We start from the raw sequence: 72,089 nt of genomic DNA, 5'->3' as shown, positions 1-72,089 counted from the left end.
AATAATATGATCATGAAATCTGTAAGTCATGTAGCATACCAATACCTGCTCAGAATTGCCTTGTCATCTACTAATCTGTTTTAAATAGACACTAAGTTTTCTACTGTTCATGTAGACTTTATTACTTTTTGTGTATACCTACATACCTTTAATGTTAGGTATACCTCAATGTGTGTATTATGCATTTGGTTGAGTTGATAGAATTATTCCAGAAGAATGACATCAACGAGTTTTCTTCCCTTTTGTAAACCACTGCCCCCCCTACACCTACGTCATTTAATAGCAATGAAACTCAACAAGCAAGGTCTGTGAGACCACTGCTTTGCATTCTTCATTAACAATGTATACTGCATGCTCACAACATCAAAATAGCTCAAAAGAGCACAAATAAACTAAAAGTTCAATTAGCGATATTATAACCAGTTTCAATTTCAAGAAATAAGAAGAAGCATACAGTGTGCAACAATTGGCGGTTGAAAGCATTTTGAATGTGGAGGCTTTCAGCATTGGAATTCACAACAAGAAAAGCAGACAAACAGCTAAAGCACACTCTTCCTGACTCTTGGAACATATTCTACCTTTCCAGATAATTCAGTTCATGGCACATTGATATTTTTCACAGGTTTGTTGGTGAGACTCCATAGAAACAAATCCCATTTGCCAAAAAGGGCTCACCATTCCAGATTAATGAAACTGAAAATCAATGGTTATTAAACCATCAAAAACTAGGGGCCACTGCCTTTGGTTCAGGATTTCTATGTAAGGAAAGCATCTTATCTAGATAAACGTATAAATCTCAGCAATTTTTTATTAATATGAAATAGAGAGTCCTACAGATAAATTAAATATCCAGTATATTTCTGCTTGTTATACAATGCAAATAACTTAGCTTCTTAAAAGCTTTGTTATTCAAATGGTGTTTTTAAATTAGTAGATGGAGAAACGCTGTACCTATTAGTCATCAGCAATCAAAGAATGTATAGGCTGTCGTCCAGCTGAGCATTCTTCATGTTGTAACTCATCTATTTTTCCATTTTTCTTAGGGAAGGAAAAATGTAGACTCTCAGCTTGGTGTTAATATTCAGATTGAATCTTGGTGATACTTTAAAAAGAAAATCATGACATCCTCTGGTGAGGACCAGTTTCTATTATTATTGAAGATGACAATACCTTCTTGGATAACTAAGAATACAGTGGAAATTACCAGACTCCTAATTTTATGTCAGAAGACGATACTGACAGCTGTCATCCTAATACAGTCATCTATAAGGTGATAAATGTGGCCAACGTTTTAAGATAATCATTTATGTGCTTCACATACTAATGACATTTTAAATGCAAAAAAAGTATGTATTTGGAGTATTTTAACCGTACAATCAAATAAAATTATTTAGATTTTCTTTTATTATCCTCCAGAATATACTAAACCTCTGCAGAGATATTTCTAGCTTTTAGCTGTCAAGGAATTATATATTTTTCTTGAATGGTAGCTGTTAAGATAAAATATGCCAGAGTCTGAGGGTTTTGTATATGTATGAAAGAATAATCTTAGCACTCAAAGATTTTCCAAGAAAAGCTACAACATGAATAAATCTCAGCATATTTTTATTAATATGAATTAGAGAATCTTACAGATGAATTAAATATCCAATACATTTCTGCTTGTTATACAATGCATATAACTTAGGAATAAAAGAAAAGCTAGCATTTTTCTACATGATTCAAAATATTTAAGTTACGCTTTCTGTAATCTTTTGAACCTTTGAAAGTGCTATTTTTAAATTTAAATAAATGAAAAATTGGAAATAACCATAAGAAAATTAACCCCTCTAAATTCACTTTTTAGGCCTTTTAGTGGGAAGTCTCTAAAACTGAAGCTAAACCCAGATTTTTCTCAGAAACCTCAAGCCCGCTGGTTAAGCATTTGCCTTCAGCTCAGGTCATGATCCTGCGGTCCTGGGACCAAGCCCAGAGTCAGGTTCCCTGCTCACTAGGGAGCCTGCTCTTCCCTCTCCCTCTGCTGCTTTCCCTGCCTGTGCTCTTTCTCTCTCTCGCTCTCGCTCTCTGTCTGTCAAATAAATAAATAAAATCTTTGAAAGAAAAAGAAACTTCAAGGCCTTTATACACTTAGGGAAGATAAGAAAAACCTAAGAACTCCTATACAGACACTGGCAAGCTCTAAGGCAAGAGCATTACCTATACAATCAATTAGTTTTACTTCCATAAATTCAGTTGAGTTCTACTACAATTTAGTAAGCACCTACAGCATGCTGACACTAAGATAAATATGAAATTAAAAAAAAAAAAGAAAAGGAAGAAAGGGAAAAAAATTATATTTTCTCCTGATTACCAGTCAGGGTAAATCAGGGGCAGACTCATCATTTCTGAAATTAAGTTTTTAAGTCATGACAGAATCAGAAATCATTAATTAAATGATGAATTAAAACTCTATAAACAAAAATGAAAAAACTTTTCTTTCATACATGGGTTAACCAATTATTCATTCATCTGTTCAACAAATATGCATTAAGTATATCTCTATGTCAGAAACTCTTCCAAACCGTTTATATAATGTTTTTAAAAATCTTACAAGAGCGGCACCTTGTAAGTCAGTTAAGCGGCTGCCTTCAGCTCAGGTCATGATCTCAGCGTCCTCAAATAGGGCCCTGTGTTGGGCTCCCTGCTCAGCGGGGAGTCTGCTTTTCCCTCTCCATCTGCCCACCCCCACAGCCTGTGCTTCTCTCTCTGTGTCTCAAATAAATAAATAAATAAAATCTTTTAAAAAACACTTATGAGAAAGATATTATGATATATACTTTCTGTTTAAGGAACTAGACTCTCCAGTTAAAATTTTGCCATGGATCAACTAATCTTTCATGTTTTGGGCAATCAAGTTCCAATTTACTCATCCTTCAGTAATGTATTAAGGGTTTGGTACTGGGAAAACCATGAGGAAAACAGACCCATTTCTGTCCTCTTGGAGCTCAGAATGAAGACCAATAACTCCCTTAGATCCAGGCTCTGCTCTTCAAGAGGCACTAGACATTCAAGGGCCTTCCTCAAAATTGTTGAAGTTCCCCTACTGTGCCCAGGGCTAATAGAGGCTAGTAGTTACGTCCCAGCAGAGAGTCTCCGGCTCAAACTAGGATCTATGTTGGGTCTACCTGGCTTTTGCATTTCTCTTTCAGACACTTTCCAAATTTCAATCTTATGCATGAGATAAACCAGTGGCGCCAAGGTACTGACTGCAGTATTTGAAGATGGCAACAGGTATATTTTCTTTCTTGTTGCAGGGTTTTGTTTTTGGGGGGCGGGCATTGACAAGTATATTTTCCCCTGTGCACTCACCACTACTGACACCCAGCACATCACTATCCCTCAATAGGCTCTGTGCTTTATGTAAGGGAGTCCTCTGGGGTTGCTGCACCTAATTCAACTGTATATTAAATATACAGATATCATTAGATATATAATGAGGGTCACGACTGTATTCATTGATCTTTTGAGGGTGACACTAGTTTTAGGGGTATAGTTTTAGGGGTATTTGGCTTTTCTTCACATGGAAACAGTATGATCGTTCATCCAGATGTTAATACATTCTTATCAGATACTCAAGAAATTCTAAAATAACTACACAGGTTAACCCTGGATTCCTTATAGTGAGCAGTATCTGAGCTGTAAACTGTTCTCCATAAGCCCCAATTCAATAGAGGCTCGTTGCTGACATTTTTAAACTCCCAATATCAGTATAAGCTTGGTGTATCCAATAGCTTTCAAAAGTTTTGGAAATTTCTTCAAAGTGTAGTTCTCTGAGAAATGGCAGTAGTATTGGGGGGTTAATAACTCAGGGAACCACCACTATGTATCTCTGGGTCATTGTGGGATTCTTCAGGAGAACATGGCTGGTGCTTCAACTGATGGGCTCTGTGTCTGAGAAATGGCTCACATCTAGACAATGAACAATGATATTTTTCCTTTGCAGTAGGTGACATCAGCCACTTGCTTATCCACTTCTAATTTACCTAGTCCCCAAGAACACCCAATTGATATCTCCTTGGGGCAATTTGGTTTACTGCCAATGATGTTAATATTACCTACTTTGTCTCTAATGTTGAGGTGCTATACCAGGTTCCTCTTCTGGAAAGCTACAATTTTAATGACACTAGAGAACCTGATTGTCAACAGTATTTCCTACAACCAATGCTGCTCAACCACTGAACTTCTCAATGTTGGGGATATCGCGCTTTATAATATACTCCTTGATCTCCCACATACCCCAAACCCTGTTTCTTCTATTGTGAGCAGTAGTATGGTTGGTTCATTTGTTACAATTAATTAACCAATACTGAAACATTATTATTAACTAAAGTCTATACTTTATAGTTATATTTCCTTAGCTATTATCTGGTGCCCTCTTTCTGCTTCAAAGTCTTAACCAGTCAATATACTAAAATTTCCTTGGTCATCTTGTCTCCTTATGTTCCTCTTGACTTTGACAGTTTCTCAGACCTTCTTTGTTTTAATGACCATGACAAGTTTGAAGATTGCTGGTCTTCAATGCAGTTTGCAGTTTCTTCTTTATGACACAGTAAGATGCTACAGGCTCATCTTACATATTTCCTGCCCCAGTCCGAGAATCAGCCAGTTTCTCTAGAACTCCTGGTTTCTTTTACTGGTAAATGTCATTAGAACACAAGATCTGGTTTCAAGTGTGTTCATTGCTACTAAATACCACTGATTCTAATCTCTGTAGCTCACAAAGGAAGGAAATATATATGTATATACTAATCCCCACACATGTATACACACACATTATATACACTCACACATGGGCACATGCACTTCTCTATGTGACCATACTTTTGTGTGTGTCTATATTAAGATAAAATGAGTTCATAGTGGTATCTCCAACTCTAATCCATGCCACCTGCAATATTCTGGTCACTTTCCCGTGCTTATCTGTCAACTCACATTCCCAACAGTGAGAAACCTGGTTCCCAGAGATGGTGCTTTTCACTTAATCTCTGTGAAGGCAAATAACCTACATAGCTACAAACTCTGCATTCGGAACTATGCACACTACACTCTGTACAATATCATAAACCTACACAGTTCTCAGCTCTAAGTTCTTAATCCCATAAATTTTTCTGTGATGCTGGTGTGGAGACTGTGCAAAGTACATATTCCAGACTCTCTTGTCTGCTGGATTACTGGATTACATTATGCCTTGAGGAGCAATAAAAAGAAACTGAAAAGTATGCAGAGGGAAGGGCCTTTAAATAGCATTTTACTTACTTTCCATCAGCATCATTCCAACAGCTGCAAATTGTTGGCTCTAGCCTGTACTTTCTTCTTTTACTTACAGCATTAGCTTCACCACACCCACTCAGGTTTGGATATAAACATGAACCTGTTCCTTTTACGTAGTGGGAATAATAGTTTTGCCTCCCTTACTTATTCTTTGAGTTACACGCTCCTTAGGCTGCCCAAGTATCCAGCTGTAGGTACCCTTGGTTGTCTGAGCTCCTGCCAGGTTATGACAGTTCCACAGTGATCTAACAGTAGCTGAGCAGAACGTCCCCAAAGAAGTCCAAGCTTGAGCCCTGGTGAGCAGAGCTTCCCCAAAGAAATAGAAACTTGAGCCCTGCAGGGCGCCTCCTCTAATTTCCTATAATCTGATAATACCATCTCTTTTCCTTGTCTAGGAATGATAGCTGCTACCAACCATTATTAATTTTTGGATGTTGTCCACATCCTCTTTTTGCTCTCATCCATCATTATGTTACTTGCCTTTCATCATTATTTTATCCAAACTCCACATTAAATGTGCTCCATCCAAAATACTTGGTATTTTGTTTCCTCGGTGAATTCTAACATTCTTTCACCCTCATTTATCTGCAAATATCTGCTGGGTGTGGAGCCTACTTAAGAAAGGAAAGAAAGGAAGAGAGAAAGAGAAAGAGAGAGAGAGAAATAAAGAGAGAAAGAATGAAAGGAAGGAGAGAGAAAGAGAAAAACAGAAAAGGGGAAAGGAAAGGAGAGGGAGGGGTGGGGGAGGGAGGAAAGGAAGGAAGGAAAATTAAAAAAGAACACCCAGGCATTACTGGAAAATAGCCCTAGTACTTTATCTCTTGAATACCTTCTCACCATCCCAGCTAATTTTGCCTTTTTCCAGGACCATGGGACCTCCCCACTATATAGCAATAAAAAAGCTAAATGCCTCCAGATCCTGCTCCAATGCTAGGGCCAGTATCTGTTCTAACTGGCTTTCATGTAAGCCAAACATAAATATTCTGTATATCACCTCTGCCTATGTGTATTGTCCCTCCCATAATCAAGAATATTACTAAAGTTCACATTTAAGGAGGGCACAAGATGTGATGAGCACTTGGTATTATATGCAACTAATGAATCATTGAACATTATATCAAAAACTAATGATGTACTATATGTTGCTAATTAAATTTACATTTTAAAAAGTTAACATTTTGGAAGTGCTTACTATGTGCCATGTGGAGGTATTCACTGTTATTATTTTCCCTTTTGTTTTTAGCTAAGTAGTTTAGACACAGATTTCATAACTTGCCTGAGGTCACACAGCTTTTAAGTGGTGGAGTCAGGATTCATATCAGGCAGTTTAACTCCAGAGCCTGGGCTCTTAATTGAGATTTTATACCTATCTGGGAACATATGGTGAGCTTAATTGGGGCAGGGCAGAGAGGGACATAAGAAATTAAAGTTTTACTAGATGTGCATTCAGGAGAAGAGACTACATGAAGAATAAAAATTCATCATGGTAGATGAGGGATTGAAACCAAGATTAAGAGATGGATTTAACAACAGAAGTGGGTTATTTAAAATAAACTTGTTTCATTCATTGAAGACATTTAAATTCTTTATTTCATTCTAAACCTACTTTGTGACTCCTTGTCAAAATTTCCTGAGAGAAGAAGTTGGCTTCTTCAAGCCTATGTGAGGCCCATGATTCTGTGCTCTCCCCTCATGATATAGCTTTGCAATAAACCAGTATACTCTTAGGATAACCTCTGGAGTCAGAGTTGGATTCAAATGCCACTTCTACTTTCTATGGACTGCATGATGTTGGCTCAACCTAAACATCAAGGTCTTCATTTTCTAAACCAATAAAGCATTGACTACGTCTCCCTTACAACTACTTGTAGGATTAAATTATATCATTCATTTATAATACCTAGACTTTATGATCGTAAATTCTTCATGCTTCTCTACATTTCATATTTCTTTTCTTCTCTTAGATTTCATCATCTAAATTTTCATGATGTTTCTGCTCCAACTTCCATGTTCACTGTATAGGTCTGTTTATGTGCTGACAACATCAGTTACCATATGACTTTCTAAATAAGCTTAGCAATTATTTGAATCCTGTTAGCTTAAATGACACCAAAAATAGTTCAAAGTCTCTCAAAACTATAATTATCCCTTCCTTAATTTTCTATCTATCCAAAAAGGAAGTCCTCTGGATTCCATTTTTCATAATATGATAGTTTCCAGATCATATGAATTGATACCATATGCCCTTTTCCAACAATTTGCAAAGAGGGAGGGATGGAGAGAGGGAGGATGGAAGAGAGGTAGGAAAGGAGGGAAGGAGGGAGGGAAGTAGAAAGATGGGCTGGGTATAATCCATCTGCTAGTATCTGATTGTGCTTTCCATAACTCATCTGTCTGGTTTTCAATGAAACAACACTGCAATCTTTTACTATACCCCACTCTTCTGTGTAAGCTACCTTGGGTTCTTACATTCACAACCAAAAGACTACTAAATTCCCAACAAATGAAAATTTGATAGAAATAATAATAGAAGTCTCCTCCTAAAAATCCACAAAGTCCTGCCATCATATGTTTAAGGTGTGAATTTCCACTTCATATATATATATGTATATATATATATATATACATATATATATGTATATTTAATTTACATATGTATGTGTATATATGCATATATACTATATATGTGTATATGTGTGTGTATATAGCACATAGGTACCTGACTGGAGGATAAATCTTCCATGAGAAAGTATAGGTATAATATACAAAATTCCATATTATGGGAAGAAAACAATGTGAGAGTCAATAAAAGCAATACATATGGTAATTAGACTTTTGAGAATTATAGTAAAGAACGATCAAATGGATATTCAAAATAATTATCCAGACAAAAACTGAAGATACTAGAAAGCAATCTATAAAAAAACAAGACCAGGCAACGTGGGAAAAGGAAGTCAAAGAAGTTATAGAAATTGAAAATGTGGGCACCTGGGTGGCTCAGTTGGTTAAGCAACCGCCTTTGGCTCGTGTCACGGTCCCGGAGTCCCGGGATCGAGTCCCGCATCAGGCTCCCAGCTCCATGGGGAGTCTGCTTCTCCCTCTGACCTTCTCGCCTCTCATGCTCTCTCTCACTGTCTCTCAAATAAATAAATAAAAATCTTAAAAAAAAAAAAGAAATTGAAAGTGTAGTCATTGAAATAAAAATAAACCTCAATAGCTTGGTCCAGAACAGACATTGTTCAAGGGATAATTGTGGGAGGCCACAATAAGGCTTGAGACGAGGACCAAACCAGGCCCTGACTTGTGCCTCCTTTAAAGTCTGAATAACCTAACAAAAGGTTTAGGACGGGAAAAGTTGAGTAGCACTGAGAAAGGGTCTGTGCTATGTGTTGTGCGCTCACCTACGTGACTTCCCACATGCTTGCTAAACAAATGAGAACAATTTGATTGTGGTCAAAAGTTCATTGCTGGTCCTTGCTGCCCTAGTACTGCTCATAAATTACTTTCAGGCTTGCTGTATCAATACAGAACAATTGTACTAGCATCAGCCACTTGACGTCATGAGATCTGCTTATAGTTAAATGTGAAACTTATTATGGGAACTCGTGGTTGTTTAACTTGACACAGGTGTATTGCTTCTCCTATCACTATATATATGGCCTTAATGCTTTGAATAAACTTAGCACTGTTGGACATCCTCCTCAGTGCTCCTCCTGCCCCCACCTCTTTGTCTCTTAAGTTCTTTTCACCATCCTCTTACCCTCACATTCCTGGTTGATTTGTCATGCCGGCCGTGACAGATAATTAATAAAAATGCAGGTTAGAACTGAAGAAAATATCTGAAATGTAGCAGGCAGAGATAAAGAGAGAAAAATTTTGTGAATGGAGATTAAGGACTCCAGAAGAATTAAAGGTATAAATTTTAACAAGTAGAAAGGATGGGGGAGGCAACTTTTCAAGGAAAAAAGTGGCTAACAACTTTATAGACTTACAATACAGTATTAGCAATTGTATAAAGTATTGTACTTTATACAATAAAGTATTAGCAATCAAGAAGTATAAAAACAATTCAGAGAAAATTAAACAAAGCCAAATTTACACTCTGACACATCAAAATGAAACTGCAGAATGCTAAAGATAAGAAGTAACCAATTAGAAAAAAGAGATAATCAACAAAAGAATAGCAATTAGTAAGTAATAGAACTCAAAAGCAACAAAAAAATTGTGAAACAAATGAATTATACTTTTCAATACCTAAAATAAAATAACAGTTGACCCAAATTTCATACCTACCAAAACTATCAACTAACAGTGAATGTGAAATAGAAACATTTCTAGAAACAAAAGAACTGAGGAAGTTCACCTTCAAAAGATCCTCAATGAAGGAAATTATGAAGAATACATTTCAGGAAGAAGAAATGTCTGGGAGACAGGTTCTCAGGGTGGGCTGGAGTTATGGTTTCCAAATCCTGAGAGCTGGCCATCCCACCTTCCATTGTTGCCTTTCTGCTTGGGGATGCCCTGTCTGGACCCTCAATAAAAAATTTCCAAGACCACGGGCCTGGCTCTCCAGAGGTGGAGGAGGCAACAGAATGACTGGTGGGGACAGGTCCTGAAGAGCTGGGACAAAGTGCTGTTAGTGCCTGGGTGTGGAAGTGCTGGGCCTTCCAGCAGCCTTCAGGAGGGATGGGGTCAGTAGGTTCAGCCTCACCTAGGCTGGGGGCCGCTGATGAGGTGCTGGCAGCCTCCTCAAAGGCTTGTGGGATCCCAAGCTCCCTCTGGGGGACACTAGGGCCTTCTATCCTGGGAGGCTTCAGTGTGACCTCTGTCAAGAGACCTGAGACCACTGGGCCCTGACTCTTGGGGTCCCTAGACAAGAAGGCATCCTCTTCCTCACCCTCTCCTGCTCCTGTGAGGGGTGCGGCCCGGCCCACTTCCGGGAAGAAAATTGATCCCACAAACAAGGAAAGATGCAGGAAAGAATACGATTTTGTCTAGAGCCAGCTCTGACCTATAACATGTATTCAAAAATAATTTGTTAGAAAAATGAATACATTACTTTTATTTACAATTTAAAATAAAAAGTAGTTATCAAAGTACAAATTGTTCAGAAGAAGAAGAACATGGCAAGATTTTTAAAGAATTACAAAATTCCAAAATAACAACTATGGGTGAGGTCACAGAAAATTTGCTTTTTTTTCTATACTGGTTTAGGGTTTTCAGTTTTTAACACAGAGAAACTAGAGGTTTATATCAGAACTTACTATATATCTTCTTTGTATTTTTGTTTAACTCAAACAAAAATAGTCTTCAGTCACTGTCAATTTTCCTGTATCTTTTTAAGAATATTATCTGACTCATTTGTGTGTCAACATCAATTTATGACATCCAAATGAGTATTCATGGTTAGTAGCCATTGATAAACATTGAAATCAGAATTCTGAGAAGTTTGAATGTGTCTTAACTCTTTTTTTCTCTAACTCTTCTCCTTGATTAAAGACCAGATACTTCTGATCAATCCTTTCTATATTTCTATGTGTCTAAACTAGTAAACAGAACAGGACAGAGTCAATGCTTTACTTTGTGTTTCTTGACTCTCTCCCATTTAATATTATTTTTAAAAAAATCATGTTGGTGCTTTCTTCCTTGAATCCTTTCACTGCCCTAGCACATAATTCAGCTAAAGTGGGCCAAGACACAGCTCATTTGAGCATATAAAACAATTAGTTATTAAATTTCTTGTGTGAGTTTTTTTCTACCAAGAGGATTATTTATCTTAAGGGGAAAATTTCCCTTATCTTTTGGATATTCATTCATACCCTTCTCTCAGACAGCTCCAGGCCAAAAACTTTATCTTCTTACTGGAAATATAAATATAATGGTTCTTTCAATATTTTGTTAACATTTTTTAATGCATCAGCTCATTTAGGCTGTTTGTCTTTCTGACACTATCCTTACAATTTAAGTATTTAAAAACTTTTTGTAAATAATCTTTTAAAGTATGAGCTAAAGATAATTGCATCTGTCTTTTTCATACCTTACTTTGATTCTTTGCACAGCACAAATCTTAAGAAAATCCTCACTGCAGTATGTAAAATTACCCTCCAAAGATGTCCACATACTAATCTCTGCCTTTTAACATTGAAAAAAAAAAGGAGGGGATACTTTGCAGATATAATTAAAATTATAGGCCTTAGGAAAGGTCAAGGACTCTGGATGACCCCTGTGTACTCCCATCTAATCACAAGGGTCCTTAAAAGCAGAGAATTTTGTACATATGGAGTCAGAGATATACAGGAGAAAGAGAAGTCAGAGATATTTAAAATGTGAGACTTGATGTACTGTTACTGAAAAGAGTGACATAAAAAGCAAGAAAAGGAACACAGGCAACCTCTAAGAATAAATACGAGCCCCAGCTGATAGCCAGCAAGGAAGCAGGGACATTAGTCCTATAGCTTTAAGGAAATTAATTTGATCAATAACCTGCATGAACTTAGAAGTAGAATTTTCCCCAGAACCTCCAATGGGATTCTAGCTCAGACAACACATTAATTTTAAACAGGTGATGCCTTAAACCAAGAATCCAGCTTAGCCATACTGTATCCAGATTTCTTAGCCGTGAGCCTGTGAGATAACAAATTGGTGCTGTGTTAAGTCATGAATTATATAGTAATTTGTTATAGCAGCAGTATACAATGAATACACTCACAACTCTTCCCTTACGGAATTCTATCTCACAGAAGGGAGCCTATAAACCCTTATATTTATCAAGCTGGCCTTCACAATATGTAGATTATTTGTTAGGGCACTCCCAGCTTTTCCTTCATGGCTACACTAACTTCCAAAACAGTATTGTTTCTTTTCCTCGAGATTTTCTATCTCTTTTATTCTACTAATTCTTTTGAAAAGAGGGTCAAAATTAGGATAGCAGTTTCTGTTCTCACTTTCTCTGCCTTTTGGGAGATGAAGTCATCAGCAAGGCAAATCAAGAACATGTCAGATACTCTGATTTTAGCCAACTGAGACTTCCAGCAGATGTCCAGAAAGTCCCTCATTTTGCCTCTGTGCCAGTTCTGTAATTTGTGTCAGGAACACATCATCCATTCCCTCCATCTGTTAGTCTGTCACCTTCAAATGTAAGAATTCTGAAGAAGCAACATTTATGTATTTAGCTCTAATGATAACGATGTTACTTGAGCACTTCTCCCCTTTTACCTTCACAAATGTTCTAATTTGAGGTCATCTTAACATTCAGTCACAGAGGCTTAGATTTTGCTAGTCCATTTAAGCTCTCATGTCTGGCTGTAGGATCTCAGTACATCTGAGTTCAAGTAACAGTTACTGTCCTCCTCCAAAGGGCTCAGTGTTTAATTAGGATTACACAAAATGTCTTACCCAGCACCAAGCTTTACTACTAATTCACAAACATCAAGAAAGGAGACACAATCAGTGCCAAATCAAAATCTGGGATGTCCTAACCCTACCAGACTCACCTGCCTAAAATGACTTCCACTCTGGAATGTGTTTTAAGTTAGAATGACGAGCACTAACAATGTCTATTATAAACGTCACAGGGAAGCTGTTTAATTTGGGGTACTTTCAGATTTTGTAACTTACTAGTCAGGTAGCTACAAAAATTATGTGATGAACTTCTCTTCTCCAGTTTAGCTGTGTCTCATAAATCCATAAACTATAAGTTTATTTATAATAAACAGCTCTAACAAACCAGAAGTTCCCTACTAAAAGAATATTTGAGCAGTATATAGCAGCTCCTGGAAGACTTTTATTTATCTTCCAGCTAATGAATTTTACCAGAATATTCACAAGGAAACCTAGTCCAGTCAAAATGGCCTGTCCTGAGGAAAATGTGAGCCACTGAGTTACAAACTCACTTTTCTTCCAACTTCCAATTTAGGCAAGGCCACTGCTCTCCTGTGATGCCCCAAATTTTTCTTTCCTTTAAAAGAATTATTTCTCAGGTGCCAAAGAACCCACTCTCACCTCCACCCCCTTATAATTTGACCCCTGATGTTGCCATTGCCTCAAGTCACCAGTAATGCCATCTAGCCTAGACCTATACCCTAAGTACTGAAAAAATCAAGGTTTTGTTTTGATTTTTTTCATTTTTGTTTTGTTGATATCACAGTCTCCAAGAGGTCCTTAAATCCATGAAGATGAATGGATATAAAATATATGTATACTGGCATTAGGAGGACAGTATACTCAGATCTACGTTACCAGTTACAGACCCAGTGCATTTGGAAGCCCAGCATATATTAGCATAAGTCTTTCCTGATGTTGGTTACTGCTGGTCCTCCCCTCCTGACATTTATGTGTACTTTTACAAGTTCCAATTTCTTGTATCCTTTGTGAATCCATTCCAACAACTCTTTAGGGACATTAATGAGGTTAAACTTTACCACCTTGTATAATAATCTCACATTTAGTTTATTTAGTAGACATGCCCTGGAAATTGGTATATGATAGGCATCTGAAACCATAAATTTTATTTTCTAATGTGTCTTAAATTGTATTTACTAATAGTCAGCAGTCCTATGGTCCATATAATTCTTGATGTATTCAATCTTCTTCTGTTGTCTTAGATTTTGAATCTCTCCTCCATATTCAGTTTAGTGTATTCTTGGACAAACTACATAGTCTTCAAGCAAAAAGCAAACACATTCTTCCAGGGAAGAAGGTGGAGCAGCAGGATCCTACATTCAATCCTACTTTGTCCTACAGATACAACTAGATAACACCCACATCAATGTAAATAACCCAAAAAACAACCCAAAGGCTGGCATAGCAGACTCTTCACAGATAAATGTAGAGAAGAAGCCATATCGAAGAGGATAGGAAGGGCAGAAAAGCAGTCAGAAGCTGAACGGGACTGCAGGACTGTCCATGAGAGGGAGAGAGATGCAGACACAGAGAGGGGAAAGGAGCAGATACTGAAGCCAGGCACCCTAGGCACAGGGAAGATGAATCCTCATAACATTTGATTTTGAAAGCCAGAGGGACCCAACAAATCAGTGGGGCTTAAAATCAGCAAACTTGGCTCTGGGAAAGCCAGGAGGGTAGAGCCCCCACCCTTAAAGAGACAGCACAACAAATAACCCCACTGAGATACAGTATAGAAGTAGTTTGAAAAATGCCTGAGGTATACGGGTAGGAGATTTATTTACCCATCTCACACTGTGTGCTGGAGGGGCAGAAATCTTTGGGAGACTTCTCCAAGAACCAAAGAGCTGGTGCAGGTGCCATTTTCCTTCCCTACCCTCAAGACTAGATACAGAGACACCTGTGGGAATCAGCACAGCAGGAACACTCTCTATCTAGCTTGCTAACAATATACCCCACCCCCATATTCTCCTGAAGACATGCCCCTTCCATCCAATCTTGGGCAGGAGTTTTCTGAGGCTGCTGCATGTACTCTTTTCTGGCAGACTGCTGTGGACCTTGCTGGCACCACAGGCCAACCTTGCATTCTTCCGTGGACCTTCCCCCTCTAATATGCCCTTCACTGTAACCTATTCAAAACAGTCCCACAAGTCTGGCAGCATACAAGTTACCTCTGACAGGGGCCAGCACCACTCCAAAGTGGAAGGGGAAGATACATATCAGTACAACTGTGGCCCATCAGTAGGTTGGGGACAGACTTGAGTATGACTGTAGGTTCCACCCACCTACAAAAGTTTCTTGGGGGACAACACAGGAAAAGTGTCCTGCAGTTTGGTGCTATTGCATCTCCCATAAATGCTTATTCTGATTCAACTCAAGCCCAAGGCAGCCCCAGGCTAGCTCACTAACAACACAGAGACAAAACCCTGCCCACAACCATTACAGATGACTGGACTGAGGGCAAATATGGCTAAGCCACAAAAGTGGGGCACTATAACACACATAGGAGACACCCCAGAATTGCCAAATTATGGTGAAGTGACACTGCACTTCAGGGCACTATAAGACATCTTCATAAAGCTACTATTTTCAGGACCAGATATAACTGAATTTTCTAACACATAAAAAAAACACAGAGAGAGTTAGATGAAATGAGCAGACAAAGGAATATGACTCCAATGAAAGAACAGGACAAAAATCACAGGAAGCAACTAAACAAAATGGAAATAAGTAATATGCCTGATTTAAAAAGTAATACAGTAATCATCATAAGGATACTTAATGGACTTGGGAAAAGAGGAGAGGACCTCATTGAGACCCTCAACAAAGAGTTAGAAAACTTAAAAAAAAATTAGAGATGGAGAACTCAATAACTGAAATTAAAACTACAATGGATGGAATTAATAGTAGACTAAAAGAAGCAGAATGTATTAGTGACCTGGAGGACAGAGTAATGAAAAACAATCAAGCTGAACAGAGGAAAAGAGAAAAAAATTAATAAAAAAAAATTAAAGTCGACTAAGGGGACTTCATCAAGTGCACCATCAAGTGTATTTAATATGGCAAAAAGTAGTGATAAAGAGAGAATTTTAAAAGCATCAAGAAATAAGAAAACACATACAAGGGAAACCCCTAAGGGTATCAGGTGATTTTTTTTTAGCAGAAACTTTGCAAGACAGAAGGGAGTGGGAGAATATATTCAAAGTGCTGAGGGAAAAACCTATAGCCAAGAATACCTGGGAGAAGTAGGAGTCCTACTAATGACTAAATTTATCCATAATCCAGAAAGATAAATATAGGTTAGACTCAGATTTAGTTATTATGAAGAAATGTTTACTTGTTGAAAAAAGAATAAATATGAAATATCTCCCCACACCAAAAAAAATTCATTTCCTCCTATCTAGACTCATTAATATATGTAATAAAAACATAGCATGGGGCGCCTGGGTGGCTCAGCAGAAGCCTCTGCCTTCAGCTCAGGTTATGATCTCAGGGTCCTGGCATCGAAACCCGCATAGGGCTCTCTGCTAAGCAGGGAGTCTGCTTCCCCCGCCCCTTCTCTCTGCCTGCTTCTCTGCTACTTGTGATCGCTGTCTGTCAAATAAATAAATAATATCTTTTTAAAAAATAACATGTTTTCCTATAACCCTAGACTTGTTTCTTTGGCTGCATAGGCCCTCATTAGACTAGGGTTAGTAAGTGAAATTACATTATCTGACTGCTTTTAAGAATTATTCCTCTTGGATTCAAAAATAAATTTCATGATAAATTAGCAGTTTGCTGGACTTTTTTGATCCCAGTTATTTCTTAAACCAATATACTCCATGACCATATAAAAACACATTATAGTGCCATAAAAAGTTACTCTTCTGAAAACAAAACAGGGGAGTGCTGAGGATATATCTTTTAGTAGAAAAATGTAAAATTCAGAGCTAGATAAATAGAATGATGCAAAATTTTTGTTACTTGAAGTGGTAGTTGTGGTTTGAGTGTAAATATCAGGATACATAAAGATAGATTATAGGTAGAGCTGAAATTTACTAAATTATGAAAGTGACTTCCTCTGAGTAGAAGGGTTATGTTTAAACTCTTGCTTTTTTCCTTATATTTTCCATATTTCTTAAACTTCTAACAAGAAGAATGTACCTTTTTTATAATCAAGCAAAAACAACAAATGTTATTTCTGTAATTCCCTCTGATACTCATGTTATCTCCCTCCAGTTGTCAAGGAACAAGTGGTTGCCAAATACCAGGAAATTAACAGCAATTATCACCAGCTGGCTAGCTGCTAAGAGTAGTCACTGGACTGTAATCCACTCAGCATGAGATAGAAAACCTTGAAGGAATAAAGTCGATGATAAATTAAACTTGAAAAATCAACTTCCCAGGAAATCACGTATCAAGATGGCCCACTTACTGAGCACAGGACAACATTCTTGAAAGTCCCATTTTAATGATTTCAGCAGCATTGAACCTTTAAAACAGATTGCTGAATTTCATGTGTTTCAAATGGCATGTCTGAATTTCTAATGTTTGAGACATCTTTTACAATTCTAACTAACAATAAAATATCTCCTTGCCCAGGAGGTGACAATAATATTTTTATACAAACTGTATTTTGTTTAATAAGCACTGGATTCGAATGCACAACAAATAGCAGCGGATTGCGTACTGGCTTTACAGAGATAGAGAAGATAGAGTCTTTTCTAAGTTCCCTACGATCTTGGCAGGCAGACTGACTTGGGACTACAATCTTGGGAACATATGAGCTCATTTTGAGATTTTCAGGAGATGCAGTAATAGCACCTTTCATCCCCACTTAACTTCTGATTATGTTAGAAGGCATATAAGATGTTAAGACAGAGAGAAAACCAAAATTATGGAAAACACTTCTGTTTATTGCAAAATAGGCTTACTTAAATTGACCCAGAATTGGACAGATTTACCAATCTTGTTAGAGGTGACTCTGGTGCTGGCCCTACTACAGAGGCCAAAGTTGCCCCTGTATAAGTTTTAGCACGGAAGAGCAGAGCAGAATGCATACTCTCTTTGGCCAGAGAGGTACTATAGAAGCGGTTCTCAAAGTGCAGTTCCTGAACCAGTAGCATCAACATCACCAGGGAATGTGTTAAAAATGTAAAGATGCAAAGTTATGGGTCCACCTTAGACCTACTGAATCAAATCTCTGGAGAGGAGGCCCAGAAAATTCTTAAAGAGCATCTCTAGGGAATTTGGACTCATACTAAAGTTTAAAAATCACCTGCTTTAGAAAGAGAAAGAGAGGGGTGCCTGGGTGGCTCAGTGGGTTAAAGCTTCTGCCTTCGGCTCAGGTCACGATCCCAGGGTCCTGGGATCGAGCCCCACATAGGGCTCTCTGCTCAGCGGGGTGCCTGCTTCCCCCCCGCCTCTCTGTCTACTTGTGATCTCTCTCTGTCAAATAAATAAATAAAATCTTTAAAAAAAATTTAAAAAAGAGAAAGAGAGATATTGAGGGAGAAAGAGAAAAGTGTCAAACTATGCATGGACATTTTCTCTTTCTGAGCTCTCCAATAACATAGCTAACTCCTCATCTGTGGGGAAAAGTGGGGGCAGGGAAGACAGAAGAGAGGCTAGGAGGGCTATACTATTAGAACTCCCTCCAAAGGGAAGGAAATATCAAGAGTAGGAAAGAAACATTCCCCCCAACTAACCTCCTTTAACTATTGGTTCTCTTAACACATTGACTTTAAACATTAAGCTTAGGATTACATGGGGTTTTTCTGGTCCCCTTGGATGGAGACTACATGAAAATCACTACAATTTGGTTTTCTCTTTCATGAAGCCACTGCTCCCCTTACAATCTTATCTTCCTATAGTACCTTTCTGGAACCATAAGAAGATTTTGTTTTTCAAAGTTTCCCAAATAATTTAAAATTCTAATTAAATGTTGGGGAAAATTTTGTAACTCCAGAAGGGAAAATTTAAAGCTAATACTAATCATTATGAAATGCAGAGGGCTATTTACAGAGTGCATCTGATGACAAGGAAGAAAAATATTTATTCTTAGCTCCAGAGATTTTTTAAAAATTTAACTTAGAGGATTTTATCTGAAAGTCTCACAGCCAAACTTGGGAAATCAAACTAAAAAATCTACTTCCAGAATTTAAGCTAATAATCTACTTAGCCAGGCAATTTTCTTTTTCTTTATTTAACTGGAGAAATGAAAAAATATAAGATACTTTTAACAGTCCAATAATTCATGTGATGAGTAAAACTGAAAAACCTAGAACTGTTTATATAGCTGCATAAAACTGCACACTGTTGAAATTAAAGGCATAGGACCATCACAAGTTGAGCCTGATGATTTTCTCCTTGTGTACAAACTAATTACCATGAAGAACTGGTCATTTCCTGTTCCACTTAGGGACTAAATCCAAGTCCATTATGTACCTAAAGTCAACAGAACACTCTCACTTCTATTTCCTATCTCAAATTATATCCACTGACATTGTCCAACATAAGCCAAGATTTTGCAAATCAGTTAAATGTTAAATTAGGATAGTCCAATAATAATAGTCAGCAGAGATTCACATTTCTAAAATAAATGTCTTGTCATTTTTATATTCCAAGGAAGAAGTTAAAATACAAAGATCAAATATTGGCATAAATTAAAAACATCAAGATCCAAATGAACTAAAGCCTCAATTGAACCATCCTGTTCTTGAAGTAAAGTCTAAAGAAATAAAGTTCTTCCCAAACTTCTTAGCATGCTAGGTCTTAGAAGGGTTCTTGAGGTTAGGAACTTGGGATTTCTTCATAGCCACAGATGGGAGATCTTCCAAAGAATTTGGTATAGTTCCTTTAGGACCTCAGTACATGAGTTTGTCAGATGGAAATTGTGCAATAATGCAGACAGATACCTAAGAGGCTCTCACTAAACAAACAAACAAACAAACAAACAAACAAAAAAGACACCTTTAAATAAAAGATACTTTTAAAGACATTATTAAATTTAAAGTAAGAGTGGGAAATGTACAAATCACCATTTCGCTGTCCAAGATGAGAAAAAACAATAACCCATAAGCTGAAACTTGAATAAGAGTGGTTACTGGTCATTGAAGATGAAAGGTAGGGATGCCCATATAACAGTTCAGACCAGAATACTAACTTTGGGGTTTCTAGCAAGATGAGCTAAAACTAAGACACTTGCATTAAATCTGGAACCTAGACCCAGCAGAACAAAATATAATTTCCCTTTCCCTCCAGGAGAATAGCTTAAATTCTAATACTTACAATTCCCATCTATTAAAAGCAATCAGATATGAGCTCATCAACAAAGATGACTGAAACCAGAAGAATTCATCAAGAGTAATAACAACAGCAAATTAAGACCTACAAAGACATCGGTATTTATTTATTGTGTGTATGTTTATATATATGTGTGTGTGTGTGTGTATATACACATACATATACATACACATATGTATATATACATGTATATACATACAAAATTTATTTATCTGTGCTTCAAAGACAGATCTGTTTCAGTTCTGAACTGTTGTATAACAAACCATCTTAAAAATTTTTGGCTTAAAATATATCATTTTCTTTTGTTCACAACTTCAGTGTGTCAGGAATTTAGGAAAGGCTAAGTTGGTTGGCTCATATCTGATCCATTTGGAATCAGTGGGAATTACTAGGGCTGGAGGAGCTATTTACAAAATGTCTTCTTTAATCATATGGCTGGTGCCACGATGCTCCTTGGCTTCTCTCTCCCTCCACATGGTGTCTCATTCTGCAGGGCCTGGTCATTCAGCTTGAGCTTCTCAAGCATGGTAGTTTCAAGTTAATCACACCTCTGGTATGTTTGTTGGCTTCCAAGTAGGGTTGTTGTATTCAGCAAATACAAATACAAGATAGCCACTTCCATTTGAATTTCAGATTTAAAAAAAATTTTTTTTCTTAGTATGAAATATCCTCAATATTTCTTGGGACATACTTACACTAACATATATAGATATAGATAAATAGAGATATAGAGATATAGATATATAGATATAAATCTTAATTCTAAGAAGTAACAAGTGCAAGTCTTCCAAGCCATGTAAGGACCTTGCTCAGAATTGAAACAATATCATTTCCACCTTAAAATATTTGAAAAACAGTCAGAGTGCCCACCCAGATTTCAGGGAAAGAGAGAGAAATCCACTTCTTGATGATGAAATGGAAAGGTCAAGCTGCATAAGGGCATGTGAGATGGAATATATTGTGGTGGCCATCTTTAGAAAATATAGTCTGCTGAAGGACTATAAACACATATGCAAGAAAAGATTTTTTTAAAAAAATATGGTAATATTGGTCTTGTAAAATGAGTTTGGAAATGTTTTTTTCTCCTCAGTTTTTGGGAATAATTTGAGAGAGATTGGTATTAACTTTTTTAAATATTTTATTCCTGCATGAAACCATCTTATTTTGGATTTTTCCCAATTGGAAGGTTTTTAATTATTTACTGAATCACCTTACACTCATTATTGGTCTGTTCAGATTCTCTTTCTTCACAATTCAATCTTAGTAGGTTATATGTTTCTAGGAATTTATCTATTTCTGCTAGGTTATCCAATTTGTTGGCATATAATCATTTATAGTAGTCTCTAACAATTCTTTGTATTTCTGTTATGAATTGTAATGTCTCATCTTTTATCTCTGATTTTATCTACTTGAGTCTTCTATTTATTTTAGAGAGAGAGAGTAGGGAGAGGGGCAGAGGAAAGGAAGAGAACCTCAAGCAGACTCCATTCTGAGCACAGAGCCCAACGTGGGGCTCAAGCTTACAACACTGAGATGGTGACCTGAGCTGACTGACTGAGCCACCCAGGCACCCCATGACTACTTTCCTCCTTAGTCTAGTTAAGGGTTTGTCAATTCTGTCTATATTATATAAAATACAACTCTTAATTTCATTGATTTTTTTCCTTTTTCTATTTTGTTTATTTCTGCTCTGATCTTCATTACTTCCTTCCTTCCACTAACTTTGAGATTAGGTTGTTCTTCTTTTTCTAATTCCTTGGGGTGTGAGGTTGGATTGTTTCCTTGAAATCTAACATTTTTCTTAATTTATCACAATAAATTTCCCTTTAGAACTACTTTTGTTGCATTCCATAGTATTGGTATATTATATTTTCACTTTCATTTGTTTCTAGATACAATTTTGTCATTTCATTTCTTCTTCGACCCTTTGGTTATTCAGGAATATGTTGTTCAACTTCTACTAAACTCAAATATGGATCAAGATAGCATTTTAAAAAGCATATTATTGTAATGTCACTGAAAAAAAGGAAAAATTGGGAAAAGTAAAGTTTTTAGAAAAGATGAGAGGTAGGAAAGAACAAAAACATGACAAAATAGAAAAAAGTAAAATGATGAAGACAAGTCCAAAATTATTAACAATTGCAATAAAATTTAATGGACTAAACTCACCAAAGATTCTCAGATGTGAAGGGGGAAAAGATCTAATTATATGCTCTTTATAAGAGACATGACCAGAATATGATAAAATGTAAAGTTTGATATAAGAGGATGGAAAAAGATATACCAAGAAAATATTAATATAAGAAAAAAACTAGTGTGATTTTCTTACTATAAGATTGAGCTGATGTTAGTCCATGAACTTGGTCTGCATACAGCCTGAGCTACAGTAACAAACAAGACTCCTAACACACCTGTTGTATCATATGACAATCCAGAGGCAAAAGATCAATTAGATCTGGGAAAGCAGAGGCAATGGACCAAAAGGTCATTAAGAGACTCATAGTCCTTCAAACCTTGATGGTCCACCACCACCTGCAGTACAGCTCTTTTTGTTTGTTTTTTGAATGCATAAAAACTGAGTCAACAACATGTTCATGTCTCAGCCAACGGAAAGAGGAAAAGGAGAGAGATAGCAATTACCTTCCTTCTAATGCACATAATGAGAAGTTATTTTGCTTTGCTCCCACCTCATTAATTAGAACTGAGAACACTTCATTAGTTAGGTATATGGATACAGCTCGTTGTAAAAGAGACCGGGAAAGGAAGTTTCTACCTGAGAAGCTATGTGCCATCTAATTCAACTGAACAGGAAGATATAACAATTACAAAACTGAATGGCCTTAATAAAATAGATTTAACATATACATAATGAGAATTTAGAGTTAAAAGATAAATCTGATAAGTTGAGTATTACAGTGGAATATTTCAATATGCCCTTCTCAATGACTGATGAGCCATGAAGAAAAAAGTTAATAAAGATGTAGTAAGTTTGAAGAGCATAACTAATAATCATTCTTTAATGGATACCTATAAAGCTCTGCACCCACATATTAGAGGTATACATTCCTCTCAAGCGTGCAGTTTCTTTACACAATCACACACCAAGCTATAAAACTAGTCTCAAAAAATTTCAAAATCCAGTGTATCTGAATTACACATTTCGTGACTATAGTGCTATTAAATTACAAGTTTATAACAAAAGATATATTTAGAATATTAAAAACACCCCTTTCGGTACTACACTAGTCAGAGAACGTAACAAAAATTTCTAGGAGACTAGTTTATTTGGGGCCTAAGCAAATCTATACAAGAGAGATTGAAAATGTGTGAAAATACCTTCTCACAAGAGATTCTTGATACCGTAACACTAGACCATTCTCACATTTTATTGAATACTGGGGAGCCTGAAGTACAAGATTCAGAGAGGAAAAGGACATTAAGGTATCTTTAGTATAGTGGATGAGAAAGACTCACAAATGGATGACCTGCTTTATAACATTCTAAACTTTGCAAGGAGGAAATAGTAACTTTTAATAGGTGTGCTGTTCTCCAAGATTTACTCCCATTTCCTGTAAACAAATTAAGAGTCACATCACTGCCGTAAGACATGCAGTGCCTTCAGTGAAGGAGTATACATATCTATCACATTGATGTTGCAGCTGGCCTCGTCACTCATCCTGACCAATTGTATATGAACAAATATGACATTCACCATGTCCACACAACTGCTTTAATAGACACTGAATGTTGTTGTTGTTTTTCCCTATATTACTCTTTTCCCTCTACTATGAACACCGTGTTCCAAATAAGCAAAGATTCTTCCTTTGGAATGGAAATGAAGAGTGAAGAGATATGGAATAGACCCACAGGAGATATAAAGTGAGCAGGAGCTAACATTCAAAACAAAATTTTTTTTTAACCACTGAGATCATAGGATAGTTTGTTACAGGGGCAGACCGATCTAGACACTGTGCCTGATACATCTCTCCACATGCACGAACAGGAAGCATGAGCATTTTCCCCACCAGTATGCTAATAATATGATGCTGAAATTCACCTTTTAATGTGGGAATTCTACTTACTGTGTTTAGATTCACAGTCACGAATTCTAGACTTCTGGTATAAACTATCATCCTCGTGACTAAACCTTGAAGGTAGGAGCTATCTCTATTTGTCCTTCACTCAAATGATTGAGCCTTTCCTAATAGCTTTTGGCAATAAAATTTGGCTGGGAATAACTTATGTTAAATGAAAAATGCTTCATTTTCTAAATTCAGTAGGCTTGGGACTAGAGTTATACTTATCACACGTACTCTACAAAATATTTGGACTCTTAAAAAGTGAGCCACTTAGAAAACTGGCATGTAGTTAATTAACTTCTGAGTTCCCTCTGGGTAAGGCTGTTGAAGAAGTCCTAATCACAAGAAATTCCTCTGGTTGAGATGGAAAAGAGAAAAAGAAAAGGATAAACTTTGGACTTTAATTTTGAAATTTAATAGCCAGGGAAAAGATCGTTTGGTACTAATTTCAATTTCTTTACATTTTTGTGTCTGCTAATTTAACCTACAAGAGGACTTAATTTCCTTGAATGTTGATTTCTCCCCAGTGATTGAGAATATGAAGGGGTTCATGCTGCAAATTTGGGGATCTCCATGTTGACACTTCATCATTTGCCCATCTTAATGTTGTCACATAATGTAGTTATAAGCTACTGATAGGTTATTTTAGAACAAAATGGTAAGAGAAATAGGCATGGAAATAAATTTTTCAGTGTTATAAAAGTGTGACCTAAATGTTAATATTGAATTTTTAGGGGGTTCAATTTCAGAGCCATCAGTGGTTCATCAGTGGTCCCAGAAAAATATCCAAAGGAATAGTGGATTGTTTACAGGAAGTGACTTCATGAAGTACAAGGAGAACTGTCTTTGTAGGATGATGTTTTCCCCCAAAGGGAACAGCTACAACACTGGTAATCTACAGATTTATTAAATAAATCTAGTGGGCTAAGAGAACAAGAACAACTAGAATGTTAGGGGAGTTGAACTCTTCTTCACACTCTTGATATTTGTTTTATGTGGCAAGAGCTCCACTATCATTGGTCTTTTCACTTGTTCCACACCCACACATGATCCATGAGTTGGTGAAAGATATTGGGCGCATTTACCACAGCCATTTGCTGTCCTCTCTCCTTGGGAAAAGGAACATTCTTCCTACAGAGAGAATGTGTTCCACTCTGCTCTCCCATTCTAGGGAGGAAATTCTGCCACTGCCAAAGGACTAGGTGGTAATGTGTTTTAGGTAAATTAAGCTAGACAATGCTGATATAACAAAATTTACATAACAATGTCAGTTTAGATCAGCAGCTCTACAGGTTGAGTCATCTCTAAGCACAGACTCAGGGAGATCCAGTTGGCTTACATCTTGCCACTGTACCATCTGAACATGTAAACTACTGGCACTGTTGCTCAGGTGAAGAAAATTCGATGGCATGATAGAGTTTAAATGTTTTAACCTGGAATAACGTATGGTATATGTCTAGAACTAGTTCAATTGCAAAGGGGAAAGGTAATATTGAAGAACATGTGGAGATGTGGTAGGCAGCTGATATTACTACAATATTCTGGTGAATACTATTAATAAGCCCATTTGCCAATAAGATATAAGGCACATTTATCTACATCAAGTTTACCACTAACAACGTTTATCACTTTTGTTTTTTTGTTTTTTTGTTTTTTTGTTTTTTTTTGCTGTTTACAGCTGTTGGCCCACTTATCTTATTTCTTGCTGCTTCAGAATTTGGGGTAGAGTGGTGGTATAATTTTTATTGCCATACCCACTGGCTTCAACAATGCGCACTAAATGACTAGTAGATATAGTATAGAATCTCAGAACAAAGAAAGTAAGTCAGACAAAGATTTGGGAAGTAGGTAGAACCTAAACTTGGATTTGAAAGATAAATGAGATTCAGGGTTTTAAAGTAAAATTATAAACATTTTTTAGTACCCTTCTCTTCCCCTAAGTACAATCAGAAAAAAATTTCTGAAAGTATATCTCCTTGATCAAATAAAGACAAAAGAGTTACGGAAAAGTCAATGAATTAATCAAGATGTTGTGACAGTCTTGAAAGGTAGGCCCAGAAATATAAGGTTCCTGGCTTCTCTGTAATACAAAACCGTTACTTTTTCAGTGGCTTAAAAAGGATGTGTTGAATATGTGCTAGGTCCATGCAAATACAGACATATTCCCCTGGACAATATGACAATGGAGAGGCCTTCAGTGAAATCCATTAAGTCATTATTTGCTAACAACATTTCAAGATACTCAATCTGATTCACTATAGGACTTCTTCCCCTAAGTACTTTTTCTTGCAAGTGCACAAAGAAAACTGAATTTCATCAGTTACTTTGAATGTTATGTTCTGACTCATTGCCATGGTAGTAATCATTCTAGTAGATTTTCCATGAAATTTGGCAAATGCTAAAATGTCTTCTGTGAAAACTTGTTATCAGATAATCGCCTCACTCCCTTTGACTGTTTTGAGTCTATTAAGTATGCCAAGTATTTTACTTCACAAGTCTAAGCCTATAAGGTTCTAAACTTGGTATTCTTTATCCTTGTAAACATTAGTTTGATGTTTATGGTGAAAAATCAGTGACTTTGTTATTCAGTGATTGATTTTCACCTAAACAAGAGCTATAATTTACTGAAATTCAATTAATGACAGTAAACTTCAGTATGTGTATTAAACAAAAGTATTAATTCCCTGATTAAATGTTTATCATATAATGATGTCTTTCATGATAGGCAGTAGAAAGTACAAGAAGCAAGATAAATTTTGTTGTATAAGCAGGTAACATTTAGGGTGATTTTATTATACAATAATTTTTATCAAGATTAAATATATACAATATGTGTTACTCTTTGAAATGACTGACTCAGTATTACATAATGAAACATTACCTCAGATCTCAGTACTGTGTCTGTGCTGCATTAGTCCCCATTCAACTCCTTTAAATATAAATTAAAATTGTTATTATTTTAACTTCTTCATTAGATAAAACTTGTGCATTGGTCAAATGGCAAGTGACAGAAAATCAATCCAAACTCGTGTAAAGAAAAGAAGAGAGGAAATAAGAAAGAAAAATGAAGGAAAGAAAGGTGAAAGACAAAGAAGGGAGGAGGGAGGATGGGAGAAAAAAAATAATGGCCCACCAAGTGGTCTAGGAGTAGATTTTGTTTCCTTTGGGCATAAACTGATTCATATGTCAAATATTATCAAAGTTTCTCTCTCTTTCTCTCACTCTCCCTCCCCCCAGTGTTTCTTGAAAGATGGACACTGCTGGTACAACCCCTACTTTATTGTCAAAACTTGAATTTGGTTTAAGAGAAATAAAGTGCAAAAATAAAATAAGACCCCAAGAGACTCAGACTGGTCCATTTTACAGTATATGTTCGAACAAACCTATTACTGCAACAAGAGGGATGGAATATTGTCCAGGGACAGCATCACAGAGCCACTTCTGCTACCAGATTTAACAGAGAAGTGGAATTACAGAAAAACATGGCTAATAAGCTAAAAGTAATATGTAACATTACTGTTTACTTAGTGCCAGGCACATTCTTACATATGATCTCAAGATTAAATAACACAGTAAACCTGAGACATCAGTACTATTATTATTCTCTTTTAAAGGTAAGGAAACCATAGGCTAGAAGGACTGAGAAAGTGACAGGGCGATGAGGAGCAAAGCCAAGATGTAATTCAGATATTCTGACCTTATAATACTGTCATTTAATAAACATGGTAGACAAATAAAAATGCATAATTCTCACACCTGCTTATAAAATGCCTTGTCTAAAAACTGTAAGATTCCTGCAAAACCAAAATCTCTAAACCTTAAAGCTCTTACTATTGTCACCTATATTTCTTCTAAGATAGAGCATATATTATCTTCACTCTTTTCCAATATATCTATGTAAGGCAAAACTTTACATTAATCTTCTGATTTTCACCATAAAATCCACATGGGAAAAAAATCCAGTACCCAAAGAATACAAAATATTATAAAAATAATTTTCAAAAAATAAAATAATAATTTTCAAAAAAGAAAGTGATTCTATAACGCATTCGCCGTTGGATTAGCAGCATCCATACCCAGCAACATACTAACTGTCATCTAGCAGCTCAGCTAGACAACACTGACACTCTTTTAGATTTTCATCAGATGTGAAACAGAAGGTGTCAGGACAATTCTGAAAATCATTTTAAAAGAAACTACTTCATTCTATCCCAAGTCCACATTCTGGGTGATTATTTGCCTTCGTCCTCCAACACAATCTCTTTTTTCTTTTTCCTCAACCCTCACCAAGAAGAGAATGGTATCTCTTTGAGATTCCATTTGAAACTGGAAGTGTATGAGCATGTATTTCCTTATGGAAAAATTAACAGTGTATAGAAGAGCAATTCTTCATGAATGTGTTGTCATTTGTAGCAAACGATGTTGATGAAAAAAGTAGGAAAAAGGGAGAAAAAATAAGAGGAGGAAACTTCTAAATTATGTGTGTATATGAGTCATTTGGGTTTGCATAAGCATTGTAGGAATTTCAATAGCATCTTTCGTGCCATTCTTTAAAAATCACAGTCATTGTGGATGAATAGCTGCAATCTAGTTTTCATTGCTTTTTAAAGTTCAAATTCCAGTTAATTAACATATGCTGTAATATTGCTTTCAGGTGTATAATATAGTGATTCAACACTTCCACACATCACAATAAATGCACTCCTTAATCCCCATCACCCATTTAACCCATCCCTCTGCCCATCTTCCCCCTGGAAACCCTCAGTATGTTCTCTGTAGTTAAGAATCTGTTTCTTGGTTTGCCTCTTTCTCTCTCTCTCTTTCCCTATTTTTTCCCCTTTGTTCATTTGTTTTGTTCTTAAATTCCACATATGAGTGAAATCATATGGTATTTTCACTGTATAAATATTTATAATTCTATAAGAAATATTTATGTATAATATATATTAAATATAAATATAACTATTCATGTATATTATATATTTCTTTAAAAATATCTATGTATTCATTGGGGAGGGTATGTGCTAAGGTGAGTGCTGTGAAGTGTGTAAACCTGGCAATTCACAGACCTGTACCCTTGGGGATAAAAATATGTTATATGTTTATAAAAAAATATTTATGTATTTTTATACACTTATGTACATATTTATAAATCATTCAATATATATAAATCCTTCCATAAAGTCCATAAAATTGACAGGTATTTTACAAATACAGTATACTGTGGACTGAATTGTGTTCTCCCAAAACTCCCATGTTATAGCCCTGACCCCCAAGTAACTGAGCTTGAAAGTAGGGTTTTTAGGAGGCAATTAAGGTTATATGAAGTCATAATGGCAGGATCCTTATCAGACAGGACTGTGGCCTTAAAAAAAGACTAAGAGATCTCTCTTCTCTCCATCTCAATCCCCTTCCTCCCTCTCTCCTTCTTTCCCCTTCTTCCCCTCTTTCTTCCTCTCTCCCTCTTTCCCCTACTCTCCCTCTTGCTCCCTCTCTCCGTTCCCCTCTCCTCTTCCCCTTCTCTCCCTCCCTACCCTCTCCCCCTCCCTCATGTGTAGGCAGAGGGAAGCGGCAACAATCTGCAAGCTAGAAAGAATACTCTCCCAGAAACCAAATCTACTGGCAACTTGACCATGGACTTCCCAGCCTCTAGAACTGTGAAAAATAAATTTCTATTTGTTAAACCACAAAGTCCATAGTACTTTGTTATGACAGCTCAGATAGACTAAGACATATATGTATGCATGTATAATTCTAACAACAACGGTCAACATTCATTTAATGCTTATCAGATGCCCCAGGGGCAATTTTAAGCCAGTTACATGCATAATTTTATTACTTTTCCCAACAATATTGTGAGTTATGTATTACTAATATATTGATGTCATATATTAAGTAGTTGTTCACATAGTAGAGCTATGATACATAGTTTAGCCAGGATTTAAACTCATGCAACATAGATAAGTTCAAGATTAACTAATGATAGCAAAAAAAGGGGGGGCAGAAAAAAATGGGTGCAAGCTATTCACCATTAAAAAATATTATTTTAAACCCTAGAAGAAATGCATTGTGGAAATTGAAACATAAAGAAAGGATATTTTCAGTATAGTTTAAAAATTAGCCGTAGATGTCACCTTGCAAATTAATTAAAAACTATAAAATTGCTAGTTAGACATATTTTAAAGGAAATAAGTACAAATGTTTCCTTTTTTTTTTTGAAGATTTTATTTATTAATTTGAAAGAGAGAGAGCAAGAGCGCAAGTGAGGGGGCCAGAAACTGAGGGAGAGGGACAAGTAGACTCCATACTGAGCAGAGAGCCTAACATGGGACTAGATCTGATGACCCTGGGATCAAGACCGGAGCTGAAGGCAGATGCTCAATTTACTGAGCCACCCAGGTGTCCCAAATGTTTCCTTGTGAAATCTATTTTACTAACTTATTATCAACTTTCTTCAGTGCTTTACTTAGAAGTGGTTTAGTGTTTTTACAAGTAAGTGCTATCATTTCAGCATAAATGTAAGTGATGAATATTAAATCAATGGCAAATATTATCCTGCTAAGTATCAAGGCTTCTATTTTTAGCACGTAAACGGATTTCTTCTGCATAATGTTAAACTGAATATAACTTTCTTACCATTTGATTTTCTTATTTAAAGAATATACATTTACACTGAGTTCTAATACTTTTAGACTGAATTCTCTTTTGCATTATATGAAAATATTATATTTGTTACTCCTTTTTGGTGAATTTTTCCATTTCAAATACACACACACACACACACTTAACACTATGAGAAAACTGATAATGTTGAAAATCTATTTGGCACTTATAAGGAAATAATATATGAGTATATCACACATAAAAATTTCCAAACATTAATTATATAGTGAGCTTTCAAATATTTACATTAACCCTGGATTACATTGTTAATTAAATATGCTGAGCAAATTTAATGAGGTTTAAAATCTGTTTTTTTATGATATTAAATATGCTTAAATTTTAAATTTATATCTACCAGTTATTAATTGAGATAAAATCAAAGAAATTCACATTTAAGGAACCAATATATTCATTTTCAACTGAAAATTGACATTTTTTGTTTTATTTTGTTACTATAAAAAATCATATCAACTAGAATCAATTTTAGCTGTTTATGAAGAAAACCCAAAATAACAGCAGCTTTTAAAAAGATATGGAAAGCACTAGCCATAAAAAAATTGATAAACTGAACACCAACAAAATTTAAAGACTTCTACTCATTGAAATCCATTATTAAGAAAACAAACAAGTGAACCACAGACCAGCAGAAAAATATTCACAACACATGTATCTGACAAACATCTTCCATTCAGAAGAGAGAGAGAGAGTTTTTGCCTCTTAAAAATAAATATAAGTCCCGCAATATAGTGGGTCCTCTGGTCTGATGCAATGTTATGTGGGATCCTATGTCAGAAATCAAATTCCCCATAAACTCTCAGATGGTGGTATTAGTACAAACTCTGCAGGTAAGAAAGGCTCATCATACAGAGAAAAGGTATTAATTCCTGCCAATACAAATTACTGGCTTTTCCAGGAGACACAGAACTAATGTAGAATGGAGGCTCAACGTTGGCTCTGCTGCTGGAGATTGGACATTTAGCAACTGCATTAGGTAAAACAGTTTTGGGAAGTGGAATCTCATGTTGCTGGCTCAAAAAAAGCTCCTGATACTGCCAGAGTGGCTTTTTCATTCATGCACCCATGGTATAGAGTTAGCAAGTAACAAAGCTAGCTTGTATCAACAGGCCAAATCACTTTGCCAACTTGGTTAGGTCTATTGGCTAACCTGTTTGGTGCCTCATTCATGGTAGATGCTCTTATAGAGTTAGCATGTGACACAAAAATCTTCGCACTTTTTCCCCCACTTCTATATATCCATGAACATACCTCTACACCAGTCCTTTTTTTGTCTTTGATCTGTCAGTCTCCCTTCTGACTGCTGACAACAGGCACGCCCATTTGTCACTGCCCATGATACACATACATTCTTATCATGGGCCACACATGTGCACTATGTAAAACTCTACCTATTGGAAGGATTTTTCCCTTGCAATAGTCTTTCAAGGCCATCTCCTGAATGAAACTATTACGCAGCTCTCCATTTTCAACTTGCCTCCAGATACCAAGCTAACCTATATGTAAAGTTTGGGAATTTTTCTTCACTATCAGCTACTTGCAAGGATTCCTCCAATGGCTGTGGGTGTAAACTGAGGAAGGGGATTAGACAACATTGGTAGGTGAGGTGGTGTCTGGGCTACCTGTTCATGCAACTTGCTTGTGTCATTGAGTCTTCCTCATGCTCAATCTGGATTTAACATTTCCATCTCTGATAGACTGGTATTGGTCTTGCCTGAGCTTATGATCTCACATGTCTCATAATGGATAATCCTGTAAGCAGAGTCACTTGATGTCTCATGTTCTGATACAGACATTCTATATCAGTGCTCAAATGTATTTCAGGAACTATCTTTCAACAGGCATAAATTATCCAGTGTATACGGCATGAACTTCTCCTCAAAACCTAGGAAGTTTTTGTGATTTTCCAGCTGGAGCTTCCCATAGACTCACCAAAACATCTTTCCCCACCACCAGTGGTCATAAGACCTGTTACAGTGTTTTTGCTGTTTTCTTTTTTTCTACATTGGTTCTTCTTTAGGTTTTTAGTGTCAGGGCTTGCATTTGAAAAATTGTTGGTAGAAATAATTTGGATCCTAAAATTCTGTTATCTTCCTCCAGAAAGGATTAAATTTAGTCTCCTACGGGCACAGGCCTGCTGGGATCATCTTAACCCAATTTCAGAGATTAAGATCATTCAAAGCTAAGCTGAAACTCCTTGCAAGGATCTCTCTGCTTCTACTTTATCTTTACACCTAGAATGTAGCCCTTAAAATTTCTAACGTACATATAGATGGGTTCATGACTAATATCTGTCTTCATCTCTGGGTATGGCTGTTCAAAGTTCCATTAAGCACCACTAATGCCTGATACATAGTATATACTCAATATACTTTTGTTAAATGAGTGAGTGTATGAATGACTGAATGATGAACTGATTTAAGCACCAATAGTGGTAACTGTGACTGATAAGCATCACTGATCAAAAAGACAATTGGTTCAAAATAGTTTGTGTGTGCATGTATGTGCATGCATATTCAATTTCCACAATGCCTCACAACATGTTAGTTAACATTAATACATTTTACAATGAGGCAACTTCAACAAAGAATTTATGTGACTGAATTGTCATAACTGCAACTATTTTCTCTGGGAATTCTTATTCTCTGAATAACTACTGTTTTACCCCTTACTATATTCAAAGATGCAAGCCTCTCCCACCATAAAACACTTATACATTTCACTAAGGATCTTAACAGTACATGAATAAAAATAATACTCAATGGAATATTTCTATAAGTATTGATTTTGTCCATTTTATACAATCACTACAAATACAATATCTCAAAAAACTAGATACAACATCATATTTTATCTCTTAATATAATGGGAAAAAATAGAGGGCAAACAATGTGCTTCAATAAAAATATTAACACTTTTTAGTCTCATTGCCCTTAAACTTAATGATGACTCCTGAGAATCATAACATGAATATCCCATTTGTCACATGCAGTGACTTAAGTAGAAATCAATAATCAAAATAATTAAATTATCAACCTTTTTAAAGTCACCATTTTAAGACAAATTTTGCTTTTCTACAGAATGAAACCCTTTTGTCATATTATATATCTGTATAGATCTGAACTCAATCAGTGCTGATAAAATGAAAGTATAAATAACCTTTCTCTTTGCACAGTTCTACGAAGCATTGAAGCTAATACTTTGAGATATTTTCACCTACATCTCATTAAAATAGAAAATCATATAAATTGTCATATCTTTCATTTAAATTCTGAAAGGCTGACATGCAGTTATTGAGGAGGCCTATAACAACATAGTTGACAAAATATCAGACCACCCCTGTCTTCTGGAACTACACACTGAAGCTAACCGAATAACTTCATCTATCAGGGTCTCGATTTTCCCACCTTTAAATGTTGATATTTAGACTAAATGGTTTTTAAGGGCCTGTGTACAAACCTGATACTCACTAGCTGGAAATTTTTATTAAGAATTTAGACTCAAAGCCCTATCCTAGAATGCTGAATCAGAATCTCAAAGCCTGGGGTTTAGGAAATTCTTTGCTTGATTTCTGTTCCGTGGTCAAGTTTGAAAATCACTGGGCTGAATGAGTTTTAAGTCCTCCCTCACAGCAACATTCAGTGATTCTGTATTTTATGTTAGATAGAGAATATTATGTCAAAATCAATTTTCACGTTTCTGCAAGATAAGATATTTGGTCTATCCCCACATATACAAAATGGTGTGAGCAAGTTCAATTATGTTTGAAAAGATTGAATTCACACAAGCAATGAGTTTAGGGTTTCAAGGAAAGCAGTTTTTATTATTATTTCTCCCTCTCTCTCCCTCCTCTCTATCTCTCCCTCCTACCTCTCTCTCCCTCCCTCTCTCTTTCCCTCAGTTTACTGACTTCACATCAGCACAGTAGTCTAGTAACTTATATAACTGCTCAATAAATATTTGCTGACTAGAAATAATTAACTCCCAGGTAAATTCCATACAGAGTGCAAACATAGCTTTACATATCCACAACACAAACATCTCATAGCTTATGAAAAATCCACAAAAAATGAAACTTGGTGGAAGAATCAGCCTTTCTTTCACAGCTTCTTCTAAGCATTCTTATCCATCTAATCTGCTTTCAACCATTTACTTTCATGGAAGCAAAATAAAATGGAAGGACTGGAAAGAAAGACACAGGATTCCAATCCAAGTTCTGTCACCTATCAGTCATGGGGCCAATAGTGAGTTATTTCCCTCTCTGAGACTCCTTTTTCACATTTCTAAAATGAAAAATATAGTATTTCCTCATTTATCAAATAAGGAAAATAATATTCCTTTACTGATTTGTTATAACCACTAAATGAGATAATACATTTTTAAAAATGTCAGAATAATGGCTGCACATACAAGGTACTCACTACTAGCTGTCTTACTTTCTTTGATAATCTTAATAAATATCAAATAAGATTGTACATTAAACTTATTTTAAACAATAAACCATCAATGGGCCATTAGTGTATGAAATATATAATTTTAAGCTATCATTTTCATTTGTTTTACTAAAACATAAAGCATTGTATGGTCATTAATCATTTTAGGCTACATCGGGGTGGCTGGGTGACACAGTGGGTTGAGCCTCTGCCTTTGGCTCAGGTCATGATCTCATGATCTCTGGGATAGAGCCCCACATTGGGCTCTCTGCTCAGCAGAGAGCCTGCTTCCTCCTCTCTCTCTGCCTGCTGCTCTGAGTACTTGTGCTATCTCTCTCTCTCTCTCTGTGTCAAATAAATAAACAATCATTTTAGGCTACATCAAAACATTCTTCTATTTTGAAGAATCCCTAAAATAAGAGAAAGACAGCATGATTTTCCATGGCCAAAATGGCCAGTGATGGGAATCAAAGATGTTCCTATTGTTGGAATCATAGCTATGCCTTTGATTCTGGCCATCAGTTTCCAGTATCTCCTAATGGGAAGACCCTGAATCCAGACTTCTTCAGTTGGAATCCAGGCTTTGGCACTTACTAGCTATACTAACTTGAACAAGCTAACTAAATTGTTAGTTCAACATGGAAATACCAACATCTACGCCAAGAGCGCTATTGATGGTTTGAATTCTGTCACTTCCTGAAGAGTCAAGGTCATGCTATATTCTATGCAGAATTGAGGGAAAGGGAAATGACACGCTGCTTAATTCACTGGTGTATTTTTGTGTGTGTGAGTTACAAAGCAACACTGCTTGTGCCCAGAATCCTAGAAATTATCTCAAGAAATCAGTTACCTAGTTTTTCCTGCCATAGAATCTCAAAGCTAATCTACTAGGCAATAAAAAGGAGTGAAGTATGATACATGCTACAACATGGATGAACTTCAAAAACATTGTGTTCAGTGAAAAAACTCAGATACAAAAGACTATATGGTCTAGTTCACTTACAAGAAATATTCAGAAAAGACAAGTTAGTGGTTGCCTAGGCCTGGGGGTTTTAACAGGGAGGGCCTATAAATGGGCACGAGGTTTCTTTTTTAACGTGAGAGATACATACTAAAATTAGATTGTGATAATGGTTGTGCAATTCTGAAAATACAAATAAATTATTGAATGATATACTTAATATGAGTGAAGTTATGGGATATAAGTTATATCTCAATAAATCTTCTAAACACAATAGAAAAAAAATCCAAGGAGGTCGGTTTTTCATGCACCCATAAAAAAAATATCACTATGGTGACAATGGTAAGTAACTATAAGTAGAATTCAAAGAAAAAGGTCAGTCTGAGTTCCAGAGAAAGAAAGACCATGTGAGCACATGAGAAAGTTACTTACTTGGGGCACCAGAAACAACTTTAGATGGACACTGATGGGATTTTATGTCCTGAGCAAGGATATGGATGCAAGAACAAGAAATTTCAGTGACTCCAACTTTGTGAAATCCATTGCATATTTTTAGAGTCACTTGTTCACTAATATAGTCATTTAAGGCTATAAAATTCCCTCTTAAGAAATGCTTAACAGTTTCCACAAGTTTCAATATGTTGTACATATCTTTGTTATCATTTAGTTCCAAGTATTTTTGCATTACCATTTTATTTTTCAACACCTCATTGGCCAAAGCAAGTCATATGCTATATCTGAGATCTATGGAGTAGGGAAGTAAAGTCTTCCCCATAAAGGTTAAAGGGGCATAAATGAGTACTTCCTGGACAAACTCCTGGACAAATTCTGACTACAACTACAAACTTTGACTACAATTCTCAATGGCAAATATAGATGGAACTCCAGGTGTAAAAAAAAGGAGTGCACCAAACTACAGTGTTTTGAAAAATTATAATCAGCTCAAAATGGCTGATAATGACTGGAAGAAAGGTCGTAGAGGTAAGCAAGACCATTTTGCTCCTTCAAACAGGTTGAGCACATTGGTAATAGAATTGCTTTTATTTTCTCTGACTGGAAGACAAGACCATTGAATGTCTTTGCAAAGTCTGAACAATAAGCTGGCATATTTCCTAAGACTTTTTAAAAGAATCCATGATATCAAATAAAGCATAACAGTTAAAATAATTTTTAAAATATTTTCATTTGCATTGATTTTATAAAGTGCAGTATGCAGTGTTTTTACAATAAGACCTCACAGACAAAAAGAATTTAATTTCTTAAGAGCTCACAGAGTTCTTAGTGCTTTCTACATATAAGCATGGCAGACTTGCTCCAAATATCTCAAAGAATAATCTAGACTGTCATTAGGGTTTTGCAAAGATAAGTGCCAACTCACATTGTATTTCACTATAATCTGCTATTCAGAAAAAAGTACTCAAAACAATGTTAAGCTTTTCATTGCTAATATTACGAAAAGGAGATTTATAAGTCCAATGAACACAAAACAAGCAAGAACTTTTTAGCAAGGTTTTTCTCTGAATTTCAGAAATTAAGTTTCATGGAGAACTTAGTTTCTTTTAAATTAAAAGAGAAGGGGTGCCTGGGTGGCTCAATGGGTTAAGGCTTCTGCCTTCGGCTCAGGTCATGATCTCAGGGTCCTGGGATCAGGCCCCACATCAGGCTCTCTGCTCAGCAGGGAGCCTGCTTCTCCCTCTCTCTGCCTGCCTGTCTGCCTACTTGTGATCTCACTCTGTCAAATAAATAAAATCCTTTTAATAATTAATTAATTAATTAATTAAAAGAGAAGATACAAAATGTCCTTAGTTTTTAAAAGCAAAGAATTGGGATTGCCAGTATCTTATTGTGTTCCTCTTTTTTTTTTTTTTTTTTTTTAAAGATTGTATTTATTTATTTGACAGAGATCACAAGTAGGCAGAGAGGCAGGCAGAGAGAGAGGGAGGAAGCAGGCTCCCTGTTGAGTAGAGAGACCAATGTGGGGCTTGGTCCCAGGACCCTGAGATCATGACCTGAGCCAAAGGCAGAGACTTAACCCACTGAGCCACCCAGGCGCCCCAAGTTGTCAATCTTTAAATAGTTTCCATCTACCTCCTCAAAGCGTTGCTTCACTTCACACCATCATGTCTGCCTCCACCAGCAGAAATGGATTAAGAGCACAGGGAGACACACACTTCCATTTTAGCATCTGATGCAATATTTGGACAAATTATTTCCATTTGCAACCCACTAATCAGCCCTTTGTCACACAGTACATTCAGCAGCAAGGAAACCAACAAATAAAATCTTCATCTGGAGTAATGAAGCCAAAAATTCTACTACTGTGTAGTCAAGTGAGAAAAAGAAATTGGGAGGAATTTGAAAGAATGTATGCAAAGATAATAAAGACAGAGGCTGAAATTAGGAAAATAACAACAAGAAATGTGGAAAGGATAAATAAAAATCAAGGGCTTCTTGTTTTTCTTTTTGAGGAGACAAATAAAATTAATCAATCATGTTAAAATAAGAAAGAGCCAAAATGGACAAGTATAGGAATCAGGAAGGACACTTGTAATCACAGATAAAGAAGAGATAAAATTATAAACAAATAGTACATATAAAGAAATGGCAACGAATTTCAAATTCAGATGAATCATTTCCTTATAATACATTATATATACATACATACATATATTATGTCCATATACATATACAAGCTACTACTTAAGATGAGAGCGTTCTGTCTAAAATACCACTCAACTCTATGCTCTTTCCCTATTTTATTTTCCCTCATTATACTTGTTATTACCAGATATCATGTTACATATTTGTTTGCCTTCCAATATACCCAAATTTAAGCTGCCTGAGGTTGGTACATCATCTGTCTTGCTAACCAGTTTTTTTTTAATGATTAGGCCAGTACCTACACAGAGTAGGCAGACAAGGAAATACTTATTAAATCAATAAAAACATATCCTTTGTGTTTTCTCATTCATTTTTTAAAAATCTATGTTCTTTCCCACCAACTTGAACATTGTGTAAAATACTTCATGCATAATTTAAAAGCCTAGACTTTGTAATGGCAACCTCCAGAATGAGACATCAAGGAAAATTAGGAATCGATTTCTTCAGCTTCCAAAAAAGGTTAAAATCATATTTTACTTGAATTGTTTTTCCCTTATATAATGTAAGGGTACTTTTCTATAAAGGCTAAAGCAAGCTGCTCCTCACCCCAGATTAGAGAATTGGGCTTATTTAAGGGATGAAAATCTATTAAGGGAGAAAATTACTATAGTAAGGTTCATTTCTTCCCAGATAAAAATAGAACTACTATTAAAGTCTCATAGAAAGCATATTCCTAATAAGAATCTTACCAACATTGCCTTCTAAACAAATTTAAGGAATCTATGAGACATGGCCTTCACTATAAATAACCATTAATGCCCACCATTCAGCATTCTGATGAGTTGTTTGTAATATCTTCTTTTAAAGAATCGTAACACTTAACTTTCTGAAAAAGAAATTACTTGAAAATAGGCTTTATTCCTCCTCTATTTTAGTGTGTAAAATTTACTTTCTTTCAAAACATCTGAAAATAGAAAAGAGCAGATAGACAACTTAATACAGTAAGATAATAGACAACTGAAAACAGTTACTGTTCTTTCGAGATGAAAGAACAGGAAAAAAAATGAAAGACAAGGAAGATGGCTCTTTTCAGACCTCATCTACCAACTATATTCCTTAAAGCAGGTTTTAGTGCCTGTGGGAGGTGAAGAAGAACTTGGGTATGAGGGATTCTGAAGGAGAAAGATAGTATGGACAAGATTCAAGATAAGAGCAGTAGAGAATTGAACTGAGAATTAAAACCAACTCTTGAATCCAAGGAGAGCCTGGCTTATACCTAGTCATAGTAATGTTTGTTCCTTGGAGGATTTCCCCCAAAGAACTAAGGAGAAGCCAGATGAACAGCTTGAGTTCTCTTTGTTATTGTCACTGAGACAGTTCCAGCTTTTGAGAAGATGAGGGAACAAAATGCTGGAACAAACAATCCTAAAATTTGTATGGAACCAGAAGAGACCCCAAATTGCTAAGGAAATGTGGAAAAGGAAAAACAAAACTGGGGGCATCACGTTGCCTGATTTCAAGCTTTGCTACAAAGCTGTGATCACCAAGACAGCATAGTACTGGCACAAAAACAGATACATAGACCAGTGGAACAGAGTAGAGAGCCCAGAAATGGACCCTCAACTCTATGGTCAAATAATCTTCAACAAAGTGGCAAAAAATATACAGGGGAGAAAAGGCAGTCTTTTCAATAAATGGTGCAGGTAAAAATGGACGGCTATCTGTAGAAGAATGAAACTCGACCATTCTCTTACACCATACACAAAAATAAACTTGAAATGGACGAAAGACCTCAATGTGAGGCGGGAATCTATCAAAATCCTAGAGGAGAACACAGGCAGTAACCTCTTTGACATCACCCACAGCAACTTCTTTTAAGACATGTCTCCAAAAGGCAAAGGAAACAAAAGTGAAAATGAACTTCTGGGACTTCATCAAGATCAAAAGCTTCTGCACAGCAAAGAAAACAGTCAACAAAAGAAAGAGGCAACCCATGGAATGGGAGAAGATATTTGCAAATGACTGTACAGACAAAGGGCTGATATCCAAGATTGACTCCTCAAACTCAACACACACAAAACAGGTAACTGTGTCAAAAAATGGGCAGAAGACATGAACAGACACTTCTCCAAAGAAGACATACAAATGGCTAACACGTATGTGAAAAAATGTTCATCATCATTACCCATCAGGGAGATTCAAATCAAAACCACATTGAGATACCACCTTACACCAGTTAGAATGGCAAAAATCAACAAGACAGGAAACAACATGTGTTGGAGAGGATATGGAGAAAGGGGAGGCCCCTTATACTGTTGGTGGGAAACAAATTGGTGCAGCCACTTTGGAAAACAGTGTGGAGATTCCTCAAGAAATTAAAAACAGAGCTTCCCTATAACCCTGCAATTGCACTACTGGGTATTTACTCCAAAGATACAGGTGTAGTGAAAAGAAGGGCCACCCTCTACTCCCAGTGTTCAGAGCAGCAATGGCCAAAGTCACCAAACTGTGGAAAAAACCAAGATGCCCTTCAATGGACAAATAGATAAGGAAGATATTGTCCATATATACAATGGAGTATTATCCCTCCATCAGAACGGATGAATACCCAACTTTTGTATCAACATGAACAGGACTGGAAGAGATTATGCTGAGTGAAAAAAGTCAAGCAAAGAGAGTCAATTATCATATGGTTTCACTTACTTGTGGAGCATAAGGAATAACACGGGGGACATTGGGAAATGGAGAGGAGAAGTGAGTTGGGGGAAATCAGAGAGGGAGAAAAACCATGAGAGACTGTGGACTCTGAGAAACAAGCGGTTTTGGAGGGGAGGGGGTAGGGAGTTGTGGAGTCTGGTGGTGGGTATTATGGAGGGCACATATTGCATGGAGCACTGGGTGTGGTGCATAATCAATGAATTCTGGAACACTGAAAAGAAATAAAATAAAATAAAATGGAAAAAAAAAAAACCCAGTAAGCAAGAAATCATCTTCTTCATATCTTTGCCAACTCTTGCTTTTTTGACTATAGCCATTCTAACACATTTGAAGTGAGATTTCATTGTGCCTTTGATCTGCATTTCCCTGATGACTAGTGACAGTGAGTCTCTTTTCATGTACCTATTGAATATTATATGTCTTCCTTGGATAAACATCTGTTAAATTTTTTTATTCGTAAAAAAAACCAATAATAAATTAATAAATAATAAGGCTTATCATCATTTCTACTCAGCATTGTACTAGCAGACATAGCCAAGGCACTAAGGTAAGAAAACAAATACATGGTATTAAAAATATAAAAGATGAGGGAAAAAACCTGAAAAATGAAAAAAGGAACCTAATATTATTTGCCAATAACATGACAGTGTTTTAGAAAATCAGTAGGAATTTACAGAAAAGCATTTAAAATTCATAACTAAATTTAGCAGTTAATGGACATAAGATCACTTTAAAAAGTAACTGTGTTTCTATGTGCCATCAGCAAATATTACAAAATAAATTTTTAAATACCATTTATATCAGAATCAAGAATCACAGATGTCCATGCAACACAAGAGTGAACCCTCAAGTAAACTATGGATTTTAGAAACACCACTCTGAAGAAAAAGAAATGTACCACTCTGGTGCAGCATGTTGATATTGGGGAGGCTGAGCATAGGGATGGGAGGGCAAGGAATGTATGAGAATTCTCTGTGCTTTCTGCTCAAATTTGCCAAAAACCTAACACTGCTATTTAAAAAATACTGTTTTTACAAATCAAATACATAGAATGGTGTTTATTCAATGGAATATCCATATAAAACATAATACTTGATTCTTAACCTAATCTCACATATACAAAAATTAGCTCCAAGTGGAGGGTACTTGTGAAAGGCCAATAGGAGAAAATAGTAAATTCTCTAGAAGAAAATGTAAGAGTGTATCTTTTAAAACAGGAATAGAGAAAGGCGTTTTAAATGGGGGGGGGGGGGGCGTGGATTTACAATGAAAGAAAGATAAGTGTCCTATGTAAATGACAAAGGACTTAGCAACTAAAATATATAACGAACTTGAGAAATCAATAAAAAGAAAACCCAAATAGGAAAATGAACAAGAAACTTGAAATACAATATATAAGGAAATAAATAGATGAGATTAGAAGTCAGGAAAATTAAAATTAAAACCTAAATGAGATACAACTGCACAAATGCTGGTAGTAATACTGAAAAGTTTGACCATACCAAGTATTAGCAAGATTGTAAAGCAATAGGAACTTTCACATTCTATGGCAGGCATATAAACTGGCACAAACCATATTAGAAAGCTGTTTGGGGGGGCCTGAGTGGCTCAATGGGTTAAAGCCTCTGCCTTTGGCTCAGCCCCACATCCGGCTCTCTGCTCCGCAGGGAGCCTGCTTCCTCCTCTCTCTCTCTGCTGCCTCTCTGCCTACTTGTGATCTCTGTCTGTCAAATAAATAAATAAAATCTTTAAAAAAAAAAAAAAAGAGAAAACTGTTTGGCAGTAAGTACCAAAGTTGAACACAGCTATGCCCTATGACACTGGTATTCCACTACTAAATTTATACCCTAAATAAATTCACACAGATGTGTATCAAGAGACATATATAAGTACATTCTTAACAGTGTTATTTGTAAGAGCCAAAACTGCAAACAACTCAAATATCCATCAGCAGTAGAATAAGTAAATTTTAGTAAATTTATCTAGAGAGCAATAAAAATAAACTAATGGAAGAATTTATTAAGAAATTTTTTAAAAGAATTTAAAAATAATAGAATATGTATCATTATATTATATGGTGAATATATTATCTAATGACATATACATACTATATAATGTATACAATATTATCCCTTATTATATATACAATGTTATATGTTTACAATGATTCCAATTATATGCATTTCAAAGGCAGGCAAGAGTAATATCTAAGAAGCTAGGATAACGGTTCCATTTCAAGATAGGAATTTATAGAGTGGGAGAGATCAATAGATTGGCACTGGGATTCTGGTAATGTTTCACCTCTTGACTTTGATGAAGAAAAATAAGGGTGTTCATTTTAGGATAATTCATCATGCTACACACATTTTACTTGTACATCTTTCTGCACTGTGTTATGTTTTGAGGAAACATTTATTTAACAAGTATCATTATAATGCAGGGTCTTGAAATTTTTAAGAATCAGGGAGATCATATAAATAAAAATAAAGTCTATAAAAGAACTGAATAATATAATAAAATAAAATTAAAAGCATATATATGTAGAATGTTTCAAAATTTGATCACAGACTTGTTTCTGATGTCATTTTAATATTTTTAAATATTTAATGTCTTATATTAGTAGACATTTTATGTTTATGTATATAGTATATGTGTGTGTGTGTGTGTGTGTGTGTGTGAGAGAGAGAGAGAGAGAGAGATGCAAAACGTATGCAGGAAGATATATAGAATTTACAACCAGAATATATGGGGCATAGCAACAAATCATATTAAAGCAAGAATGTATGATTTAAAAATATTTATAGAGTTGAATGTATTTTTACTTGGAAGGAAGTCTTAAGTTAGGCAATTCAATATTCATTTTGAGGAATGAAAACAAGAGAGTAAGCAGAAATTAATTACTATAAAATATGTAATTAATATATAATTAGTAACTATAAAAGCTGAAATTCAATGCTCAATGATTTTTTCCAAATTGGACAAAATATCTTAAAGATCATATAAATAATAAATGCAAAGGAATGTAGATGAAGAATTATGAGATAGTAAGAATAAAGTGGGATTAGCTTGACCATAAACTGAAATGATTACAATGCCTTTGAGATGTTAAAATTAATATAATCAAAATCATGTGCTACTGGCATGAGGATATGCAAATAAATCAGTGAAACAAAATAGAGATCCAAAACATTATCCCAGCAATAGGACATTAATTCAGTGAGAAAGAGAAAAGGTTATTTCATCAATGGTGCTGGCAAACTGGCTTTTGCCCCTGGAACTCCAAATCACAGCATTTGAAAAAAAAAAATTAAAAATTAAAGTGTAAAACGAATAAAAATACTAGAAAGAAACTTAAGAGATTGCATTTAAAATCTAGGGTTTGAAAAGGCTTTTATAAAACCAAGACAGAAAATAGATTTTTTGAAACTTGGTACTAAAAAAAATGAAAAGGAAAGAGGTAAGAAAGTATGTGATTAGGGAGGGTTCCTCAAGGTCAGCACTATTTGACACAGAACTAAGGAGGGGCCACTCTTTGGTGATTTAAACACAGACTGCAGCAGTGGAGTTGTCACACAAAGTCAGTTTTATTTGCAGCAAATAAGGAGATCATGAGGAATAACTTCCAAAGCTGTGAGGTAAGCAGGGTTGTTATTTTTTATTCAGGGTTTAAGATGAATATTCAGAAAAGGGAACTTTGTCATTGCATGTAAAGGCAGGCATAAGATTTCACTGGTGTACTTAAGAGAACAAGCCTATCCTTGTATACTACATTACGTTGAGGCTTACACTCCTCTGAGGGTGGAGACTTTAACATTATCATGTAATGATCTACAGTACAAGGGGACAGGGCTCTGGACATGTTCAGAGAGTCCTGTAAACTGGATGGGGTCTTGGGTTCCTTTATCTCTGGTAAGGAATGCAGGGTCTTGCTTACTTTTTTTTTGTTTTTAATTTTTAGGCGAATTTTATTTATTTTTTCCCCTTGGCAATTTAATTTTTAAAAATTTTTTATTGTGTTCAATTAGCCAACATACAATACATCATTAGTTTTTGATGTAGTGTTCAATGATTCATTAGTTGCAGGATCTTGCTTACTTTTGAAAGAGCACTGAGGAATTTTACCACTGATGTATTGTCTCTGATATGGGCAGACTATTTCCTAGACTGGTAGGGACTTAGTCTTTGGCGGGGTGGGGGGGGCTTAGTTTTTGCATCTTTTTTTATTCCCTTAAAACCCATAATGGGATTTTTGCATTTCTTTGTAATTTTGACACCACCTAGAAGTCCTGCAAGAAGAGTGCTTAGGCCGATGGAAAACACAGACCACAGAGAGTCCAAAGAAAATAACTAGGGGCCTAAAATGATCTCTTGTGTAAGAAAAGCTGTGTCTGTCTTTCTTTTTCTGGGGATCCCTAGACAAAGGGGTTTTTCTCCTTACATATTGACATTACAGAGTAGGTCTATCTTTGTTATAGGACCCTGTCTTCTGCAGGGTTTTCAGAAGGATTCCTGGCCTCTACCCACTAGTGTCAGCAGTACTTCCTACTCCTCTGAGTCCCAACAATTAAAAATGTCTCTAATCACTGCCAAATGTGTATTACTGTGGTAAATTCATGTTACAGGATATTATTTAATCCCCAAAAGAATGCATTAGTTTACCTGATCATTTTCAGCTGGCTCAGATGGATTATTACAGTATAAAAGTACTGTAACATGAGAAAAGATGCGGGAAAATATATATAATCTTTTTGTACCCAAAAGGAAAAACTTACTGAGCATGTATGTGTATTGTTTTTCATCCTTTATGTCTATGTTTTAAAAGACATATAGTAGATATTGAGTTCTTAGTTGTTAAAACATAAAGTATAACATAAGATGTCAAGTTGAAGTTTGAGGATATTTTTTAAGTTCAACTTTGAATAACTAAATTGAGCAGAAATTCAATGATAAAATACTAGCTAGATTCTTTAGCCAGTTTTTGCCACTGAACTACCACCTATATCTTCCAAGAAGTAAGTTATATTCTAAGGTGTCCAGAGTAGTCCCAATTCCATTAAATTGTGTTCCTTTAAAACAAAGTATATTTAACTACTAGGTGTTTTAACACTTTATTTATTTATTTATTTATTATTTTTTTATTTTTTAGATTATGTTTATTTATTTGACAGACAAAGATCACAAGTAAGCAGAGAGAGGCAGGCAGTGAGAGGAGGGGGAAGCAGGCCTCCTGCTGAGCAGAGAACACGATGTGGGGCTTGATATCAGGACCCTGGGATCATAACCTGAGCTGAAGGCAGAAGCTTTAACCCACTGAGCCACCAGGAGCCCCTGTTTTAATACTTCAAAACTTGTTTTATAAATAAATTCACTATTTAGGGAACACATATCCTTTATCAACTCATGATCCCCATTTTGAACTAAAAATAATGATTACCTGAGATTGTTTTAAATATTTGTCAAAGTTCTATAGGAAGACATCAAAGCATTTACTAATATTACCTGTGAACAATTTCTTAAATTGAATGACTTATTAAAATGGCCAGCATTTTTAGTAATATCTATAATATATCTTGGTTTTCTCTGATAATCTTCAATTTCCAGATGAAAGAACTGAAATTAATAAAGGTTAAATAACTCACCCAAGAACACATACTGAGTAAGTAGATAGATTGTGATTTCAACCTAGTTCTGTCTGACTCTAATGTATACATCATTTATTAAGTAAAATCTCAGGGCAACAAGCCAGATTCTTTGTTCTCACCCTATAGGGATGAAGCAAGAGCCAATAAAAAGAAAGCTTAAAAAAAAAAAAAAAAAACACCCCACAGAGGTCCCAAAATTCTCAGGAGGCACTCACCGAAGTGCATACTTACAGACTTCCTTCCCAGTGTCCCTTCCTCAATTATACTTTCTCAAAACCCACTAATTTATTTTTAGAAAGTGTATTAATTTCCATTTGCTGCACCAAAAAAATAACCACAGGAGAAGCTCTTCCAGAATGTCAGAGAAGGAATCTTCCAAAATTCACTACTCCAGAAAGGCAAGAGAACAGCATCAAAACTATCAGAATTTAATTTTTCTTCAGAACTCTAGAAATTAAATGAAGGACTGGTATAATACAAAGAAAATGTATTCAAGAAAAGTAACTGAATCTCAGCAAGGACAGTAAATTTTGTAGCCTCTTAACTTACCCAATTCCCATGACCATCCACCCCATTCAATGAGAGCCTTAAAAATCAGCAGATTCACATCATGGTAGGTTTGAGAATCAACCTAACATGGTTGAGAATCAATCAAGACTGACACTGAAGGAGGAGGCATTTGAAGCATCCCCAAAAAGTCTAATTCCCAGAGAATTGTCTAACCTGTCTGGCATCTCCGAGAAAAAATCCCCCATTCGCTAGTCTTCATTTGATCTGACTAAAGCTTACTCAGGTTAAAGAGCCCTCTCTCCAGGGAGTATGTCAAAACCAGTTAAATGACAATAGATAATAAACCCAAACCTATAAGGAAAAAACACCAGTAAGGGTAAAGGCTGAAGAACTTATGCATGTTACTTCCCCTCTTGTAAAGCTCCCCTAACATGTGCGAGGGAAAGAACCAGCCTCCAATCAAACTTCAAGGTGAATGAATGTCCCTGCATTAGTGAGCCACAAGAAACCAGCAGAAGACCCACCCAACCAAGCCACAGAATCATGAAAAACGGTTAAACTGCTATACTAACTACCTTAACTATCTAGTTATGGAGTTCTTTGTTTGCAGCAATAGATAAATGGCACAGAATTTGGTACCGGAAGGACAAAATTGTGGGGGGACAAAACTGTGAACATGTGATGTTAGTACTCAGACTGGGAGATGGGCAAAGGCTGCAAAGGCAACAGAGACGGTGGTAGCTGACTGCGCGGTGAGGAAAACAATGTAGAGAGGAAAGCAGGGTGACCTGTATTTTGTGGTAGCAAAGCAACTGGCAAATCCATTGTCTACAGACACATAAGACATAAAATGTTTCATAATGAACTTGAGGATTTAGGCTGATGGATTTCCAAGCAGAATGTTGGAATGTCCACTAGCTTCTTTTAGCTGTAAACAATAAGGGAAGAAAGAAAAGAGCCTGAGCAGAGAACTTCTCAGTGTGCATGCAGAATTTGGGGAACCACTGTACCTAAATTTTAAGCAACATGCTAAATGACTGAATTTAATTCTGGCCTCAAATCCTCCTGAGGCCAGACTCATAGTTAGGAATTCTTAAAGGATACTTTTTTCCCCACTCCACCAGAATAAATCCAAAATAGGCAACTATCATCGTGTACCTTTTGGTGGCAAGTTTTGTTTTGTTCCAGTTTATCCATGAAGATATCACCTTTAGGGATCTTGACTTTATGAAGGGATTTTCCTGTTTAAATGCCATCCAAAGTGTCCCTGTGCCTCTCTCCCCACCAAGTCCACAGAGGACATAGAGATGATTTCAAGATAATTTGTTGTAGTTATTTACTCTTCTGGATTAACCATTTATCCTTGTATGGTAACTCTGAGATTTTTTCACTCACTTTTTCATTCACTCATCTGTGAATAGATATGGGAGAGGGTCAATTTTGAAGGACATGCACATTATATAATTTGGGGGAGACTCATTCATTAAGGAAAAAAGTGCAAAAGAATAAGTACAGGGGCACTTGGGTGGCTCAGTCCTTAAGCATCTGCCTTCGGCTTAGGTCATGATCCCAGGGTCCTGGGATGGAGTGGGGAGCCTACTTCTTCCTCTCCCGCTCCCTCTGCTTGTGTTCCCTCTCTCACTGTCTCTCTCTCAGATAAATAAATAAAATATTTAATAAAATAAACAAACAAATAAATAAAAAAATAAACAAACACAAATTTGCTAGGAACTTAGAAGGTGACCTGAAACTCAAGCCTTACTAAGTTTCTTGGTAAATCTTCTCTACTTTACATTCTTAATTATTTCATTCATAAATTTTAGGTTATATATGAAGAGGATTTCTCGACTCATCTGCCATATCATATCACTGGAGATGGAAGTGCAGTTGATGTTCAGGATGTATCTTTCCAGTTTGACTGTAGCTCCCTGAGCACAGCAGTGGGACTACGTAGCTCATGGCTATGTCCTTGACACTGGATGATTAGTTTGATGGATGAATGGTTGAGCTAAAAATAAATCAAATTTATCTTATTGGTACATCTCTATGCATAAAGAAAGGAAGAGAGAGAGAGAGAGGGAGGGAAGGAAAGAGAGGAAGAGGGAAGGAGGGAGAGGGAAGAGAAGAGAAGAGAAGAGAAGAGAAGAGAAGAGAAGAGAAGAGAAAGAAGAGAGAGAGAGAGAAGGAGGAGAGGGAGGGAGGAAAGAGAAAAGGAAAAAAAAAGGAAAGAAAAGGAAATTAGGGAGGAAATATTCTAACCAGTAGAGGTTCAAATAAGCAAAGGTAAAACTTAATTCATTCAACAACTCAAAGATAGATTACGCCAGCCAGAGAGTTGACAGATTCAAGTCCAAAGGCAATTGCTTTGAAATCAGACTATTCCAAAGGGGCTACCCTCAAGTTCTTGGAACTATAAATTAAGTCAATAATATATTCCTCATACTCCCTCAACATTTCCCATCCAAGTTCTTTCTTCCACATGGTAAGATTCAGAACTCTTGAGTCAAAAAGAATACGTAAAGTTCTTTTGTAGAAGTAAATCAGGGCTCTGTAGATGTGCCTCCTACCATAACCATGAGAGAGTGAGTTGGCCCTTTGTTAATTCAGGTTTTAGAATCATAAAAGAATGACAACTTTGCCCCTTCACATCTGATAACTAAAGTTGTCAAGAGCACTTGTTAAAGACTACAACAAAATATAAATATGTGAGAATGACAGTCTCATGAGATTAAGTATGCATTCATCTGGATTTGGTAAAGTCTATCTCTGCAAGAAATTACACAAGGGTCACATGGACCTGAACCATAATAGCTGAACCATAATAGCTCAGAGTCCCATAGAAATGCCTTGACTGAGTTATTTGTTGTTCCCTTTGATTTAATGCTCTGCCCTCAACCTTTGTAAGAGGTCAAATAAAAACTCTTTGATTCAACAGTGGTTTTATTCCTTTGGTACAAAGAAAAATTATTATCAAATGTAGAGTCTTCCCCTTAATCATAGATCTCCATGATATATGGTCTCACCAAATATATTTCCAAGAAATAATTTGTCCCTGCAGAGAAATTTTTATGTCTTTTTTATCAGACATGAATATTACTTAGCTCAGTATGTTTCTTTTTTTGCCTTAGCTGCCAGGAAACTAAGCCAAATTGTGTGCCCAGCAGTAGTAATGAGGTCATCTGAGAAATCTGGTGACATAAACTCCTTATGCTTCTCTAAGCTTGTCTCTCTTCCTATTTATTCTGCTATTGAATTTAAAATAATTTATAACTCTGTACTTAGCACCTAAATCATCTGGAAATAGGTGGGACTGAAATAGAAAACAAATAACATACATTTTAAGGAACTGCAATTAGACATTATATCTTTCCATAAATATAAACTACAGATGGAATGTAATCTATCATTTAAAATTTTCCTAGTGTACTTCAGCTATACATCTCAGATCTTTATATTAATATTGCTCATTGATCCATTCTTTCAAAATTATTTAATGAGTACCAAAACTAGGCCTATTTTAAAAAGATTGTCCTAGATACTGTGGTGGGAAAATAAAATATAAAGATACTACTTAATCCCTTAAACTAAAAATCTAGTTGGAGAAATAACCATCTAAAATTTAAGTAACACCAAATGCCTGATACAACTATCAGACATTCCAGGAAATTAGAGCATTAATTCAGTTTCTCCATATGGGGTCATTATTGCATGGAACTGTATACCTGATACTGTAATTTATCCTGTAATCAACACATTATGGTTTTACTGGCTTTTGGCTTTATATTTTAGAACTATTTCTAATGATACACCTATTTTAGACTTAGAACTCCAACTGTATTAACCTGGCTTGAATTAAAAGCTTGTCTGAAAAAAATAAGATACTAGTTTAAAAAGGAAGACCACAGCAGAATAGACAAACCAAATGGATTGGCAAGTGGCCATTCCAAGTGAGGAAGGTATAATATGGGTCACTGACTCTCAGTGAGGGAGAGTACAGATAGAATAGTGTTTACTCTACCATGCAGTGCTTTGATGAGGGTTATAGAAAATCAGGTCAATACCATGGAGCATATAACACAATATTCCTATGTATTATGATATATGATGATATTTTATTATAGTTTATTAGTTTGACTCCCTGTCTTCCACCACTAGAAAATATAAGGATGGTTGGCTTTTTCCTAGCCTCACTTATCATTTTTCAATTATAATAAATGTTGTTCATGGGAGGAACTACATGCTAAATGACTGATACACAGAATAAATGATGCAGCAGTCTGGAAGAAAGGACGATCCTCCTTTCTGTTGTCTTAGGGTTAATTTCCTCCATGTAGACAAGGACTTGAGAGCAAGTAATGCCTTTAGGAGGTAAACGCAAGAACCACTAATAAATGAGAAAAAGGGAAGTAAATCTAGGTATGTTATTCAGCAGTTTCCTGGAGCAGATTTCCCCAGCAAGTAGCTGGGGAACTCTGAGAGACACTGGACTGTAACTCAGAATCATTCCTCCTGAGAGATGAGAAAGATGAAGTGTTTATCCAATATTGGCTAAGGGTGGGTGCTGGGACTATCAGTCACCACCCCTTCAAGGATTGCATTCGTGCCCAACTTGGACTGAGAACGAGACCTCTGGCAGGGAGTTGGATGCACTTGAACTAGAAGGCAGAGGTATATACTAAATAATGAATGCTAGGAAGATATGGATAAGGCATCGACAGTGTCTGCCAAAAACGTTAATGAAAGAGGAGATAAAAATTGCCATATAATTAACTATTTAATTTGAATCTAGCTGAAAAATGAGTAGGACTTAAATAGACAAAAGAAGACGAAACAAGAGAGAGAACACAAGTAAGGCCTATTTAGGGTACCAGAGAGGAAAAACCAAAGCTAATGGTATGGAGAACTGGTCAGAATGAGATTTAAAAAAAAAAAAAAAAAAAAGAGTGAGATTTAAAGATCTACTGGTTTCAAATTATAGGGGTCTTAAAGGTCACCAGGGACTTTGGACTTCCTCCTGTAAAAAAATGGAAACTGGAAAATTTTGAGTGTAAGAATAATATGAACAAAGTTTAACAAAGATTAATTTGTCAGGTATAGGTAGGAAGAAATGGGATACTTTAATATTGAAGTGTTGATCAAGTGATGTTATAATTCAGGTCTGAGAAGCCTGGCTAGAATGGTGGAATTAAGGCAAGAAACAACAAAAAAGTTAATAGGACATAATGGATCATTTGAACAGAATGAAGGTCCTGATCTCAGAGTCCTGGGATCAAGTCTCATGTCGGGCTCCCTGCTCAGCTGGGAGTCTCCTCCCTTTCACTCTCCCTCTTTGTTCTCCCTCTCTCTCAATGAATAAATAAAATCTTTGGGAAAAAAAAAAAAAGCTAAAGTGTAATTTTTCACAAATCTAACAGCATGACTCTGGTCATTCACAATAATAACATAATGATTTAAAAAGTTGGCTAGAGAGTATTTTTATATATTTATTGTTCTGTACTTTGAGTCAATGGATTCATAAGATGTGTTTTATTTTTAGTCAGATTATCTTGGAATTCTTGAATAAAATTATAAAACTCCTTATACTTACTTTTTTTAAAATTGAGAGATCTTTGTCTCCCCTCTCTTTCTTACAGCAAGAAATATTAAATACCTACACTGTGGCAAGCTCTGTGCTCAGCTGTATGGTCATAAATATTCTTAAGAAGTGGCCCCACGATAACCATTTAAAATAATGGTAGGATAACAAGGGTTCTTTCTGGTTACCTAGTGCTAGATAAAAAACTCACTCCCAAACTTATTGTTTCAAAATAATAATATTCGTTTTTAATCTTAAATTCAAATGAATTCTACAGTTTGGGCAGGGATTTGGCAAAGTCTGGCTCTGCTTGGTGCCAGCCAGGCCACTCAAAGAGTAGAAGCTAAAACATCTAGAGGCCCCATCATTCAGTGACAGTGGCTAATGTTCGATGCCATGCCATCACATTGGTCATTTGAATTGGCCACAGTGGGAGTATGGAAATAAGCATATTCTACTAATCAGAGATAGCTACTGGTTGCTTGCTTGGTTGGTAGACTGACAGAATGAAGGACTTGTTAAACATTTAAACACCCCACTGAATAACCAGCAACTAAATTATTTAGAAATAGCAACTAAAAATTCTTGGATGCAATGCTATTTAGAATTGAGCAAAACAAGCTGTTCTGGCTTTCCAAAATGCTCTTTAAAAACCACCTCTTATAAGCAAGTGTTATTGTATGTGTATACTTGTACATTTTATATGTAAATATGTACATGAAAAACTTACACATTTATACAAAGTACTTATTGTCCTCTCTCCCCTTTCTCCTCGGTATGCCAAGAAGTAAAACTAATAGTTTTTGCTAAACTTACTTCATCTACCTCTAGTTAACCAGAAATTGTCATTTGGCTATGGCTTTTGTTTTCAGTATTACTAAAATTTTTCATTTTTTATTTCTGTCTTTATTGGTTTTTATTGAGAAGTGGGTAAAAGTTGCACTGGGGACTTCTAGCTAGATGCCATCTCAAATGTCATATAACTAGCAACTCTTTTGCATCTCTTTTAAATCTAAGGAAACTTTTAAATAAAACAAGTATATTAAATTTTAATTTAGGTTTATATTTCCATTAGTGAGTTTAGTGGGTGTGCACAGAATTATTTGCTGCCAATCGACTGTATCATAAAATGAATATTTTAGGGCAAATAAAGGATTAGGCTTCTAAACTCTTTCACATGGTGAACGTAAGCCATTGAGTGATCCTACTATGTTGTATTCTTACATTGTAGACCGTTAGCCAGCAGTTCAACCTATAACATGAGGTATGGTACTATTTTTTCTGCATGCAGTGTACAGAACTGACACAGTCAGACCTCCCCCTGACTCTACTCGAGTCCTGCAGGCAGTGACAGATAGCAGGTCTTAAATAGCACTCTTCTATACTCTGTAGGTATTAGCACATTTAATCTTCAAAATAACTCGTTCAGGAAGGTGTTATTATTCTCATTTTATAGATAAGAAAATTGAGACAAAGAAATGAAAATAGGTTTGCGCAAAGTCATACGAAGAGAAAATGGTAGGGTTAAACATCTATTGCAGGCAGTCTCTTTACAGAGCCACTTTCTCAACCCTTCTTTCCCTCTGCCTGAGCAAGTGAGATCTAACCCAGAGGATGGAATCTGACGGAACTCATTTTAGATGTCCTAATATGGCCGACTTCTCCATTTACAATGAGGAAAAATGTTGAAATTTGTGCATTCCATACAACTATTTTTGAGGGAGAAGCAAACAACTGAAGTTGGAATCCTTCCTTTCTTGTATCAATAATTTTGAGCTTTGCTAGGTTTAAATAGTCCTAGAGTTTGTTTCTTTTTCATCATTCCTCTTTGAATCTTCTAAAGCATAGTCTCAGATAACAAAATTCAAGATTTTGTTATCTGAAAGCTAGTCACCATTGTAATTTCCTCTGGCTCATAGATTTTGAAATCTCCACATAAACATGCTGAAATCTTTTCCCATTCTCTGAGATTGACAAGGGTAAGAATGTTGAACCTGGTAGAGTGACAAGAGAGAAGATCCTTAAAGGCCACAGCAAGTCACTTTTAAATATAAAATCTCTTTCCTTAATTACTTTTTCTCCTCTTTAAAGGTTAGGAAATTGCTTCTGTTGGATTACCTATTTAGTAGTTATAATATCCTAAGCATATATTGATTTTGTTTCTAAAATGATATATTATGGAATACTTCCCAAAGTTTGTAACATTTAATTTATACTCACCTATTTATAAATTTAATTTTTTTAAAAAAGGAGCTGAAATGAAACTAGGATAATATCACATTTGTTACAAGATCACATATACCTAACACCTCGATTGGCAAGTCTAGTGTTACTCTTTACTTATTTAAGTCTTTGTCTTTCTTTATAATGTAACACTTCATGTTATTCAACAACCACTCATAGACAAATACCATGTTCCAAGTACCGTGCCTGGGACTGAGATGAGAAGATGAAGAGAACCCAGACCCTACTGCAAAGACTCCATAATTTCATAGAAGATACAGATAACTAAATATATAACACCCAATTGTGGGTATTGTGCTCATACCCAGAATAATGGCTCCCCAAAGACATCCATGTTCTAATCCCAGAAACTGTGAATATGAAAAAGAGAAATCAAAAATGCAAATAGATGAAAGTTGCAAATAAACTGACCTTAAAAGAGAGGGATGACCCTGGATTAACCAAGTAGGACCAATGTAATCCTAAGAGCCCTTAAAGATGAAAAGAAAAAAGCCAAAAAAAGAAAGTCACTCAGAAGTGACTACAGAGAAAAGTATGGAGAGATTCAAAGGTAGAGGAAAGAGGCCTCAAGCCAAGGAATTTGGGCAGCCTCTAGAAGCTGCAAAGATCCAGGAAACAGACTTTCCCCTAGAGTTTAAGGAAAGGAACATAATACTGCTGACACCTTGACCTTAACCCACAGAGATCAGTGTTAAACTTCTATACCACAGAACTATAAAATAATAAATTTGTGTTGTCTAAGTCACTGAATCTGTGGCCATTTATACCAGCAATAGGAAATTAATCTATCAATGAAAATTACTGAAATAGAGAAAATTCCTGTGCTAAAGTGAAATCACAGATCTTACTTAGCCTGCAATGAAAAAATAAATGCCCCCAAAAGAAATGTGACGAAGCTCATAGTTTTCATATGTTCCTCTCCCTGGTCTTCAAAATGTCTACATAGTCAAGGACACAGAAAGAAACACTTGATCCTCTCATGAAGGTCCTTGTTGGATTGTTATGCATTTAAGAACAAACAGTAGAGCCAAAACCAGATGGCTTAAGATCACACTCTCCTCTTCAGATCCTTTTTTTTTTTTTGAAAGATAGAGGGAGAGTATGCCAGAAAATAGAGTCTACTGACATAAAGTGGTTTCAGTAGTAAAAGAAGAGAAACAGTGTTTTTCTTTCTACTCAGTTGGTTTGATATGTTCATGTTCTATATAGTGTAGATATCTGACTTTGTGTAATTCTTGAGAATACATTCTTTGAGCCTTAGAAATACACCAAATTTCAGAGTTGCCAATTCAAAGCACATAGGCAGAAGTATACATAGCACAAATCTAATCAAAATCTTCAAAAACTTAAAGATAGGAGAAGTGGCATTGTGACAACTAGCCTTTAGCCACACATGCACTCCGTGAGTTAAAGATGATGTGTGACTATTACTGAGAGAGTCAAATGCAGTCATGCCTACTGTTAGCGCACACTGAAGTGATACAGTAACATTTTTGTACTTGAAAAAGTTGCATCTATGAGAGATCACACTGAAGTGATACAGTAACATTTTTGTACTTGAAAAAGTTGCATCTATGAGAGATCAGGTACAGTAAAACTTTTTATAACTAGATGATAATGGTAAAGTGAAGGGTGCCCACTCTCTCAAAGCACTTAAATAAAAGACATTATTTAAAAGAACAAAAGGAGTAATTCCTATGGCATGGCCTTCTCAGCAACTCAAAGAAAACACCCCAGAATGAGCTATAAAAGAGAGCTGTAAAATGGATTCCAGATGTTAGTCTATAAAATTCAAACAGGCTATGATCCAGGTGTCTACTATAGGAAAACTAGGAGAGGCTTAATGTGAATAAAAAGAAAAGAGGAAGCCAAGAAACTGCTAGAGAATTAATGGTGACAGCTATATTTTTATAAGCACCTATGGTCATCTCTCAGGAAGAGCTACTTTGGGGCGTACCGTGACTAAGGATCTAAAGATTTCCCCACTAACTGCCAATGGGACCCTCATCTCTTCCACTAAATGGATATGCCTTTGAAGACAGTGACCTCAGGTACACGTCACCAATGTATCTTTAGCATCAAGCCTATAATACCTGACACATAACAGGTACTTAGTCAATGTTTGTTGAATAAATCAAATAATCATTTTTGAAATTTTGAAAAAGTATCTGAAGACATAGTAAATTCCTTTCCTTAAAGTAATAGGTGGGAAAAAAATCAGGGTTCAGACACTCTATGATCCCAAATGGGTTAGCCCACATACATGGCAAAGAGATTAGAAGGAAAAGCTCAAGATACTGACTGCAATAATTTCTGAGTGGTGGACTAATTAATGCTTTGTACTATTTCTTTTATACTTTTTCTTTCTTTTCCAAAATCTTGAAAAGGAGTATGCATTATTTTTATAACCAGAATTTTAAAGCCATGTGGCTTTGCCTCAAAAGAAGCATATGCCTTAGCCTTAGAGCTTCATATTACTACTTTGGATTTTCCACCCTACATGATTTCAAGCACATTTTCTGTATGTGAACTGGAAACCACTAGATTTTATAGGATGAGATAAACAATCTCTTTCTTACACTATTTTCTTTTTTCTACCCAGTTCTAAACTGATACCAAAACACAGATTCCTACAGACTCAAGTCATTCTTTTAATGGTTCTACCATCAAACAAGAAACCTTCTCCCCATGGTTTGAAGTAATTTAAAAAGCAGTAGTCCTGAGCAGGCATTCATTCAGCCACTCATTCACTCATTCAATCATAGATTTATGGGCATAAAATAATACACTTTCAGTCCTCAGTGTGATGACTCTGTGGTTGAGAGATGATTCCATTCCATCACTAGTATAGGTTCCCACATATACCTGGTCCACGATATCAACATTTCTCATCTAAATAATTCACTTTGTTTCCTAACTGATTTCCCTGTATCCTGATTCTCATTCTAACTTATTTTTCATTAAGCTTCTTGAAGCTTCTTTAATGGCACAAATCCATTACATGGCATGTTATAGGGAAATTAACTTTGAGCATCAGTGAAACTTGGACTGGAGATTGATTCTTCTACTTACTATCTTGGTCATGAGTATAATATTTGGAGTTACACAAGCTCTGTTTTTCAATTCCTGTCTCTGATTCTTGCTAGCTCTTGCCTTTAGAAAAGTTATTCAGTCATGCTAAAGCTCATTTCTCTTCTCTGTAAAATAAGGCTAATTCACCTACCTCATAGCATTAAGTGACATAATTCATGAAAAGTTCTTAACTTGTGGATTAATGCCTGCATTTCTCATTGCTGCTATAGCAAACTTCCACAAATTTGGTAGCTTAAAACAACAGAAATTTATTTTCTTATCAATATAGGGGCCAGGAATTCAAAAACTAGTTTTAGGGGGCCAAAATTCAGATGTTAACAAGACTATGTTCCTTCTGGGGATACTAGGGGAGAATACATTCCTTTCCTCTTCCAGATTCCAGTGGCCACTGCATTCCTTGCCTTGTGGCTGCCTCATTCTAATCTCCACCTCCTTGGTCACATTACCTTCTCTTCTTCTGTCTGAAATATCCCTCTGCCCATCTGTTATAAGTACACTTGTGACTGATTGCATTTACCTCGTACCCAGTATAATGTAGGACAATACCCCCATCTCAAGATCTTTCATTTAATTCTATCTGCAAAGTTTTTTGCCATGTAAGGTAACAATAATAGGTTCCAGGGATTAGGACAGGAACATCTTAAGGAGTCATTATATAGCAGCTACAGGACCCTAGCTCATAACTAGTTTCAGTAAATGTTAATTATCTACATTGTAGGAGTTTGGATTACCTTCTTAGTTTTCATGAGTTCCCTTATTAGTGACATGAGAGTAACTGTGTAATGGCACCAACCCCAATAATGGTATAAAAGATCATCATAACTGCTTAGTAAATGTATTTTCTTTTTCCCTTCCTTATTCAGTGAAAGACAGGCACTAGAATCCTCAAAGCAATACTTCAAAAAAGCCCCCAACTGAAAACAAGCTAAATGTCCATCAAATGTCCACCAGTAGAGTTGATAAAGTATATTCATACAATAGAATACAGAGATGTAAATAAATAATCTACAACCATGTACAGCAATATGAATAAGTATTTCAAACATTAACAGAAGACCAGACACACGAAAAGTACTCACAGTGATTTCATATCTAAAACACGTAATCAGGGATGCCTGGGTGGCTCAGTTAGTTAGGGTTCTAACTCTCAATTTCGGGTAAGGTCATGATCTCAGGGTCAGGAGATTGAGCCCCAGATTTGGCTTCTGGTTGTGGAGCCTACTTAGGATTCTCTCTCTCCCTCTCACCCTGCACCCCCCCACCACCACTTGTACACATGCTCTCTCTAAATATGAATGAGTGAATGAATGAATGAAATGCATAATCAAGTAAAAAATAATCAATGCTGTTAGAAGTCATGATAATGGTTCCTTTTGGAGTACTGATTGGAAGGAGGCAAACCAGGACTTACTAAGGTACGTGAATGTTGACTTTTGATCTGGACAGTTGTATTGAGTTTGCAAAACTTAATCAAGCCATGCACTTACCATATACGCCCTTTAGTATAGTATACTATACTTTAATTAAAAGTTAAAATTGAAAAAAAATTATTTAGGAGCTCTATGACCCCCAAACTTTAAGTCTAAATTGTTTAGGTTGGCACACAAGGCCATTCTCAATCTCATCTCACCTCATTCTGTTTTCCCAGCCTCATTGCCTGCCATTTCCCCCCACCCTATCACAGACTTCTAGATACCAGTCCCTAAAACAAGTCACAACGTTCCATGCCCCCATGCACTTGTACTTTCTGTTCCCTCTTCTTAGATGCCATTTTTTCCTTCTCTTGCTGAGTATTACACATTTTTAGGTACCAGCCTAAATTCTACCTTGTCTTTTTGAAACCTCTGTGCATACTATACATAAGTCAACCACATAATACTTATTTCATGATATTTAAATTATTTATGAGTTTACACATCTACTTAGGAAGCTGTCATTAACACTCCTACAAGGCAAATTAGGCAATCAATCCTCTTCTGTCTTTCAAAGCCCCCTTTGGAGGCTTCTATTATAACACATACTATACTTAACAGCCATTTCTTTATGCCCTTATAAGATACAGGTTTTTGAGAACAGAAACCTCCTTATCTTCATGTCACTCAACAGTAGGCATTCAACATATTTTTATTAGACTAAACTCAACTACCTCTTCTACTATACTGTGAGCTATTGAGTAAAGGAATTGAATTATTCATTATTGAACTGTTACTTCTCCCAGTGCTCAATACTTGTATGTTGAATAGGTCCTCAATATTTGTATGTTGAGTAATTAAGTCTATGCTATTTCACATTCTGGATTATAGTATTTCTGAATCAATCCTGTTGAGTGGCCATCCCAAGACGTTAGCATGGCACCTTGCTTTGCAGAGCTTCATGTAGAGATTGATGTAAGGGTGATGAGAAATGTCTTTACAGACTGTGTCACTTATGAACTTTAAAATATGACCATGTCTTTTGGGAAACCTATAATGGAAAAGTAACTCAAATCAACACAATTAACTCAGTAAGTATTTAAGAAACTTAAAGTATTCTGCTAAGCATAGTGGGGTATACCAGAAAATACTGTCTCTGCTCTCAAGGAATTCACTATCTAATGAGACAGCTTAGAGAATTACCCTGCACAACTCACACCTTTAGCAACTAAAATGCAGCATCCTATGGTATAAAAGAAGATAAATAATGGCTACAGGATAGGGCAGTTCTTATAAGGAAGATCATTTGAGCTCATTCTTGAAAGATACATAGATTATTTACGTGTGTGTGTGTGTGTGTGTGTGTGTGTGTGTGTGTGTATCCCATATTTCAAGAGAGCAGATTATTTTCAGTATGCTTTGAGAAGCTAGCCAGAAAGTTTTTAGTCATGGGGGGGGCGTGGAGAAAGAGAGGTAAGAAAAGTTCAGAGTTCACATTGTTAATGGTTTTAAATGATACTGAAGTTTTTGGACTCACTTCTGTATGAAATTATAATTATTAAATTTTTATTATTTTCAGTAAGAATATCATTTGACAAGTGAATAATGTCAAAATTGGGAGCAGAGAGAAACCTGAGGAGTCTGTTGTGATAATGCAAACAACAAGCAAAGAAAGTCTAAACTACAATAAAGACTACAGTAGCAGAAAGAATTTTGAAGTCCAATGCAAAATTAGAATGAGAAGCAACAGGCAGTGAATTGATATGAGTGGTAGTAATCTGAGAGGAAGAAAATATAAGAATGAAAATTGAAGATAACTCTTATATTTTTCTGACATTGCTATATTATCAAAACTTTCTTATGAAATAATTATTTTCAAATTCACTAAATAAGTAAAGACTGCTAAATAGGCAATCTTTCCTCAGCCAATAAGAATCTACAAGTTGAGCAAAAATACAGGAAAGCACTGTGAAATTCTTTAGTTTAGGCTTAAAATATCAAACCACTGGGCCAGAAATCAAGGTTCTTGATCCATTTAGACAAAATGGCACAAATTATGCCTTCCCTTACCACTATACCATGAAGTTACTGTCAAACATAATCAAGCACAAGATGCAAAGAAATCCTACCCCAAGAGGCTTCAAATATTAGCAATGCTTTAAACAAATTACACAAGTGAAAAACCAGCTATCATGTTTCTTCTCTTAGTGGTTAGCCCTATAAAAGTCATCATAACCCATGACATTGTTACAAACCAAAACGAAAAACATTTTTTTTTTTTGACAGAGAGAAATCACAAGTAGATGGAGAGGCAGGCAGAGAGAGAGAGAGAGAGAGGGAAGCAGGCTCCCTGCTGAGCAGAGAGCCCGATGCGGGACTCGATCCCAGGACCCCGAGATCATGACCTGAGCCGAAGGCAGCGGCTTAACCCACTGAGCCACCCAGGCGCCCGAAAAACATTTTTTCAATCTTGGACTAAATATATGTTATGCAGAGCTCCATACAGACCTCACAACAAATCCCAAAGAACTATGAACATAATGCATGAAGAAGTGAGGATATGAGGTATTTGAAAATGAGGCAATTCACACCAAAGGGACAAGGACGTCAGAGATGATTTGCAGAGATTGTGGAGTTCTTGACAGCAACAAAGAAATTCAACTGAATTTTTCAAACTGACTTCAGGTAAGGGCAAAATTCTGTTTTAATTTCAATCCTCATAAACCAATTCACCTTATTTGGGGACTAAAAACAAAAACAGGATAATGATGATACTAGTCACAAAGAAACAGTGCTTTCCTACATGCAGCCAAACCTATCTTTCCAGAATGTTAACTCCCCACCATCATTACCATCACTACCACTACCACCAGCATTAGCACACCTCCCAATAGATCTTGGAATCCCCACAGGATAGCTCTTGTATGCTGCATGGACTGGTCCTCTTAGCAGCCCTAAAGCATTTTATATTTTTCTCCCTTTCACTCTGTCACTGTGCTGACGTATCCTGCCACTGTCAAAACCGCAGGAACTCCCATTGCTAATGCTTCTCTAGAGGAGCTATCAATGCCTAATCTAGAGAACTCATAATGCCAAATCTTTTTCACCCAAAGCATTGCTAATCACTGAGGAAGACACTAGATCACCTTTTGCAGTTTCATGATCTCCAAGCACAACATCCTTGATCTAGAGTCACCTTTACAATAGCCTGAGTTTTCTGAGACTGAATCAAAGTACAAGCTAAATAAGATTCTCTTCTTAACTTAGAATCTACCCTTTAACACAGATAATAAAACTCCATCATTTTTTGCCGTTTTACTATGGGCCAGGCACTGTACTGAGAGACAGTAAATAAATCCTCTTATTTCAACCTCACAGCAATTCTATAAACTAGATATTATTATCCCCATCTTACAGATGGAAAAACAAGTTTTAGAAGTAATGTAACTTACCCAAGTTAATACCAGTATTGACTAGGGGCTTCAAATCCAGATAGTCTCATGCTGGACCATACAAACCATCTCTCATTCCTTAGAATAAACTAATCTGATCCCTTTCTTCTACAATGTAATGACCATGTGGGCAAAGGAATAGGTCCTACTGGACTCTATTCCAGTAGAGTTATTCCTTTGCTGATCAATTGCCTAGTCTCTGGAAAGACTTTCCTAGAACTGTCTAGTCCCTATAAGTATGACCAAAAGAGAAGGTTGCCCTCTTTCCTGCATGGGAAGATATTGGTTTGTCTTGGCCTAAAAAGAAATTAATGCATCCCCACATGTTCCTGAGATAAGTGGCAAATTTCAAAAATCTCTCCTTTGACCCTTTTACTTTCCAGTAGACTGATACCATGTCTAATCACAGTGCTTCTGGAAGTCCAGCAACACTTTGCCAGAAGGGTATGCCCTTAATCACAAGGGCTAGTCTCCAGATACTGGATGGAAAGTGAAGTGTCAGTGAACCTGGGATATGTGAGGCATCTGGCTTCTGGAGCAAACTCTTTGCCAGAGAGCTGAACTACTGAGTATGCAACAAGAGATGATGTCAAACTGCTCCAAATAAGTGTTCCTCTGTGACTATACAAGCTGAGTTGTCATGTGGGTTTCAGTAACAGCAGTCTGAAAGAAAAAGACCAAAATAAATGTAATAAAGAAACAAAAAAGTAGAAATAAATTTAAAAAACCAGAAGATTATTTCTCAAACAAAACCTAATATTCTAAGAGATATAACTGAATAGTACATCCTTAAGAAAAAGAACAGAAGGGTATGAGAAAGAAACAAAATCAGGAAAAAAATCTTCAATGAATAAACATAAACATATATGTGTGTATATATGTGTGTCTGAGATTTTAAAACATCATAGTAATGGCTTTAAAATAAAGCTAACAATATTTCCAAAAATCAAAGTGAAAAAATGTAGATTAGAAAATCAAAGGATCATAACAGTTCAACACCTGATAAAAGAAGCACCAACATGGAGAATAGGGAATAAAAACAACTTACGAGCAGGAAACAACCAAAATACTAACTTTAAATGTGTCCAGATCTGAAGGACTTAAATCTCCCAATTAAAAAGAATCACAAGGGGTGCCTGGGAGGCTCAGTTAAGTGTCTGCCTTCTGCTCAAGTCAGCATCCAAGGATAAAGCCCCACATGGGGTTCCCTGCTCAGTAGGGAGTCTGGGCCCACTCTGCCTCCTGGCTTGTGCTCATTCTCTCTCAAATAAATAAATAAAATCCTTTTAAAAAATAAGTAAATAAACAGACTCACAGAATGTGCTAGAGAGAGAGAGAGAGAGAGAAAAGAATAATCTATGCCAAAATGTTCATAACATTTCAGAACATTAAGGATAAAAAATGATTCTAAAAATTCTTTAAACACTAAAAGAGGTGACTCAAGAAGGCACAAAAATATGTTTTTTGTTGGACTTCAATGACACTGGAAAGATACTGTGCAAAGGCTCTCAAAATTCTGAGGGAAAACAATTTTTAATTTAGAAATTCAGATGTATCTGAACATCAGGTGTAAAAGTCTAAAATAAATTTCTCTATCATTACCCTTTCTTTGGAACTTATCAGAGGACATGCCCTCCAGGAGAGAAACTAACAAAAAAAGAGAAAAAAAAATAAGAAGGAATTCCCATGATGAAGGCAAAGAGATCCCCAAATGGCAGCTGTGCATCTGGCTTCAAGATTAACTAGTCCAGGTGGGAGCAGGAGGTCATGACGACCACCATGAAAACAGCAATACAATAGTGACTTGAGATGATGACACTTTGGAAATACTATTGACATATTTATAAAGGCTCCAGTAAAGCATAGGGACAAAACTAAAGATAGGCACCAGATAAATAATAATGAATTTTAAGAAAAATCAGAAAGTATCACAAGAAAGGATATCTGGTTCTTGACTCTGCATTGAAAATCCTTAATTAGACCTCAAAATGTAAACAGTAATGAATGATGTAACTAAAACTATGATATAACCATATGAAGAGGAAGGAAGGAGGAAAACAAGTATATGGGGTTAGAGTGACACAACAGAGCCAATCTTCAACTAAGGAACTGGAAGTTGTTGATAAAAACAAACAACTGATTAAGAGAAGTATAGGAATATTTGAAGGAACCAAAGATAAATGCCTAGGAAAATCAAAACAAGTAAAAGAGTTGTAAGTGGCTGTTCCTGGAAAGCACAATTGGAAGGTAGCAAGAGTTGATGCAGAGGATCATTTTTCCCTGGAAAGCTCTGAAATCTGTTTAATTCAACTATTTGACCACTTTACTTTGAAAAAAAAAAAAAGTTTTTTAAGTTGATAGACTGCTATGAAAACTAATTTCACTATTTGTAACCGGCAAATCCAGTTGTTTTTACTCATTAAACAAATAAATAAATAAATAAATAAGGGGCACCTGGGTGGCTCCAGTCATTAAGCGTCTGTCTTCGGCTCAGGTCATGATCCCAGGATCCTGGGATCGAGCCCTACATTGGGCTCCCTGCTCAGCAAGAAGCCTGCTTTTCCCTCTCCCTCTCCCCCTGCTTGTGTTCCCTCTCTCGCTGTGTCTCTCTCTCTGTCAAATAAAAATAAAATAAAAGTTTGTAAGGCATTTACAATATGGTGCTTTAATTTTTTTTTTTTTTTTTTTTTACTTCTAAGATTATTTTTGACCTCCAGAAACTTAAAATTGTAAATAAGAGGTAGCAAGACTGGTAATACTTTAAAATCGGTTTACAGGCATGGGATAGCATGACTGGAAGATGGCTACCTGGGGACAGGGACAGCAGGAAATAGAATGAGTAGAGCAACTACATAACATTCTAGTGTAATATTAAATTAAGTAAACAAGGAGGAAGCCATTAGAGTGAGGTGGCTTTAACGCCTTAGTAGCCTTGTGAGCAAAGCAAAACCTAAGCCTGTAATCCCTCAAGGTTAAGAAATTGAATCCAAAGCCAACAAATCACAATAGCCAACTAGGCTTTCTGCAGTGTAACTGCTTAAACTATACTAAATCAAACAATTTCCTGACGTTGCTTCTGCCTCTTCTCTATAAAAGGCTTCCTCCCCACCACAGCTTCTCACCATGGAGAGCTCCTAACCATTTCTGGTTTGATACTGTCCGAGTGAAATCAATTTTTGCTCAAATAAACTTAAAAATTTGATATGCCTCAGTTTATCTTTTGATGATAGGCATTGCCATAATTGATTACTTTCACTCATAATACCATTACTTTCATTTTTTATATTTGTCAACTATTTACCATATACCAGGCACCATATACATAATTCCTACAATAGCCCTAGATTAGATATCAGGACAACTCCCCTCTCGTGCCAGTGATTCTCTATCACATTAACTCCTTTTATTTTCTTCTTAGTAATTATAACTCTTTGAGTTATAATATTAATATTATAATATTAACTATCACATATAATTTATAATATTAACTTAAGATATTAACTCTCTTTTTCTTTCAGATACTTTTACTTGTCTGTCTACGGTGTAAGCTCTGTGAGAGTAGGAACTTAATCTAGGTTATTTAATACCTGGACCATCGCAGGTTCTCAGTAATTGTTGCATGAAAAATGAATGAGACTGACAAACTCAATCTGGAGAGAGGTTAAATGATTACCAAAGAGGAGTATTTAAAATAGAAATATGCTCAGGGACTCCCAGGTGGCTCAGTTTGTCAAGCGTCCTACTCTTGATTTCGGCATCTAGGGTCATGAGATAGAGCCCCACATTGGGCTCTGGCCCGAGTGTGGAGCCTGCATAAGGTTCTCTCTCTCCCACTCTCTCTTCTCCTCACCTCACCACTTGTGCTCTCTCTCACTGGGAAAAAAAAAAGCAAACTAGAAAGCTATTTAAGAAAGTGGAAAATAGCTGTTGTTAAGCCATGTAAAATACAGTTCTGTGTGTATATGTGTCAACATACACCTGTATATGAAATTCTGAAAATATATAATATAAAATATTAACATACATATCTCACAATAGAGAGCTGACAAATTTTCCTCTTTGTTTCTTTGCTTATTCTAATATTTCTACATTAAACATCATTTTTATAATAAACATAATAAAATACTGTAAACTGTGTTAAAAGATCACATACTACAAAATTCCTAGTCCGCTTGTGGACAAATTGATACCATGGTCTCTTTATCACAGCTCCATTTCTTAAGAAGCTAAAATAACAGATGATCAACCAAACCAAAGGACAAAGCTCTTCTTAATGATTCTTCTTAAGACATGCTCAGGTCCCCGCAGCTGAATTTAACTCTTTCATATGATCAAAATCACCTAGTGAAGTTTCGAGCCTTAGGTATTGTTTAGGCTCCCGGGTCACAATAGCTTTAGACAATATTTCTCCCTAACAGACCTGGAAATACCCAAAGGTATCCCCTGTTCATATTCCATTTTCTCTTCTGAGTCTAAATTCATTTGCGCTGCTTTCTTCTTGTTTTCCTTTCCAGGGTTTTTGGTTTTTTGGTTTTTGTTTTTAATAGTTTGGTTTCTTTTTCTTACTCTTTCTTATTCTTTCCACATCTTTTCTCAGATATGAAACTGCCATCTCTTGAGACTTAAATGAACTGCTTGGTGTGGTCATGAAAACTACCTTATATCCTTCCTGTATGAATCAATCTGTTTCTCTCCACAGCTATTTTTGATGGCCCAGAGTCAGCTCACCATGGGCTAATAGAGAGATTGTTTACCTAATGGACTGAAACATAATAAAAAATTTTTCTCCTCACCTCATTTGATCTGCGAGTAAGCTTTCATTTTCAGCTTTCATTTATTTGTATTGCTTTTTTTATGTTCTTTTTTTTTTGTCTCTCTTGTAATAATACAAATCTGGTTACGACTAGCTGGTATGTCAAATCCTGTTAAAATAAACTATGCTGTCTCATAACATATGTTTTCAGATATATTAATAGAAAATACTTGCCTAATGTTACGTATCATTGGTTAATTAATAAAATAAAGTATTTGCTATATATATATATATATATATATTTACATCTAGATATATAACATATATAGATATTTATATAGATAAGTAAAACCCAGGTAGGACAAACACTAGTGTTAACTATGTTCAATTAAGAACCAAGTGTCACACAAAAATGTAACAGATGGATTTTCACAATTCACTGAAGCTTCTTTTCTGATAGATATATACAACATCATATAAAAATGCAGTATTCCTAAAAAAGCTGAGTGAGATGGCATAAAATGAGTGGAGCAGCCTCTATTGTTATCAGTCAAGAGCAGCTGTGTGATGAACTCCCCAACTGCCTTTTGGGAATAGAGCCAACTCTGGGACCAGGCGCGCCAGGTGCTAATCTAATGGATGCAGCGTGACTTCCCCTCCCCACTGCACCCAACCACAGACTGCCTCACCTAAAACCAAATCAAAGCAGCCTGTGAGAGAAGAATAGTATTCAACAAGCAACACAGAAAAAGTCATCAGCTTCCAGGAGCTTACCAAGTAAAGAGAAATTGTAAATTGAACATTTCCCTCTTTTTGATTTCATTAAATAGATGCCTCTTCTATTATACGAATAGTAACTCAACTTGATTGTATATATTAAGCAAACTATATGCATGATACTACAGATAGAGGAGGTTTCCTTTCCTATGTTAAATGCTGTTTGGGAGGAAATTAAATGGGTTGAACAGAAAGGACTACAAAAAAAACATATGCAGGGGAGTAAATCTGAGATAGACTGCTACAAGCCCTAAGTAGAAAACTAAGTCCAAATGCCTTTATTTCATTCTCAGGAGCCAGAATGACAGAGTTATTATTTTTTTCCCTGCTCAGGCATTGATTCTCAGAATGGCCTACAGCATGTAATAACCTTTATACTTTTGTATCCTTATGCAGAAAACTGGGATCATATATTTTATTACTTTGGGTTCGTCGCTGAAGTGAATAGAGGATTAATTAATTTTTTCCTATGTAGCCAGTAGATTTTGTAAAATTCCTTTTGGGATGTGCCAAGAACCAGCCTTCTCATCTTTGATAATCAGTTGTTGTTTTTCAAATGGTTGTAAAATATTTTTTAATCTCTTTTATTTTTTTCATTGGTAAACAAAACTTCTAGAGGAAGATCTTGAATGCAACTTGATGAAATCACTGCTAATTTCTGCAAACAACAAATTTACTTAAGTGCCTATTTTTATTTTCATTGCAATATCATGTAAATTTTAGCAACTACAAATAAAACATTCCAGAAATTAGGTCTGATAGATTCAGTACATTAATGGGTTCAATGCATTGTTTAGCTTATTTCTTACAGAAAGCTAATCTTTTTCCTGGTATCTCACATATTCATATAGCTAAAGATAAAATGAATGTACAATTTTCTGAGGCTTCCCCAGTGGGACAATGTGTATCACATAGCAACATCTGCCAAGGAGAAAACTACATATCCAGCTTCAGTTTTCCCTCTTGTACAGATGATTTCATCGAGTTGCAGGAAATGAATACAACATCAATACCAATTTAAATGTGCTTTACTAGGTGTGTCTTTGGCTGTTTTATTGAGTTCAATAACCATTATCACACCTTAAAATTTGCATTTCCAAAGAATTTTCACTCTGCTTCCTAACCCTGTCAGGGCAGGTATGATCATACCAGTTTTACAAAAGGAGACGCGGATATTTCAAGCTTGATCAAGGTCATAAGGCTGCCTTATATAGAACCAGGGCTAAATTCATTACTCAGTTCTCTTCTCATTATACCTTGTCATAGCTCATACATATGTGAACAAAAAATAAAGAATAATAGAAGTACACAGTTGTGCACTAATAAGCTATTTTATCATCTCCTGGGTCATATGTATTGTGGAGGGAAGTACTGTATCTATTGATTGCTCTAATTTCTGTGTAATCATAGTGTGGTTTGGTTTTTGTCTTATAAACGATGGTGCTTTGGAACTGCTGCAAATTGCTAATGTTCCTGGATGCATTTGGCCTCAGCCTGAGGCAAGCAAAGCCACAAGAAGCAAATTCAATCCTTATAGGAGTTTATCGCTAAGAGCTTAAAGCACGCATAACAAAGGGATTGTGGAGTTCCCCCCCCCCAACAATTTAAATAGAAATATAAGTGGTTAAATATATTTACATAAAGGAACCAGGGAGTTTAGAGCATATAGCACAAAGGCAATAATCAGGAGAGTCAACCTCTAACTATAGCTGGAAAATCATGAACTTTGAAGTTAAAAAAAAAAAAAGAGGAAAACAAAAACACACTAAATTCAAAATATTTCAAATGTTATTTGCTATGAAAATAAAAGCTTGATAATTGGGCCAGAAGGGCATCTCAGGCCGAGAGCATGGTATGAGAGATGAACAGAGGTAGATATGGGAGTAATGGATCCAGAAGGTGAATTTCCTCAAAAGCTGCACCCTTTCTCTGGTTAAAAGAAATAAATAATTACCAGGCAAATAGAAGATACTTTACTCTCTAAAGTACAATTAGCTATTCATATTTTACTTTTTCCTTTCATTCATCTTGGATTATGCCATGCCAATCCTCTACCCAACCCCAACTTTACGTAACAGCCTATTTGAAAATCTCTACCTCATGGTTCTAAGCTATCAGTGACAAGCCACACAAAAGGTCGAAAGCTGGGGAAACAGCATGAAAAGAAATACATAAACTGTACAAGAAAATTATTCATGACACTTGTTAAAGATAGAAAGTCAGACTTCATTCATGGGGACTATCATGCTTGATAGGCCACTGTGATTGAGTTCTGCAGCAGCAGAGAGATATTGGGCTCAACCCTGAACAGAACAAGGAAAGAGGGGGTGTTTATAGCCAAAGAGCAGGAGTGGGGAGTCTGAAGATGGAAAATTGCTAGGAGGACACATTATGGGGAAATTCTAGTGAAGCCAAACTAATAGGACTCTTGCTGAAAGGTCCTCACCCTGGGGCATGGTGGAGGATGAGGAAACTGATCAGATACCAAGAGTGATCAGATACTGAGGGGGAAAGATCCTGGCTTAAGTGGGGTAGCAAGATTCTTGCTAAATTTGGAAAATGAAAAGATGAACATGGAAGCCCAATGCCAGGACCTAGTTAGAAAGAGAGTTCAGAGAAGCCTGACTAGAGACTGCTCACAAAAAGAATCTTCACCTGCATGCACACACACATGAACACACATAAACACACACACATACACAAACACCAGGCCTCTATTCAGTCCACAGGTATCTTCCAATCTCATCAAGTGCCAATGTCTCTATCTTGTCACATTCACTGTCCCCCATGTCTCACCCCAATACTTGTATGCACTTTTGTCTGCCTTAACACCATTCAGGGGCGGTTCCTGATTCTTTTGTATTAGATAACAAGTCCCTGCTAAATGCTTTCATCCTCCCCATATTTGTCTTTCCCAGCAGATCATCATTATGTGATGGTACAATTGTAGATGGTACCACTGACCCTTAAACAACACAGGTTTGAAGAACACGGGGCCATTTATTTATACATGGATTCGATTTTTCTTTAAAACGAGAGTATAGCTATATATGTATTTTCTCTTCCTTATGACTCTCTTAATTACATTTTCTTTTCTTTAGCTTGCTGTATTGTAAGAATGCAGAACATAATATATATACATAAAAATATGTGTTAATCAACT

The sequence above is a fragment of the Mustela nigripes genome, chromosome 6, assembly GCF_022355385.1.
Source record: "Mustela nigripes isolate SB6536 chromosome 6, MUSNIG.SB6536, whole genome shotgun sequence".
NCBI classification, from domain to species: Eukaryota; Metazoa; Chordata; class Mammalia; order Carnivora; family Mustelidae; genus Mustela; species Mustela nigripes.
This window is presented reverse-complemented; position numbering follows the sequence as displayed.